This window comes from Phoenix dactylifera, chromosome 3, assembly GCF_051530095.1.
Source record: "Phoenix dactylifera cultivar Ajwa chromosome 3, Ajwa_hap1_PhDact_Kaust_v1.1, whole genome shotgun sequence".
Classification (NCBI taxonomy): Eukaryota; Viridiplantae; Streptophyta; class Magnoliopsida; order Arecales; family Arecaceae; genus Phoenix; species Phoenix dactylifera.
Window position 1 is genome coordinate 50731868 of NC_143192.1, and position 71043 is coordinate 50802910.

Here is a 71043-nt window from a genome sequence, read left to right on the forward strand (position 1 = left end):
AATCTTCCAACAAGACAAGCATGCTCTTTAATTCTAAACTTGCCATGTCTCACTATTCTAGTGGCCAAATGTTAATACACATGTTGCCAATGTTATTAATACGTCGTGATTGGTAAAAGTTAACCAGCCCGCTTTGTCCTTTACAAGGACTTTGTGACCTTTCCTGTGTTTTGCTCCATATGGAGCAACCACATAACCCAAAGCAAGAGAAGTTGTGTTATTGTCGTATAGCCTTATCATACCTTTACATACATATGATATTTACTGGAACAACATCAAAAAATTTTGTCCCAGTCGATAAACTGGTCCTTTCCCATATCTCCATGGTTGCCACATTGGATTTTCGAGATGTTAGCGTTCCTTAAAAGAAGCCCCTTTCTGCAACAGAATGCCATTAAAAAATTCTCTCTGATAGAACATCCAGTGATGCCTTCTAAGCCTTCGATGACTCAAATAAAATGGCTACTAAAGACCATAAATGGGAGCTAAAACAATGTAGCCACGATGAATGCACTATTTAATAACAAAAACATCAAAAATAGCAACCAGATATCACACTTGTCAGCCAAAATAATATGGTAACTACAATTAAATTAGCAATAGGAACAGAAAGAGTGGACATCGTTTGCCTTAAAAACCATGTTCCATTATAAGAATGCACATATTCTACTCATGGACATTTCTTAACCCTAAAAACCATATTTGACTACAAACAACAACCCACATAGCGAGACTCACACCTTTCTCTACATACATCAAGGCAAAACTATTTCTTAAAACCCATGATATTTTGATAGCAAGACACATATTTAGTTTCCATCTTTCTCTTCCTTCCTCATGCACGTCTGCAACCCACGGTACTACTATTACTAGAATCAACTATAGCGACGAAAAGAAAGGACTCGCCACAAGATTCAAGAAATTCCCCAAGGGAACACGATTAACCCCCATGAACCTCGTGTCTCCAACGGAATTCCCATTCAAAATCCCATGAAATCAAACATGCAATGCAGCCGACCCGTACCCGCACACTGTCCGTCACGACGCAACCAGATCACACATCGAACACCATCTAATACCGATCGATCCCTCGATTCCGCCCATATCATTCCAAGATCGCAACTTTCCTTCACGAATAAAGAACCTGAGACCAAAACCCTAGCCTAGAAGGCCAGAACCCAGCAATCGTGGAACAATAACGGAATTAAGAAATCTAGCTCCAAAGATCTCAAACAGGAAGACACAGATCAAAGCCAAATAGACACCGATCCGATTCAAGAAGAACTTCATCGCAAAAAATAGATCTTTACGAGATAGGGAAAAAGGGAGCGAACCTTGAATTGAGAGAGGGAAGGAGAGCTAGATATCGAAGAATCAATACCTCGGGTTGCAAGCAATTGTTAAATACTTCATCTCCGCGAGAAGGGCTCTATCTCTCTCTCTATTCTCTGTGGTCGGGGTCGGAGGTTTCGGACCCTCGATTTCCGAGAACGAGAAGAAGAGCGGGTAGATGACGGCGAGAGAGGTAGAAATAGCGGAGTGCCGCCGCCGTTACGCTCTCTTTCTTGCGCTAAAAGCAAATAATGCAGTAACGCGGACAGGAAACATCGGACGGCTGGGTCTCGGGCTCTAAGGGGTGGGATTAATCGTGATCGAGATCTGGCCGTTGATTTGAGTTGTCGGTGTACGGGCGTCGACTGGGTGGATGAGAGCTACACGTGGCGAGCGGAGGTGGGCATCGCCGTGAGAAGCTTGACGGTTTGTTTGGGGGTTTCCTTGAGATTCTAGAGTCGGTTCGCTTTTGACTTCCACGGGGTTGACCCACAGGAAATAGAGAGGACGCAAACGGTTTATAGAATGACGGAAATGGATTTGAGCACAGGAGCAATAATTGGACGGTGATCGGTTGATCAGGGAGTATCGTTTTGACGGTGATTTCATCTCCAATCAACCGTGAAATAGTTGTGGTATCTTTGTTTGGTATGGTACCTTAACATACATCGCATACATGATAGATAGTAATTTTCTTTTTTTTATAGGTAAGTGAGTTTGTAAATAATTTTGGGCAACGTTAAAGTTTAGGACAGCCTTGCCTTCTTTTCTGACCTCAAGGAAGAAAGAATTTTTATAATAAAAAAATAAAAAAATGAAGGGAGAAACCTATCCTAAGTCTCATGTTACTTCAGTAGCAAGTTAAGTAGAAGATATGTTGATATGGATCTATATTATATTATAGATCCATTTCATAGATCTGTAATATGTCGTAGAGAATAATTTACGATTTTGAGATATTTTAGCCAAATTTCTTCCAAAATTGTCATTGTATTGAGTTCAAAAAATCGCTTCTGATAGAAATAAAGAGGGAATGTTAGATTTCTTCGAGATGAATTATCAAAGCATCACAAAAAAGAAACAATCTCTTGAAACTTTTATCGATATTTTTTCTATTTAAAATCAAACTAATATTCCAATTCTAGATGTTAGTGACCCATCTTTTTAAAAATATATTAGTATCCCATATTTAATTTTTTTTCACCAAAAAAAAGGCAATTCAAGGTATTAAGAAATAAATCTTACAAATCAAGTAATTAATCCATGAGCTGATGATGGGGCTTAGACTACTGAAAGAGAATTTCATTTGAAAAAGAAAGGGGAAAAATGATAATGTACTGAAAAAACTATTTACTATAGAATTTTTTTTCATTTTTCTTTTTTTGTGCTTGGGATACTATCTTCTGAAATTATCTTATTAGCATTTTCTTTTCCATGAGTGTTGTGACTCTGACATTCATCTATCCATACATTTATTTCAATATACATTAGTAAGATAATCACAATAATTTAGCAGTTCTTTTTTATCTTTTTTTTAAAAAAAAAAAGTAATTTGGAGTATGGAATGAATAACAAAGACATTTATTTTTACAATCATATTGCAATAAATGAGTTTACTCAACTTGAATTGTTCAAAAAATGGCTCCTTCACTAGATTATGCCCTTCAATGTGAACCGAAGACGATACAATTGATGAAATAACAAGAATATAATACCAAGCTCACATTTGAAGAGTTTCTTATAGTTCAAAATATAAAAATATTATATATTCTAATTTCCTACCAACAAATCCATACTTTAATTTGATATTTTGCATGCATTCCATTGTATTACATATTGAAGCTTATGATAAGTGCGCCCATACTAGAGCAAGTGCATCGACCATTGCCATATACAAAAATTGATGCATAAAACAAGCAATATCGTTTTTGTCAACCATGCTATGGCATGGTGATATCATAAGCATATATACTTTTGGTAACAAATTTGCATATGTGGAGGACCTCGCTTGCAAGGGAAGCCAAATACATGAAATAATACTTTTCTTCACATTTTACGATAGGAGTTGAGGCACATAGGAGATAAGAGAAGTCGAAAAGCAAATCTCTGTTTTGATCAATGCACAAGGAAAGTATTGAAGCCTGGAATATTTCAAGCTCGATAGGCTGATTGCATAAAATTGAGTCCTTATACTTTCCAATATGTGCAGCAAAGAGACATATTAGATAAAAGAGTACATGCATAGCTTTTAACCATAAAAAGAAAAGCGCACTTCTTCATGTGGGAAAACACCTCTTGATATCTCATATTGATATGTGGTTGATGAATATGGAGTACTGGAATAAAAGTTTGCTTACTTATGCACCCCTTATTTATGCTAGCTATAAATTTTGCAAATGCTCGTTATTCAAATCTTGGTGTCATAGGCTTCATTGTTGCAATGCATGAGATGAATAAAGCTTTTACATTTTTACAATATATTTGTTCATGACAATAGCATTTCAAACCATGTTACTTAATTCAACTCTAGCTCAACATCGTCGAAGTCAAAAAAAAAAAAAAACACCAATTCAAGGATATTAGAAAACTTTCCCAGTCTAGCATTCATTTTTCCAAAGCAAACATGCACAGGGACAATCTCCATTGAAACCTTGGCTCGAAGCTACCACTTTCTCATGTTCAAACGAGACATATCAATAATGTATTAAAAAAATGAGAGTTTTGAAATTTGGAACATTCCAAGAAGATTTATGTATCCATTTATTTTTAAGTAGCCTTCTCGTGACTATTGTGAAAGAAGTTATTTCAACAAATATGGCTTTAATAAACATATAAATTTCCGCCCATATGTGCAAAAATTTCTTTCTTTTGTTTCACATGTAAATGCTCTCATCTCTATTATCTTCAAATCCCATGCTTGTGATGCTTTATTTGGATGAAATCTAAAATCAAAAGCTTACAGATTTATTGAGAAGCTAAACTGAGATTTGAGTGTACCAAGAATCCAAGACCTAGTTATGAATGCAATGCCACGACTCTTTTGTTAACTTCCATGTTTTTAAATTACTCAGCTGCAAATCTCTTAGCCATTTCTTGACTTCTTTTATTTTGAATTTATTTTCTTATACGTTTTTATAACAGCACTTTTTTTATATAATACTATGCATTTGACATGAGAAGCAAGGGTGAGCAACGGACAAACCTTTGATTTGCCACGTTATAAGGATATTATCCTATAATTTTGCACTACCCTAAAAAGTTCTACTCGATTTAATATCTATATATATATATATATAGATATATATATATATATATAGATATATATATATATATATACATATATACATATATATATATATACATATATACATATATATATATACATATATATATATATATATACATATATATATATATACATATATATATATATATATATATATATATATATATATATATATATATATATATATATCAACTTTAATGATAGTGGGAGTCTGTCTTTAATTTCATCTCGAATATTAAATGTTATAGCTACTCAGCAAACATATGATATAAAATATTATCAATGCTCCATATTATATGTATATAATATTTTGCTGGTTTTCATTATATAGCGTTGAATAGAGAATAAAAATTGGTTCAATTAGTAAAACCAGCAGATGTTGATACCAATATTTTGGGTTCATAATCCTAACCCATCTGATTTTGGCCATACTCCAAGCTATCCTATTGATGCAGGACAAAGCAGGGAAGAGAAGGAGGAGGAGGAAGAAGAGGAGAGAAGGAGGAGGAAGAAGAAGGTGGCTTCTCACCTGGCTCTGGCCATGGCTTCGCACCAGAGCTTCAAGAAAAGAAAGGAGGCTAATTTCATTCAACCATTCAATAACTCTAAACAAGTGCACCCATATATATAGGGTCACAAAATAACAAAAAGATCCCTACAAATAAAATAATCCCATAAAAATCCTCAAATGATAATATGCGAACGAGCCCCCAAAATAAAATAAAATGAAATAATATAAAATCAATCCAAAATAAAGTCAAGCTGTTATATTCGAACCCCCTTTACTTGCAAGAGTGCATCTTGGATCTGTCAATTATCAAAAGTATTAAGAATTTATTTTGCAAGTGCCAGGAGAAATGACTTTACAGGGGCAAACAATTACTATGACCAAATTGAACACTTTCCATTTATGATCAAAGGGGAAGATTATTCTTTTTACCAAACATATGCGGATCAAATCACGATTTTATATCCCATTTTTTTGGAACGAGTTGAAAGAGTGGGCATTATTGGTGGAGAGGAAGCCATCGAAATTCAAATCACGATGTCATTTTATTGTTCCTGAATGGGCCCTTTCAATTTTTTTAGCATATTTGAGGAAGAATATACATTCTCACGATTTGTATCCAAAGGCCAATTAGAAATTGAATAAAAAAGATTGGATTATGGATATGGAGTCGCGAAACGGCGAAGCCTTAGGGCGTGGGGTCCTCTCAAACGGCGAGGCCTTGTTTACTCCTTCCCTCAAAGTGTGAACAATGCGGGGTGGAATTTGTTGATTCTAGGATACGAAGATATCAAATGGGATACATCAAACTCGCACTGGACCCTCTAAATTAGCTGGATCCTGTGGCGATCGTAGACTTGAGCGCTGGCTAACCTGGCACTGTCTGCACCAACTTTCCTCGGATGGGAAGAAGTCGACCTCGACGAAAGCGGTTCGATGTAGCCCCGATAGTACTCCAACAAGTTCGAGTCAATCGGCGGTAGCTCCTCGCGCTGGATCCAAGTGTAACCGGATTTTGCTCGTCCTCGCCAATAAACCAGAAAACGCCAGATGCCTCCATCACAGGTAAAAACTATTTGCTCGACTAAAATAGAATCAATATACTCTTTTTGTGCTCGATAGAGGAGAAAAGAAAATGAAGATGGCATGGAATCAGTAATAGGATAAGCATTGGGTTCAAGAGAGGGTGCAGCAAAAGAGTCATCAGGGATTACAACCAAATTTTTAATATTAAAAGTAAGGCTATGACCAAAATCAAATGGAAAGTCAATGGCATAGCCGTCAGTGCCATCCTTGTGCAACATCCTAAATGGTCTAATACTAAGAGACTGTAATTTCTTAATACTGATCATTACATAACCCCAAGTTTGAAATTCTTTGGTACGCCTGTGAGAATCAGCTTGCACCTTAGATGGAGCAGTACGTGCATAAATGCCCTTATGGATTTCCTAATGCAACTTATGAATGTGTTGTGCAAAGGCATATGTAGACTCAGAAATCCTAACAGCTGTTTCGATGGGTTGTGCGAGGGCACATCTAACTACACTCACGGTGGACTGGTCAGACTCTCTATCTGACTGTGCAAGCAAACTAGGTATAGAACGAGTGCACCCTAGGGTTTCAAGTTTGTCTTCACACTCTTCCTCAATATCCTAAATGTCATCGAGGTTCGGCTCATAGACTTGCTCATCTAAGTTATCTTTGTCACCTCCCTGCTTTTGCTGAGCAATAACGAGAGATTTATTAGCATATTGGGAGGCAATGTGACCAAAATCTTGGCATTTGTAGCATTGAATTTTGGAACGTAGTTTGGGAGGCTTGCCAAAGATTTCTTTGTCTTTAGTGTCTCGGCTTGGGACAGGGACAGTAAGAGGGGGTCTAGGGGTAAAGGATCCTACAGAAGGTTTGGACCTTGAGGAATTAGGGCCCGTGGAAGTGCTATGTATGTCAAGGTGCCTTACAAATATGAACTTAGTGTTCCATTAGTTAAAGAGATCGTCTTGGTAGCTAAGGAGCAAGTATTTTTCTTTAAATTTTTTCTTCATTTCTATCCAATCAATTATGGCATGCTGACGTCTCCTAGCCAGAAGTTGTTCGGTGTTTTGCCAGAAAAGCTTAGCTCGACCAATGAGTTTCATTCTGGCAAACCGGACCTTCTTTTCATCAGACAAATTGTACCACTTAAAGAAGTGGTCCATTTCGTATAGCCAGTCCGAGAAAATCTTTGGGTCAAGGCGACCATCAAAGATGGGTGCTTCAGCTCTTCAGCACATCCTCATCATGACCACAGGGCTCTCTGAGTTCTACATTGTACCGATAACCCCTATTGACATTAGGGATAGGGCCCTGTCCTCTATAACGAAGGTAGGTTTGAGGATGGCCTAGGAAAGGGCTAGTGTCGAATTGGCCTTGTCGGACTGACCCTAGATGGTTTAGGACTTCATCCTCGACCTCTGGGCCTTCCAAATGGGAGGCACTACCTTCTTTAAATCCCATGAACCTCTGAAGAGCAGCCTCAGCTGAGTCCAATCAGGCATGGGCCTGGGTGGATGCGATGCGGGCATCCATAGTAGATTGATCTTCAGAATGCTGAATGACACAACCACTACGAAGGTACATATGATGAATGAACTCAAATAGGAAGACCTAATGCATGCAATGAATTTTAAATGTCAATATGTATGCTCAATATAATCGGAAGCTAACTCTAGTAATTAAAATCAGCTTAGAACTACGTAATAATCCAGACAAGTAGTTGCAGTCAAATAATACTAGTTTTCAATGTATTGCAAGACTGCATAGAGCCTCGACAAACTTCCGAAGATTAGGTACCTTATAATTAATATCAGAGATAGCCCACTATTAGGGTTTTGGTGTTGTCTGGAGTGGGTGTGTTGAAATTTTTAAGAAGCAATATCAATGGAGTACTTAAGAGTTGATTGATGCTAAATTTAGACAAACAAATAAAATTTCCAGAAATAGAGGGAAGTAACCTGACCTAGGCCTGGGCAACAACTAGAAGCGCGGCATAGCAAGCCTGTCAACTGGCACGAATCTGGTCTGATCACAGCAACTCGGTGGTCTAACCACAGCTCATGGGGCCTAGGTGGCTTGTGGGGCCTGATGGTGTGGGTTTGTATAAGAAAAGGCCGTTTGGGCCCTTAAATTTAAGAAGGGGGAGTGGCTTAATTGGTGAAGTTGGGCCTGTCGGGCCTGCGGAATACAAGAGAAGGGGGGTGGGGATCAGTTGGTCCGGTTGGGCATGTCGGGCCGCGAACCAGAAGGAGGGGCGGGATGGGAAGCGGGCGGTGAGTTTGGGCCCGATGGGGAGGGGGGGGACGGTGTCGGTGCCATGGTGTGAGAAGGGGTTTCGAGGCCGAAACCCTTAAGCAAACGAGGAGGGGAAGGGAGGGGCGGTCAGAGAAGACAAAGGGGGGCGGCTGAAAGGAGAAGGAGAAGAAAGTGATTTTTTTTTTTTAGGGGGGTGGGGGGGGGGGGGGGGTGATCGGAGAAGATGAAGGAGGGGGAAGGGGTGATCGGAGAAGATGAAGGAGGGGGAAGGGGGGTGGGGGCGACGGAAGTGGGTGAGGAGAGGGACAAAGGGGGCTAGGTGGAGGCAGAGACGTGGGTTGGGGCGGAGGTGGAAGCGGTGAGGCAGCGAAGCGGCGAGGTGGGGCGGCGCTGCGTGCATGCGGAGGATGGTACAGCTTTGCGGTAGTGGCGCAACAGAAAAGCTCGGATCGGTAGAGCTCTGTGGCGGCGAGGCTTTGCGGTAGAGAGCTCGGGTCGGCGGTTGCGGCCGTGGGAGGGGGCGGGATGAGGGTGGTGCCGGCGGCGGAAGCGGCGGGCCTGGTTGGCCAGGAAGACGGCAATCTCAGCGGTGGTGGCGACGACGCGAAAGCGGTAAAGGGTGGGGGCGCTGTGACGGTCGCGGAGAGGAGGCCACGAAGGGAGGAAGATGAACGGCCCGGCACGAAGCGGGCCGTGCCTGGCCATGCTAGGCACGGCTCATAAAAGGGGGCCAGGCTGGGTTAAGCATTTCTGGCCCGCGGGCCGAGCCCGGCACGGCCCATAAGCGCCTGGGCTGGCACGATTCGTGGGCCAAGCACGGCACGGCCCGCGGGAGGAGGGAGGAAAGGGGTATTTATAGGACTCCAATTTTTTTCCCCAAAATACTCCTCAAATTAGCCGTTTTATGGCTGTTGGGAGGGGCAAAATGGGTAAAAAGCCACAAATAGTCGTTATAGGCCAAAAAAATAGAATAGCCGTTATGGCCCACCCATAATGGCTATTTTTTTTAACAGACGGACCGTGCCAGGCACGGTCTGTCTCATGCATGGCACGGCCCGTGCCGGGCCCAACAGGGCCCGCCACCCCACGGCCCTAGGGCCGTGCCATGCTTAGCCTTTAGGTTAAGCGGGCCGTGCCAGGCACGACCCGTTTAGTAACAGGCCTATGGCCTAGGGGGCCTGGGCCGGGCCGGGCCCGGCACGGCCCAATGCCCATCTCTACCAGAAACATGTATTTTTTTCTTTTTTTTCTCTTTTTTTCTTTTTATCTCTCTTTTTTTGTTTTTCCTTTCCTTTTCCCTTTTTTTCCTTTTTTTTTCTTTTTCTCTCTTTTTTTTTAACCCGAATGAGTTCGGGTTCCGCCTAGGATTTTGAGGGGAGGGTTACTTGCTCGTGGCGACAGCCGGTTTTCGTGGTGACAGAGAGGGGCGGTGGCGTGCCTCCATCGGCTTCGGCTACAGACGGCAGCAACAAGGATGCAACTGAGGGGATTCCCCCATCAGCCCGTGGTCGCATGGCTGGGACCAAGGGTGGCAGGCTTCCGTGGTGACGCGGGATGGAGGGTGGCGATGGCGGGCACGGGTGCAACGATAGGTGGAGAGGAATCGATGCAGGGGTTGTACCCTTTTGTTTGACTTAGGGAAAGAGAGGCAGAGAAGACAGACACCCACGGAGTAGGGCTTTGAAAACAGAGGCAAAGCTGGCTGATACCAAAGTTGATGCAAGACAAAGCAGGAAAGAGAGGAAGAAGAGGAGAGAAGGAGGAGAGGAGGAAGAACCAAGCTTTTCACCTGATTATGGTCATGGCTTCGCACCAAGGCTTCGAGAGAAGAAAGGAGACTAATTTCATTCAACCATTCAATAACCCTAAATAAGTGCATGGACCCATATATATAAAGTCACAAAATAACAAAAAGACCCCTACAAATAAAACAATCCCATAAGAGCCCTCAAATGACAATATGTGAACAAGCTCCTAAAATAAAATAAAATGAAATAACATAAAATCAATCCAAAATAAAATCAAGCTGGCTGGACCCTCTGAACTGGCTGGATCCTGTGGCGATTGTAGACTCGAGCGCTGGCTAACCTAGCACTGGTGTCCACACCACCTATTCTTTGAAATTATAACATTATTAATATCCCAAAAACATGCAACTTAAGTGCAAATCACATCCATTATTACTATTGATTGTGATCTTACATATTGATCTTTAAGATATATATCCTGCAGATTATGTTATGTATGTTATTTCTCTGCAGCATGGTAAAAAAAAAAGGGGGGTCACATACCAAATAGTAGTTCAAATGACTAATCATATTTAGAAACTACACTAATGATTTTTTAGCACATGCATGCAAGTGTTAATTAAAATTTATGGGTTGCTTAGAACCGGTCGGTCCACTTCATGCTCGGTTTACCTGCACTATCTACATGCTACCTCTATTTAGGATGAGCCACCTTCTTGTGTTTTGGAGCTCTCCATACGAAAATAGAGAGAAAAAATGGTAAAGGGAACCGATTTATAGAAAAATTCTGCCCTCATTGATGCCTTCATTATTGATTAATTTCTTTGATTATTTATCTTTCTTGCTTTATCACTCGAGCGACAAATGCTAACTCCCATTTTACTTCTCTAGAAAAATAGAAATAAAGAACACCATGCTCATGCTACCTATAATTTAAACAGAAATGTAGGCCAAAAAATTAGGGGAAGGAGACTCAAGGCATCGCTACAAAAAGAGAGGCTTAAGATTGTGCCTAAGTAACTCTAGGTTTTGGAGTTTTTCAAAGAATTATTTTCTTCTTATGTAAGAAATATTTTTACCGTTTACATTGTACATAGAAGTTTGGGATTGTATAACTATAGTTCAAATTAAGACTACAATTGAGCCAAGTTGAGTCGTGTTGAGTAGTTAAAGGCTTAAGCTCAACTCGACTCGAGATTGATCAAGCCTTAATATCCAAGCTTGAGCTCAATTCAATAAAAAAAATAATACTCAAGATTAACTCGACTTGACTTGAATATACTCGAGCTCGAATTTGAAACTTGGTCATAATTAAAAAATATGGTTAAAACAAAATATAACATAATACTATGTTTTAAAATATTAAATTAATAATTATATTATAAATAAAATATAATACTATTAAAAATATATAGGCTCATAAGTATTTAAATCGAGTATTTTTGCTACTCGAGTTTGACTTGAAATTTTTTTTTGAGTTACTCGAGCTCGATAATAGTCGAGCCAAGTCAAACTTAGACATGAGTCGAGCTTGAATAGCTCCTACTTGTCTCATTTGCACCCCTTGTTCAAATTGACAAGTATTGGGCACTCATCTATCGTTGTATCTGATTTCTTTTGTTGTTAGTTCAAGTTATATAGACAATAGTCCAATTTCTTCGATGTACCTTCCTCCAAAGTGAGCATGTGTGTTGATTTAATTTGGCCGGCTGAAACTAGTCTTGGGATATGGGGAAGGTACGTTTTTTCTTATATTTGATTTCTTTTGCCCATTGTGTAAGGCAGGGATCGAACCCAATAGCTATCTTTTTCTTAAATATCAATTTTTTTTGTGTTCTTCGATCCACAACTCTAGATATGTTGAATTTTGAACATCTACTTTGCCCTCTAAATACTCTTTTGGTCTAGATTGAAGAAATTAAAAATCTCAAAGCATTTAAGATTAGCTTCGGTCAGCTTCTTTTTACAATTTTTTTGGACAGTATGAAGGGAGAGAAATAACGCTTTTTTTTTCTGTAGAAGAAAAAATAGCACGGTCATTTTTGATATTAAGCTTCGCAATCATTCAAAGATTAGGTGGTACTATGCAATTTCATAGCAACGAGTAGCTTCAATGTCATATGTTAATCTCTGTGGTCTCTGATGTAATGTTTGCCTCCTTTTACCTTTAATATGTTTATCAAACTATTGGCTGGACTCATTATCTCTTTCAATGATATTGGGGGGTAAGATACGATTTTCATGAAACGCATGAGCAGCAAGCTAATCAGCCATCTGATTTCATTCCTTAAAATCATTCCTCTAAGCTAATTGGACTGTACCACTAATTTTTCTTTTGTCTTCTTCGTTTTCTTCTTCGTCTCTTTAATCCATATTGTTTTTATTGATACTTTTTAATAAAATTTCAAGTGGGTGACTTTCAGTGCATACAAGATACAAATTCTTAATAAAACAAAAAATAATATTTCAAAAGGAGAGAAATTCAATGCATATAGGATACACAAGAATGGGGCAAGCACACTGTGCTTGATTCATTGCTTAGTAGTTTCAGCTGCAATAATTGATGAAAGGAACTATATTTTGATTGTTCAAATTATTTCTTATACATATATGGTTTGACAGTCAACTAACTTTTTTTTTCAAAAATAAATTATTAGCTATTTTATAAATTGTTTTAACCTGCATAAATACTTCAACAAAGTATTCGTCTCATTATAGTTTATTGAAGGATTGCTAATTCTTTTAATAATTCTACGAATAATGTGACCAATGAGTAATAGATTTGTATTATTAATTGTTTATGTTTCTTTGTCATGAACCAATGTTTCAAAGTGGGCAAAGATTTAGAATGAAAAGAAAACAAAAACTATAGAAAATTAACTGAAAGTTTGGATAGAATTAAAGGATTAAACCTAGAAATAATAAAACTATGTAATAATAAAACCACCATCACGACGGCCACTGCTAACATAAGAAATCATTAGTTTACAATTCAAAAGTATTTCATGTACATCTCAATCTATAATTTAGTACTAAAATCATAAAACAAGATTTGATTATTTATGAGGCATAATATTGCTATTGAGACCTTGACTCTTCGTGAAATCCAGCTCCGATGCTTGTGACTAAGCTTTAGCCTCGGGCCATCATCAGGCTTTGGTCTTATCGGGATCGCTTCAATGTTTCAATTCCACAACGTCCTTTTGGACTTTCAATTATTAACCACCTCCGAATGGCTACAACTCTGCTTGCACTCGGGCCGTTCATGGCGACCCCACATTCTGCCCAAAATTTCAAAGAGCGCATCGTAGGCGATCCAAGCCCATCCACTCGCTAAAATTTTGTCCAATGTCGTCGTCATCGGTGGCTCCTACAATTTAATTGAAGCTGGAAACTAAGAATTGAAAGTTCCAATCACGAACTCACTAACTCCATCAAAATAATTAAGAAAGTCCCTTTGGTGCAATGCTTTTTTCGAATTATTATAACTTGACGACAAAACATCCGATTAAATGATTAAGATTCCAAGATCTTATCACAAGGCCACTTCTGTCGGACGGTCAGGAATCATTGGATCAGACCAACGGCAGCCAATTCGCCGGAATCCAATCACTCACCTCCTAGGCCCTAGCTTAAGCTTATCCGTCCCGTCTCAGTGGCACGCGGATCGACACGTGTCCACCACGTGAACAGCGCTTCGGCTCGTGACTCGTGTCCGCCGAAGTCCGTGCGGTCCCGGCATCACGCCTGAGGCACGTGTATAAAATGCTTCCGTCCGTATATCGCATCCAATGCTGGCTGCCACGTTGCATCATCTCATTACTCGGAGGTCTGAGACTGGGCTGCCACGGCGCGGTGCGCTCATCCTCCTCCGCCTCTCTTCGCACCCCCCGCCGCCTCTTCGAAAAACCCACTAAAATTAAAATGTTAGAAAAATGAATGTTTTCTTGGTTTGTAAATTCGTGATTTTTGGAGTTGCAAACCTTTCGATCGGACCAATGACCGCGGATAAGGAGGTGGGTCTATGAATACCCGCTCCCGTCGTTGTTGAAGCGCCTATCTTCTTTCACTTCTCAACGGGTCTCTGGGACGGAGTTCTCCCACCGAGATCAGCTTCGAGTTCGAGGGGGAGGGATCTAGCGTTAGGGTTTCGGGGAGCTCCATGAGCGTTCTCGCGGCGGGAGTGGATCTTTGGATCGTTTGATGAGTTCTTGCGTTGGTTTCTCGCCTTCCTGGACGGCGATGCTGACGCTCTCGGCTCTGCCGCGCGTTTCGGGATCGGTTTCGGCAGCTAGGTTTTCGGTTTTTGGGGGCGGATCATCTCTGGCTTTGATTTCGCGGTCTTGCACATCGCTGGATTCTTCGGTTCGGTCGAGCCTTCGACGTTGTCCGTGTGGGATCTACACATCGAGGACGAAGGCCGTGGTGGAGGCGGTGGAGAGCAAGGTTGCGGCGAGGGGGTGGAAGAGCGCCATGAAGAGGGCTGTTCTTGCGTCGGATACCGGGGCGGAGGAGGAGGTCGGGCATTCCCGGCCCTTTTTCCGGGCTCGGAGCGAAGAAGGTTAGGCTCTTTCTTGATTTTCCCACTTGCTTCTTTTCATACTTGTCCTGTTATGATTACTTTTGTTTCTGGTTCTTGAATGCTTTGGAGGGTTTTGAATGCTATGCGTTTCTTGATTTCTAATTATGTGTACAGTTAATGAGTAAAATAATAAGCCCTCTACATTCAATGGGGGGAAGGACATCCGGTTCGAAAATTAAAGAAACTCCCCATATCTGACATGAATCTATATTCCAAAAGAACGGCATGATATATTGTTGTATTCTTGAAGAGTGCCTAGGTTATTTTCTTTTGCAGTCAACCTTCGTCTGCCATGGTCATTCCTCCTCAATGCATTACATGTAGTAAACAATTTAGTCAAATGTGGTTTGCCATATCAGTTTGGTTTACTTCCACTCTGCTGTAAAATGATCGCTCCTCAAAATTATCAACAGGTGGTGAAGTTTCACCAGTGCCTGTAGGGAAGCCACTATAATTTTCAGATGTTAGAAAGACTGAATCTTGATTAAGATAATGGACTTATGACTCAACCTTCTTAAGCCTATGTTACTTGTTTCAAGTTATTTCATTGTATACTCTGTTACATATCGACAGGGTTGTGCTTCATGTTCACGAACTCATTGGTTCTTGACCTTGCATATAAACTGTTTCTTGCTGATTTGGTTAACAACCTTTTTGTTTTTTTTATTGCTTGTGTCCTGCTCATAAGGGTACATTACTTAGGTTGGATTCTTCCAGCCACTTCTTATGTACTGGATAATAGAGTTTTTGGTAGATGCTAGATAGATGGGTTAGACATGCAACTTTTGATAAGTGAGCCTTTTCCAGACCATACTGTTCTGCCTTTTAAGGTCCTCTGGTTTTAATTTGAGCTTACATTTGGTAGTGCTATATACTTGAGACATCAGATTTCCATAGAGTTTTTGACATTTTTGCCACCATCATACTTTCAAACCTTACATCAATGATGGAACTTCTGAATGGAATGAACTTTAAGTGCTCTGCTACATTATGTTGTGTATGCAGCAATGTTGAAACATATTATGCAAGACCATGCATTCTTTTGAGGACATGTGGACTTATAAGTTACTTTGGAATCCTTAAAAAATCCATAAAATTTCTGGATCAGCTTTTTTTATTGTTATCATTCTTTTTCTGCAGAGCTGCTTTCCTATATTAGAAAGGAAGTGGAAGCTGGAAGGCTTTCTTCAGATATTGCTAGTGGGCTGGAGGCGCTTTATTATAACTACCGGAATGCGGTAAATAATTTCTTCAGTTGCAGTAGAAACTGTAAAATACAAAATTTCCTCATGCTCTTATTTCTTGTAGTTTAAATACTATTCAAGGGGCATAACTAATATATTGCTTACTTAGAGTAGTTAATCACTTATGGTACTTTGATTTGATCTGTGGGTTTGGCTATGATTATGCTAGCTTGATGTGTTCTTGGTGCAAATGAGCTATGTGATTTGCAGCATTTTTGTTTATATGTTTCTTATTATGTTCTTGAAACTGTCAATATCGTCTCTTGCATCTCATTGAATTCTCATAATTCAATGCACAAGTTGGACTCTGTTGAAATGTATCAAAGGATTTCTTATGTATCAATATAACCTTCTTCTAAAATTTTTTGGCTGTCCTCTTGACGAATTTGATTTATGCACAGTTAAAATTTTCTTCTTGTTTTCTTGTTTGTGGAATCTGCCTTCCTCTTTATCTTGATGCAGAACTCAATGAACATTAAAACTTCTCAGGTTTTGCAAAGTGGAGATCCTAGAGCAAACGAGATCATATTATCCAATATGGCTGTTGCATTTGATCGAATTTTGTTGGATGTAGAGGTCTGACTGTTCATCTTTGACATTCTCAAATTGTCCATCTACCTGCAGATGTGCTCATGTGTTTTATCAAAACATTTTCTTCCCAAAGCTACTTTTAAGGTGTTTTTGTGGCATGACAAAGCTATGCATCTCTTGCAGGATCCCTTTACTTTTTCACCTCATCACCAAGCAATTCGAGAACCTTTTGACTACTATATGTTTGGTCAAAATTATATCCGGCCATTGATAGATTTCAGGTGGTTCATATTTTTCGGTGCTTTTTGATTATATCATATAGTCCTCATCTTAGGGGTATGGCTTGTTAAAATGCTTAGTTAATGTATAAGCATCAACACACGTTGGATTACTTGAAATAAATGTGATCGATCATGGTTTAGTATACTGTTTTTTTTTGTTCATTTACTTGTGGTTATATAATGTTAGCAGATTCTCTTGATAGTGTTATTATGATGATAATGTATGTAAATACTATATGTTTTTCTGTCTGTTTTCATTTGTGTTAATTTCAGTGTCAAGTAGATCATAGCTGTCATATAACGAATAGATTTATCTAAGTATATAGTATTTACACATAGTATTTCTAATGGATTACAAAGTAAGTTGAAATAAGTAGATTTGGTCTGTTTATTTCTCATCTCATGATATTCCATTATAGCTGTTTTATAAGCGAGGAAATTCCATTTCCTGTGCTGATGGTACATGAGATGCAGTTGTCATTTTTATCTCTGCCATGAGTGATACCTTAACCTTGATTAGTATGAGATATTATCATAATTATTGCCTTAGAAAAATCAGATCCTCTGGTACTATTTATTTCAACTTATTTTGGTCATCTAGGGTTATGGGAGTTTCTGGTACAAGTCTAGGTGGCAATCCTTCCTTTAGATCCAGCAATTTTCTTTCTTTTCTCTAGCCAATTAAACTCTTGCATTATAACTACAATAATTTTTCTCTCTCTGATCACATGGACATTTAACTGGGTGATGAACAAGGTGGATTATGTGACCTGCCAATTGATCTTCGAGGTCTCATGTTGAACCCTTCGCTTGCTCACCATTGCATTGGCTAGAAAGTTGACACCAATCTAGATGGTTAATGTCAGGTTGACAGGCTGTTGTGAAACAATTTCATACTTTAGTGCATCATACTTGCTGGTTGTTGGTCGGATTACCAAAATAAAGAGTTTACTATTTAGATTTTCATATCCTCCGGGAATAAAGCTGGACCAACGCCTCGTAGTTTTATCATGATGCAGATCTTTAAAGGCATTTCTTCTGTTATCCTTTAATTCCAAAAAAGACTTGATGGGGTGGTCAATTTGACAATCTTGGAATGGGTTTAACAGCAAGCATTTTTTTAAGATAAAGTTGCTTTATATTTGAAATTTTGAAAATTACAGGTCATTATTCTAAATGTACAAACCAAGGCTTCATTCAAATGCATTTCCTTTCTAGCTGTGGATGTGGTTTGTCTTCCACAACATTTTAACATTTCTCTTTGTATCCTCAGAAGATCATACGTTGGCAACATCTCCATTTTCTCTGACATGGAAGAGAAGCTTCAGCAGGTGCCTAAGTGCCATCCATAATTTATACCCGAATGATCATGTTGTTGTTAGATGATAGTTGAACAATTACTTTCTGATCCTGAATTCACATTCACTCTTGTGTAGTAAAAAACATATAATGAGAAGCTAGTGAATGTTTAGAGATCACATAATTTTTATTCCAATCCATACATGACATTCTTTTTTAATAGTTTCTATCATTCTCTGCTATCAATTGAAGGTGAGCCTTAACGCAATGGTAACATTACTTTATTATGACTTAGATATCATGGTTTGAAATGTAGAAACATCCTCTCTGCATGCGGGGTATGGCTGTATAATTCTGACCCTCCTAGGCCCCACAGTGGCAGGAGCATCATGCATTGGCCCTCCTTTATCATTGTCCGCTATTAAAGAGTTAAAATTAGTATTGTCTTGAATGAAATGCATATAAATATCCTTGCGTGTCTCATAGCACATGCATCTAAATATGTTATTAAGATTCTTCTTCTGTCTAGAACTATTTGATTATTTAGCAGTGTTGAAGATGCCCTGAGATTATTCTGCTGTCTCTTCAACTAAATTAGTTTTAATCTGGGAATGAAATTTGAGGTTTTATGTTCTCAACCTTTCATGAAAGGGCCATGCACCCTCACACCACAGCGCACGCGCTGTGCTAAAAAAAATTTGGTACCGATGCGAACCGGCCGGTTCGCACTGGTACGGGCCGGTATGAGACCGATACGCGGCTGGTATGCATGCGTACCGGTCGGTACTAGCTCGAAAACAGTTGGAACTGGTATCCACGTTGTCCGGGTACTGGTTTCAGGCCGGACGGGTCTGTACCGGGCTGACCCGGTCGGTTCGGATCGGTTCGGCAAAGCGTGATTACCATTGCCTAAACCATAGCCTTATAAAATTGGCTAAGTTCTTGGCATGTCTACATCAATCAGCAAGTTTTTCATACTAAGGATGACTACTTAAATGCATATAATGATTTTCCTTTAAATCCCTCCATAAATTCAATTGATCCTCCAGAAAATTGTATCTTCGACATAGCTCAGTTCTATCTCTTAGTTTTTTTTTTCCGAAAACCTTGTGATCAGTATGTGCCTATTGTACCAATGAAATGCCATTCTCCGCAAGTGACTAATGTATGCAAAAAATGAGCTCAACCTACAAGGAATTGCTTGTCTAACAATTAAGAAGTCCCTTTTTCCTAATATTACATGACATTATGACAACAATTCTCTTTTACTTTCTATGCTTACTAGTATAAGAACGGGTAACAACTGATATTTAGAATATCTTGTTTGCTTTTACTTGTTAGTCCAGTACATCTTTGTTTCTATTAGGACTCCTGGGTAGGCTCTCTCCCTAATTATTTGTTTATTAAAGGATTTAGTGTTGCTTGTGTAGATTGTGTTAGCCACTGTCTTGCCTTGTTGAACCCTCCCCCTCTCCCTACAAACAAAAAAAAGAAGAAAGAAAAAGAGTAAACAAAAAAAAGGACTTTTTGCTTGGCACTGAGTCATAGTTTGGCATGGGTCAAAGTGGGCAAGCATGCTTGAATACCTGATACTGGTCTGGTGTGGTACGTGTTGGTTTGCCTGGAATTGGTCAGCTCTTGTGACCACGATCTATTTGTCACACAAGCATTCCATCTAGTTTGATGTTCAGGCTTCGCATGTCAAAAGGAAAAAAAACTGAAAAATGTATTGCTAAATTCTGTTGTCTATGACCTTAAAAAATGTTTTCCTCCTTTTGGATGCTGCATTCGCCTTAGTTAAAGATGATGCTCTCTTGCATCTACACTTATTGCCTCCAGTAGTGGCACTAAAATTTGTTTTAGTGATTTGTTGCAGAAGTTCTATAAGGAGATTAGAAAGTCCGTACTGTACCGGACATACCATACCGTATTAATATGTAGTCTTATACCGTACCACAACTTAATAAGCCTCGCCATCTCGTAATGTACCATGTACCGACACTGTAATAGGACGGGGCTAGTATCGAGATGGGGAACTTTGTATGGTGGGCTTGGAAAAAGTAGTTTTAATCTTATCTTTGATCAGCTGGACGTGTTTCCAGGTTCCAAGCTTTCATCCTTGCATTTAATTTGCATCCATGACGTGCTCCTTGAGTCTGAGATGAATCAATTTTTTTTTAACGCAGTAGGACAAAAGTGTGAATGAGGACTCACAGGAGCTCTACATAAAACAGCAACATTTCAGTAGATATAGAAAGTTGGAATAAGAATTCTGAAAGCATATCTGTAGTAGACTTTGATATTGAAAAGTGAAAACTAATAACCTGGTCCATCATCCTGGGTGGAGGAAATCTGAGAAATTAGCCGCTTGATAAAATCTAAATTATTAGGAATGTACCATAAAGCACCATGAGAGGAAATGGAGGAAGAAGAGTTTGGGTTAGTTTTAGTGGGTTTTAATTTCCTAAATTCTTCATTGTAATCGAAGAATTTATAATGCTAACTGGCGGGGTTCATGTAATGCTAATACTCCATTGAAAATTCTACAAGGGCATACAGATACTTTGCCCCAAAAGGATTTTCACATGTGATGGTTTAAAGGAAAAAGACAGGCAAGTAGCAAGCCACTTTTGCTTGCTGTGGAGTTTGTGGCTCATGTTTCATTACATGCCTCTTGCATAGTAGGGTACCTGGTCAAGAGCTGCTTGCGCATTTTCTTCCCCCTTCTCTAACTGCTTGTTAAAGACATCATCATGATAATTGAACGAAAGCTGGAAGTTTTCTCCAATGATATGGAGATTTCACACACTGCTTGTTAGTACTTACCATTGAAGATTTAGTAAAGATGTACTATTGTTTGGCACATGTGATGCATATGGTTCGAAAAACACGAACAGCAGAATGAAGTGGGAAATTTGTATACACATTGGTGAGTTTCAAGAGGAGTTCACAAACAAAAAGGATTCTAGATGTTTGTATTGAGAAAGTATTCTAGATAAAGAGGCCATGTGGTTGGTTGGTAAAGGATTTTAAACATAGAGGCGATATAGTTAGGGAAAAGTGGGAAACTTCACCTACGTGGAAGACGTGGAGCTGCTGACAATGCGAGCACCTCATGTAACACAAACACTAGATTTCATGTTATATAATAGATTAGCTTCATGTCTCTGCACATGGATGTATTGTTATATTTTATTGGTTAGTGGGCCCATTTGAATTCTCTTGCAAATATGTTGTTATTCTCATGTCTTCAACCAATTCTTTTTTTCCATTCCATTTACATAACAAAGTTGGGCTATGGCGGTCGGCCGCCATGGCTATGGCCGAGTTCTCATTCTCCCCCCTTTTTTTTCTATTTCCTTTGCCCGCACCCATGGCGGTCATGGGGCCGCTGGCCTTCTCCAGTTGCCAAATGGGAGGAGGAGAGGATGGCTCCGCATGGTACGGCTGTGAATGCCGGCGGCTCCACCGAATTCGGTGTCGCCGGGAGGCGGCGAGCCGGATGCCAGCGTCGGCCGCACGGGGCGACGGGCCGCAGTGGTGTGACCACGGCCCGAGTCCTCTCTCTTCTCTTGACTCTCAAATAGGGGTGGAAGGTGGTGGGGAAAGGGTGAAGGGTTTAGTCTCATATCGCCTAGACAAACATAATTCCACTTAAATAAGTAACATGGGCAAGGGGACAACATCCAAAGTTAGGAGTTTTGTCCCACATCGGCTAGCCAAAAATACTTCACATGTTTAAATAACATGGGCTCTCAACTCATTGCAACTAACAGACGAAACGGGTATGATTTATTTTAGGATCTATTCGCTCTGATACCATTGATGAAATAATTAAACTTCAATAAATCATAAATCATACCTTGACTCGCTAGATCCATCCCGAAATTCTGAAATGTGTGCAATTTGATCCGCAATCGTGATCAACCGAAAATAACTCTGATCTAAACAGCGATTAGCAGAAGGATCTTCTGGAGAGAGAGCTCTTAATACGTGCATTAGAGAAGGGGTCTAACAGGCTATTTATAGCTTTCTCCAGGGACCAAACGCTGCAGGTAGTTACACCCATGAAGAGTCACCCTCCATTAAGGTAACCCTTCACTACTACGTAATTACCTTAATGCCCTTATTATAATCAGAATTCACAAAATCCAAGGGACACTTGCCCTAATTAAACGGGATCCAACATGGGAAACTTCACCTACGTGGAAGATGTGGAGCTGCTGACAATGCGAGCACCTCATGTAACACAAACACTAGATTTCATGTTATATAATAGATTAGCTTCATGTCTCTGCATAGGGATGTATTGTTATATTTTGTTGGTTAGTGGGCCCATTTGAATTCTCTTGCAAATATGTTGTTATTCTCATGTCTTCAACCAATTCTTTTTTTCCATTCCATTTACATAACAAAGTTGGGCTCTATACGATTGTCACATTGCCATGTTCTACTGCTTTTTGGTGTAATTTTGCTTTATTGAACTCTGATGAACTTCATAGGGGAATATCTTATGATGAGGCATACATGAGGCAAAAGATCACAAGGATTGCTAAATCAAATTTCAGCGGATATGTTTTGTCAATTGAAAGTCGAAGACTGAGTCTAGCTCTGAAGTTGATTCTGGAATATGTTGAAGTACTTGGGTGCTAACATGCCTTTTTTATATAATTTCATAGGCTGGAGAGAGAATAATAGAAAAGAAAGCTATATATCTACACTAGGCTGAATTCATGTATTGCACAATGAGGACTACTTATGGAAGACTTTAGTAATCTTTATTTTAACATGTTGCATATTGGCTCCGAATTTTGTCGCTCTATCTATTTTCAGTACAGAAGTCTTGGATATTACTAGCACAAATAAATAGAGTTCAAACATCTGGAACCGCTACCCTGCGTAGGCCATTTAATGCCACAGAGTGGCATTTTGTGGCATTTAACACAGCGCGCGCGTGTTCGTGCGGGGCAGTGAGCCCCGCACTTAGAAACGCGCCCGCACGAGGCAGTGCGCCCGCATGGGCCATTTAATGCGCTTAGAGTGGCATTAAATGCCACTCTGTGGCATTTAACGCGGCTCGCGCGCATCCGCGCGGGTCTGTTAGCAGGTTCGGTACCGGTTCTCATCGGTCCGAACCGGAACCGTACTGGTCCGGTAGGCGACCGGTACGCCTACATGCTTGAATTATTTGCCCACTTCTTTTATTTTTTTGCAATTTTCAGTTGTTCCATATGTGGTCATAAATTTCCCTTGTACTTTGTATAGGGCCATAATATTGTGTTGATGTCCAACCATCAGTCGGAAGCGGATCCGGCAATTATTGCATTATTGCTTGAGAGGACGAATTTATATATTGCTGAGACCATGGTAGATCAACTTATTATCATCCTTCTGAATATATTTGTCAACTGCTAATAAAGTATACTATGATAGTTTGATATGGATCAACTTCATTTTTTATGCATCAGGTTTTTGTTGCAGGAGATAGAGTTATTACAGATCCACTTTGCAAGCCCTTCAGCATGGGAAGGTCTTTGTGATGCCTTGTTAATTTGATATGCATGGATATCTTTTATAATGTACTGTTTATTTATTCATCCTGGTATATATTGTTTTCTACCAGAAATCTTCTGTGTGTGTATTCAAAAAAGCACATGGATGATGTTCCTGAGCTAATCGAGATGAAAAGAAGAGCAAATACCCGAAGCCTCAAGGAAATGGCTCTGCTTCTAAAGTATGCTTGTGTTGTTTTTTTCCCCTAATTTTACCAAGAGAAATATGTACTGTGCTGTGCTTTCAAATCATATGAGCTTTTGAAAAGCACATCATTCTGTTACATATGTTGCTTATGTGAATTTTTGCTACAGGTCATTGAAATTTCCATTTTTTTACTAAGCAACTCTTAAAACACATCACTATAAGAAAAGGAAGAAAACATAATCGCAAATTGTAACAGGCTCATAAGCACTATGAAGTTATAACATTTTGATCGTAAACAGAAAGCAAACTGTTACCTTGCTCATGGAATGAAGGTTTCAATTATACTGATACTTAATTAGAGCAATGTCTATCATGTCTTATGTTGCTTGCCTCTACACTTTGTTTTTCTTTTTAACTTGACATCTTCGAAAAAAAGGGGTTTTATGCTGCTTTTGGCAAGACAATAAAAAGATGGAAAGGTTGCTGTTTGGACTTTTTTGAAACTATGATTGTTCTAAGATGTCTGTTGATGACATCTTATGCTTTAAGGAGAAATTAGCAGATATTTGAATATAAATTGTGCTTGTTGCATTAACATTGATCTTTGAGCTTATCGTACTGTATAAGTTGTAGGGAGAACAGCCAGTTCACTAGCTAATGTATTATCTGTCACTAGCTAAAACTGTACCTTTAGTTAATCTGTTTTTTAATTTGTGATATATCTTCTTATACATTTGTGAACATCGATTACTTTACCTAAGTATCTGCCTTCTGCTTAAGCACTATGCGCTCCCCAGGTCACCATGTTATGAAGATGTCTTTTAATTCGAATTAAATCAGTAAGTGAAGTAGATAAGAATCATAAGATCACTGTAGCAATAACTCGTGAGTGTGGGAGTGCTAGAAAGCTTTTCAAGTGGCACCTAAGGCAAAATATATCATTAAATAAGATTTTTGCTCATGCAAGAACATGTTGAGTCAATTGCTGGCATTGGGCTATGATTATGACTTTAAATATGTTTTTAGTCTTGTGAACATCAAACTTGCGAGCTTGTTGATCTACTTTTGATGTTTTAGGTTCCAACCAATATGGTGTATCCTATGGTTCGCCGTACCGGCTTGAACCGGGTGGTACGGGGCATACCTTACCGGTTCGGTACCAATATACAGTTCATAAGGCGTACCGTTATTCAGTACGCTGAAAAGACCCCGTACCATACTGTACCGAAACAGTGCTAGTATGGCATCGGTACAGGGTTCGGTACCGAGACGACGAACCTTGGTGTACCCTCTGGTCACTTTAGTTATTGTCACTACGAGTACTGACATACACTCTAGAGATACCTGCTCACCTTTGTATGGACTTTTAGTTTATGATATGTAACTTACTATCAATTAAAAGAAAAATGGGTAAGGGAATTCATGATACAATATTATGTAGTTGTAGCTGTCATAATCCAAAAAATTATTTCTGTCATGAGGTGAATTAATGTTTGCTGGGATTTCTTTGATACTCGCATTCCTTTGTGCTTCATTTATCACTGAATTAGACTGGCTATTATGAGAGATTTTTTCAGTTGGAATGGACATTTTGCAAATCTTTTTCACAGTCCTTTATTGCACAATTATTGGTCAGAGATTTGTGTTGAACTTTTTTTGTATTTCCCCATCTATACTAATATATAATGAGAACTTTCATGAGATGTCTATCAGACATTCAACAGACTCTCACGTGATTAATTGGATTACTTTTTCTCGTTTTCCACCTCTCCTATTTCTTGCTCAACTCTCTCAAGTCTTCCAGCGATATCCATCTTTCTTGCCTCGGCCCCGGAGATACCGGAGTGCATCCTAAAATATCAGGATTTTTGAAACTCCAAAGTCCAAATATCAGCTGACTGTCCCTATTTGATTAGCAGAATCACTTTCAAAGAAACTGGACTTATTTATGGTTTACCAAAAAATTTTGACTCCTCTATAAGTTATGAGGATTTTGAGACAACAAATCACATAGATCATAATAACTTTCCTCAAGTGCATTGCATGTGCTGAATACTAGTATATAAAATGACTAGTTAATAAGTTAAGTAATTTTCAAGTTCTATTGTTGGTCGCTCTTCTTCAGATATGGGAGTTACATATATTTCCAGCGATGGAAGCATTTGCTTAGTTCTAGAAGCTTCATATGTTGTGGTTCGCTTTTCCTTTTTGATATTGTTCCTTATATTATTGCCTACATAGTATAGTGCTCAAGCATTGAATAACTATAACTACATTTCTCCCTTTCTGAGAATATATGTTTTACTTGTGATCTTTACGCTTCTCTAATGATTTGATTGCTGATGCTTATTTTGTCAGATTTACGGGTTCCTTTTATTTGTATGGCTTGATTTCTATTTGTGTATATCTTCTGATTCAGATTTACTAAATGTAGGGGTGGATCGCAAATAATATGGATTGCACCAAGTGGTGGCAGGGATCGTCCTGATCCAATCACGGGGGAGTGGCATCCTGTAAGTTCTCTTGTAGCCAACTTGGTTTTTGGTCTCTATTCTGATCTATCCATGTCATTCTTTTAATGACTGTATGAGCATTGATTTTTCTTTCTACTCATTATACTGGATCTGCTATTTTTTGAAGACAGTGAGGCTGTAGAAACTCCGTATTCGGGCAATGGTTAGTGGCGATGTTGCCTTCCAGGCCATGCATGTTTATAGAGAGGCTAATGGAGCCGCAGATTGGGTGGCTTCATATGTAGCCATTCACTCCGGAGGGGTCATGTGGGTTTGGGAGAGGGAGTTGCCTAGATCGCTCCAAGACTTGCTTTTTTTTGACTTTTTTGGATGTATCCATACTAGAAGTGTATGAGTCATCCGTTGCGGCAAAAAAAAAAAAACTCCATAGATCCATCTTTGGCATGTAGCAGAATTTTCTTTGGTCCTTTTCCTCTTTAAATATGATTTTTCTTATTAGCAGCATATATGGGCTATTAAAATCCTAATAGAAGTTATTAGTGATATTTCAAGGGTCTCATATTCTATAGTATATTATCATCCTATACGGCTTTTCATTCAACTATACAGTGCCTTTCCTAATCGTGAGAAAGGAACAGTTCTGAAAATTCAAGCTAAAAGATCTGAGTATATCATTTTGGAGTATTGTACCCTGCAACTCTTTTGGATATGAAGGTCCTGCAGTTTAAGGGAATATACACGTTGTGTTTGTAGATAATATGTGTGTGTGTGTGTGTATATATACATATATATGCTATGTTCCTACAAATAATACAATGAGGTTTGCCTTCACTGCATGGTGTGTTAATAACTTTGTGCAGTAGGTCCTGTCATAAATGCTAGTCCACAAAGAATCAAGTTTTGCTTCTATTACATCCTAGGAACAGATTTCCCAATTTCTGCTTGATAACATACTAAGATAAACAGCTCAAATGCAAAGAATAGCGGTCAAGTAACTTCATTAAATTTTGTATATAAAGGAAAAGAAGGTAAAGAAATTACAGTTAAGATTGCAGTACAGGATGGTGACTTGGGGGGAAAAGAACATGAAAGGTAGTGATAGAATAGTTTCCATAAAAATTGAATATATAAGCGAAACAAATCAAAACACTATTTGCAGCTGGCTTTCTGAATCCTCATTCGCCAGGCATTCTATTTAGCACCATCTCTGTTGTTAAGGTGATGTCCAAACAGTTACGAATATCAAGTTTAGAATTTTGGATTCATTTCATAATTGAACAAGCTTTCTGCAACTGGTTGTCACCCTAACTTCTGCCCACCACCTTTTTCATCTGGTCTAGGATGTGGCAATTAGCAGTGTTAAATAAATGCAAGAATGATTCTGGGCTATGATGCGACATTAGCAGTGTTAAATAAATGAAAGATGATACAATTAATAGTTGTTGATATAAGGAAAGCAGACAAAATGTCAGATTCTGAGGAAATGAAAACAAGGGGACTATATAAGAAAGAGAAAAGGGCATATAAATAACATGCATTTTGTTGGACAAGTTCACTTTCTTAAACTTATAGCCTATGCTATCATGATTTATAAGAAGTAAGGTTATGGATTTAGTTTAAGTGAAATGAATTAGAACCCCTGAATTGCAATCATAACTGTATGTATCTTTGTATAAGTCAGCTTTTCTTGGTGTCATGTTGAAGGAAAACATGCTACCCAAGTTTTGGATAATGTGTAGAATGTTCACAAGAAATTCGATACTTGGATTCAAGACATTGTTGTGGGCACTTTGCTAGGTGCTTCTTTTGTAATACATTTTATCCACTGCATGCCCTTCAGAATGCTATGTAATTAAGTTATCTTTCTTGAGTTCCCTGGATGTAAGCCATTGAGCTTTATAATATTAATTAGTGACTTGGAGTACGTTTAGTTTTCTGGTTTTCCTTTCTTGGTGAAGATCTTTTTAGACTTACTGTTTTGCATTAGTCAGTGACAAAAAAAAAAAAGAGGGATACCCTAAGTTCCCCCCATCCCTTCAAATATGACTAGAACATTTCAAGTAGTTTTCCATGCTCTTCATTTAAGCCGCTCTTAGACTCCTTGAACTGTGAACTTTTTTGACTTGCTTTTTCACTGCTGTGCCATACCGTGACCTCAACATCCTCATGTTTAATATGCCCATGTTAAGCCCATGTGCTCTGTGTTCCATCATTTCTACCCATGCAACATAGTATTGTTCCCTCTGCCATGATATGTTTCTTCTCCAACCTCATTAGAAGCTGATTATAAAATCTTAGAACAACCTCAGTCAATCCTTAAAATATGAATCCTTGTCATGGTAAGATTCTTTTAGAACTAGAATCAACAAGGAATTTTTAATTTTGTGAATGGATTCAGTGAAGGTAGAACTGAAGTATGGCTATAACCAGTGTTTCCCTTTGTCTACATCTGATGTTACGCATAATTTTCACAACTCCAGAAGTGCTTTTGCATGCATCAACATATACTTATGATTCTTCTTTCTTTCCCTTATGCTTGCCTTTTCATTGTGTTTATCTGTAATATATTAGTGGTACTGATATTTACAAGGTCAGGCACCATTTGATGTGTCTTCGGTGGACAATATGAGAAGGCTTGTGGAGCATTCTAGTGTTCCAGGGCATATATATCCGCTATCATTGCTATGTTATGAAGTCATGCCTCCACCACCACAGGTATGCTCTCACATTCATTTAAGAGTTTGTGAATGTATTAGATAACACTACCTCCCCAACAAACACAGAACAAGCACACGAACTTTGCTTGTTTTTTTATTGGACAGCATCATCTTCTGTTTTCCCTTTTTTGTATTTCTCAGGTAGAAAAGCAAGTTGGTGAGCAAAGAACAGTTTCCTTCCACGGAGTTGGCTTATCGGTGGCTCCAGAATTGAACTTCAATGAAGTTACTTCTGGCTGTGAGACTCCTGAAGAGGTTATTATAAGCTATCAATTTAATCTCTTAGCTGTGTACTAATGCTGCATAATATTTTTGTTGGCTTCAAAGCATGAATTGGGTGGTCATATGGTTTTATTTACAATTCAGTGTTTATATGTCCAATGATAAGATGAACTGCATTGTGTGTTAATCTGCAATTTTCCTTTTTAAAAAAAATGCATGTAGACTACATTTCTCTTATGCAGCTCATGACTTGTAGTGACTTGCAATATATCCAGAATACAATTTGAGAAATTGCTGCTTTTGGGTCAAACACAATGCACCATGAGGTGGTGTAATTTGGTTTTTCTAGAAAGGGCTTATATCTTTAGGATTGTCTTAATCCTTTGCACCCTATCAATTAACGATATTTTTAATTGCATTGAAGGATGCATATCTATGATTTACAGATACTTTAAATTGCATGCAACATGATCTGATACATATTAGATACAGATACTTGTTGGAAATGACCAGGATACATATTGGATACAAATTTTAAGTAACTTCTTTTTTAAAGGCTTTGGTTAGGCACATCATATTCTTTGGTTCAATAAATGTTGATCTTTTGATGATGGATATGATGGATGATTAATGTTACATGTTGTGATGTTGACATTACCATATAGAGTACGGATATTGATCTATGGATTTGAGTGATAATTAAATGGAGTTTGTGGATGTTAATGCTACTGGATGGAGTGTGGACTATGTCATCGTGATAACCTATTGGGCTTTATATAATGGTTTTTTACATATGTAAAAGTACATGTTTATTGCCATATCTCAGCCATGTCAATCATATTATTTCAAGATTTGCCATATCAATGGATCTGTTACATGTTATGTTTACGTCCATCCTTAGCAGAAGCATAGGTATGTGCACATAAAATTTGTGCCTGGTCTTGTACTATATCACGGCACCCATCACTTTATCTGGAGGGATGCATAATTTCTAATATGTGTCCCTATCTGTTTGTACGTTCACATGAGACTAAACCTGGTAGTTGCATCTATATCTGCATTTTCCAACTGATAGGACACATACCAAGTCCCCTTACATATTTAACATCTGCATTGGACAACTAAGACAAAATGAAGGAAAATTGTTTCGTGGTTCCTATTTCCAGGAATAAAATTGCACACAGTTGCACCACACTACATAATTTTTGTAATGAAATTATGGAATAGGGCTATGGAACGGGCATTAAGAAAAACAAAAAATATGCAAAATATCAATTCAATTTTGTGCTAGTAGCATCAAAAGTGGAAGTTGTTATCATGCTTAAGCAACTAATGGAAAGAATTAGAGAGAAGACGTATCAACATATGGTTAATGACTTTGAGAAAGCATATGATACTATAACAGAACAACATGGTGGGTAATTCTTTCGGAACCAAGAAGTTAGGGTGTATACTGAAGTAAGTACATGCATAACATGCATAGAGTATAATAAATAGTTGTGACAAGACAAGTGCATTTCCATATCTCTTTACACTTAAAATCTGTAGAACTAGAGTTATGTGGGATGCCAATTAGTGAAACTAAAAATCTTGTTCAATCAAACTTGATGGCCAAGAAACAGTGTGACTATTTTGTCATCTTGACTATGTTGTGGAGAATAAGATACAGATATAATAAGTCTAATAGAATGAGAGCCAATTGAATGAAGGAAAATGATGCATCTGGGACTCCCATTTGGTATGTGATTGTTACATGAGTTGGGATGATAGTAAATCTTGTTATGGTGTATGATTCAGCTTGTTGGGCAAGATAAGTGGGCAGAGTTGAAATTTTTTTTTGGGTGGATGTATGCTAGAACTAGGAATAATCAAGAATGTTGAGAACCAATTATGGTCATGTCCAGTGAAGACCTGAAGAGGCTTAGGTAAGAAGTGTAGCTCAGATATGCTTTGTCAGTAGTGACAAGGAGGGAAGAGACCTGGAATTACCTAGAAAAGAGTCGTGGGAAGGAACTTAAAAAGCTTGTGCCGACAAGATTGCATCCCTCACACATTGAAGGTGAGGGGTAAAAATGACCAAGAAGCTACTATATTTTATGAGATTGGTAATTAAGTGCGTACAAATTCAGAAGAGGCATCGCTGGCAATATAATAGTCATATATTGGTATCTCATAGTTATATACATAGAAAATGGTCATTAGGAAAGATTATATGTCAAGATGGAACAGCGGCAAAATAAGTATAGAGATAAGTGTTGGACAACTGGTTTAAATGGTCTGATGATCTGAAGTAAAAGCTAAATCAAACTGGTCAAGGAGGGCATTCAGATTTCTTTTGAAGCATTTGAAAGTTGAAACTAAGAGAGGAAGATTGATGAATCTTGGATTGGATTATGATTGCCATTCAGGGAAGCCAAACTGAGAATTTTGTTTGGCTTGGTGCAAACTCATAATTTTCAATGCTGTTCACCACACATGCTGGTAACTAAAGGTTTTCTTTGGCTTCAGCATGGCTTGGTTGATTTTTAGGCTAGTGCAAATCCATAAATCTTCTCAAAGCCCATGATTCAGCCTTGTAGTACATATCAACAACAAGAATTATAAAAGCATTAATAATAATTATAGTAGTTGTAATAGAAACAGTGGTAACTTTAATAATGATATGATGTAATAGATATCGTATTAAGAGCAAAGTCTGCCGAACCACCCAATTTAGGCAGTACCAAACGGACCCGTTGCGAAACTGGGTTGGTTCGTATTTATATTCGCCTACTCGGTTTCGTCCCCTATCGGCCAGAACCGATATTGGAATGGTTGGAACTGGTTCTTTACCGCCCAGAACCGGCTGGCACTGGCCGGTTCACACCGAGTTAATTCAGTTTCGAGTCGAGTTGGGTATGGGCCACCTGCCACTGCCATACCGATTCGGTTCGGTACCGGTTCGGCGGATCTTGATTAAGAGTAATATGATGACAAATGATCATGGGCAAGGTCTGTCGAACCGGTCAGTTCAGGCTGTACTGAACCAGTGCCGACAGCTACCGGTACGGTTCGGCTGTGAAAACCGATACTGAACCGAAACCGGTGCAATTGGCACCGGTAGAAGCGGGGAAGAAGAGGAGAAAGAAGAGGAAGAAAGAAGAGAAGAAGAAGAGGAAGAAGAAAATAAAGAGTAATAGAAGAAGAAGAGAAGGCAAGTACCGGGAGAAGGAGGACCTCTCTTCCTTCCTTGCTCGCGGGAGAACGGGGAGAACCGGGAAAGAGAGGAGAAGAGTGGAGGAGAAAGGAGAAGGAGGGTTCGGAAAGAAGAGGAGGAAAAAAATAAAAAAAGGAAAAAAAACCGCGCACGGGGCAGCGTGCCCACGCGCAGGGGTGAGTGGGGAAGCGGGCACAAGTGGGGAACTGCAAGCCTGCTCGCATTCCACGCGCAGAGAATCGTGCCCGCACATGGTTCCCTACGCTGGCCGCGATTCCCCGCGCGGGCTCGCCGTGCGGGGCAGCGAGCCCACGTGGGCTACCCCACGTGGGCTTTAATTGCCGCATAGAGGGGCATTTAATGCCACTATGGTAACGCGAACGTGTGCCCGCGCGCTTCCGCGCGTCCGAGGCATTTTTTTTTTGTTTTTCCTATCTCGACCGGTTCGGTGCCGTACCAAAACTGGTTTACACCGGTACCATCGGTACCGCAGACCCTGATCATGAGGAAGATGACAACAATGGTATTAGAAATCATTTAAAGAATTCTATCAAACAACTATTAAAAATTGACTGATAACCATGATTTTTTATTTTTTTTATTGCTTATTTGACTTGGTTTTTGTTGCCTAAACAAATAAAGTGCTTCAGTTGTAACTTCTCAGGAATTTTAGGAACTTCATTATAGCCTTATCAGTCTTGTTGTATTTACAATTTTGGAGCATTGGAAATAATAATGTGTCTTTTCAGAGAGATACTATATGTTTAGGTTTAGGGTAGAGTGTGAATGCCTTCAATTTGGTCGTAGGACGGACATTCTTAATGGTGAGGCTTTGATGGAGGCATTAGGTTTAGAGCAAGGAATAGTGATATGGTGGGACTTTGGAGAGACATTTTGTGTGGAGACATTTTCTTGCACTTCTGTTCCAATTAATGTGTTTAAATTGGAAATTGGACATATATATGAACCAATTGGTGGAGAGAGTACAAAACACGTCAGGATACTTTTTATTTCCTACCTTCGAGTGTTACCATTAGTTACCTGCTTATGATTATATTTTTTCATGTTCAGGTCTCAATCAGGTCCTTATGCTTGAATCATGACTTGTTTATTTTTTAGTATGCGTCCACTTATTCAGCCAACCTGAGTAAGGGTTGCATGGATTACTCATTTAGTACATGAGTATCTTCATGAGTCTGCCCATCTTTTTTCTTTTTTCCTTCTATTCTCACTCCCTCTCTTTCTCTCTCTTCTTAACTCATCTTTTAATTGGGTTCCTTCTTGGTTACCACTCATGTACTCCTCTTCCATATATGCATGTATACCCTTAAGGAACTGAAGAACAAATTTCAAGCTCATTTACCAATAAATATCTAAGATCCAAATATGTTTCCTTAGATCATTTTTTTTAATATTTGATCTTTGTATACTTAGTCAAATAATCTAAATCAGGTATTTTGAACATTCTAGTTTGATCTTTAGATATTCTTCACTTCTCTTAAGCATGACAATTTTTTACATATCATTCATACGTACTTAATATGTCTAGCGAAGGTTTGCCATCTCGGTACTGGATCCTGTACTAATACCATCCTATTAGTATTGGTACATAGTTCGGTACAGTACAACTCAGCATATCGAGTGTCGATACGGTATAGTATAGCATACTGGTTCAGTACCGATACGGTACGGTACACACCCGGTACAATTTAGTACCGATCTCTACGGAAAACCTTGTATCCAGCCTTTTGGCTATTATTTGGGTAGTTATGTCTTTTTCAAGTTATCTTTGCAATTTGCTCTTTATTGCTTACTAGCCTTTTTGATGTTGACATTTTACCACCATTTTTCTTTCCTCATACTAATATCTTAGACTCTCTAAACAATTCCCTCATCCACACCCACATCACATTTGGTACAATTTTGTAGTAGTAATTGTCTTTGATGTGTATATATATTGATGAAGGACGCCAAAATTTCCCTTACTGTTCTGCCGTCTTGTTCTTGGTCATTGCACCCTCATATTTCTTTTAAAATTTCTAACTGCTAATCTTTAGTAATATTGCTATGATTAGATCATTGGTCCATTAGTATCAAATTTCTTAGCACATTTATTATTAAAACTGTCTTTAATGTACTTTCTTGCTTAATTTAATTAATTTATAAACCATTCGCTGCCTTCATTTTTTCTTCCAAAGATCCGTTAATTTCTTTCCACATTCTCTCCCATTTTCTTCCTCCAAACCTACTAGTGCATGGTTGCTAATGAAATACCACTTTTATACTAACTAAGTAGATTCATGCACATGTTTTAATAATATATTGTTATTTTTCCCTGGTAAATACCTAGCCTAACAATTTTGCTTTGCTCAACTGTATCCTTCTTGTTACTCTTTAGAGAGATCTCTAGTCCATTCTTTTTTCTATTTGTACCAAGGTTCGATGTACCGGTACCGGATCCCGTACCGGTGCTACGCTAGCATAGTATCGATACGGTATGGTATGGAATTTTTTTTGGTACTGATACCGGTACGGTATGCCCGGTACCATCCGGTACGGTACGGCATACCATGATTTGTGCAAAAAGTAGCTATAGTCAATTCATATATGCATTGTCTCATACTTAAAGACTTGCAGTATATCAATTTTCAGTTGTCATGTCAGATCTCAAGTGATATACTTGGGGTTTCTGCAGGCTAAGGAGGCTTTTACACAGGCTCTCTATAATTCAGTGAGGGAGCAATACAATGTGCTTAAGTCTGCTATATATGGACATCAAGGACTAAATGCATCAAATTCCACCATCTCACTTTCTCAACCATGGCAATAATCTTCTATTTCTTAGAGGTTGGTTCCTCATGATTCAAGTACTGTTTCTCTTAATTATTTCTATCTTTAGTGCATGTGCTATGAATTAGAATCATTAGTATGTGAACTGGATTTGTTTTGGTCTGCTTCTTTTATAAATTTACTTGCATCTTTGATTAGCTGCTATTTCATATGATATATTCTTTTCCAAGGTTACTGCAATTCATAAGCATTTTGTAAGATTTAGCATGTTCACATTTTTATTTTGTTAAAAAGGAAGGAAAATGTTGTTCCGCCTTTTATGTTTGCAGAAGCAACTACATGTTGATATGTGTTCATGGAGGGTTTATATCTATATGTTTATGCATATGTACAAAAAAATGAATATCTATAATGTTTTCTGGTGGCCTTTTCTTTTACGAATGCTACATTGATGCTAAAGAAGGAGTGCCATGCGCTGGATTGGACTGTAAAGAAATCTCTCTTTTTCCTTTTATGTGAAGGATAGGAAGTCCATGTTAAAAAAAGAAGTTAACTTGATTTAATCTCTTTAGTAAAAATAGAAAAAAGTGATGCACGACTGACCGCAAAATGTTTCATTCAAAAACTTAAATCTGAGATCCAACCCTCAAAAAGTCGAATCCGGAGTGATTAATGAAAAAAATATTGCGGAATAGAAAGTCGCTTTAGTCTATGGTCAAATGAATGAACCGCCGGGAGCTCGTATGAGAGTTGGTTTAACTGCCCTAACCATGGTGGAATATTTCCGGGATGTTAATGAACAAGACGTGCTTCTATTCATCGACAATATTTTTTGTTTCGTCCAAGCAGGATCGCTCCGTGCTAAGGCAAAGGACTCTTCTTTCTACGTAGTAATACTAGGAATAAAAACCAAAGAACTCCTTTCGACTGCTCTATGACGGTCTGACCTCTTTCCTGGGCTCTGCTTGCTTGTCTACACTCCAACCAATTCAGTAAAAATGGAAAAAACGAGGTTTCCTTGCTTTAAGTATAAGACATAGTAGTAGTAGTCAAAAAGGCAATCAATCAAAATCAAGGACATCAAGGAAGCACCAAAGTTTCTAATGTTTGAGCTAGATAGCAGTGACACATGTTGTTAGTTCTAATTTGTTTCCTATACAAGCATATCTTAGAATTACCACAGAACTCAAAGTTGTCTTCAATTGTCAATAAGTGCTTAAAATACATTCAGTGTACATGCTATGAGGCATATTAAAATGTTAGTTTTACTTGAAACAGTATAAAATCTAAAATTGTAAATATAGCAGCTAAATTCAGGACTTTGTGCAAAGTCAGTTGCATGAGTAATTGCCTGGGTGCCTGGGTAGGGCATTTGCTTAAGTATAGTTTGTCTTCTCCTTCCACCGCCTGGGTTATCTGGCAATCGTTTACATCACATCTCATGGAGGCTTCATATATGAAGATGTTTCAGATTGCATGATAACAACCATCTATCTACTGGGGGTGTGCTGGTGAAAGTAATCATTTTGTTGAAAAAAATTGTCTTTAATAGCTGTAACAGTTGCTTGGTCATGCAGCATTGATAAGTTCCAATCTGTTTTAGACATCTCATTGCATCCCTCAATGAAATATGTTTGATGTTAAAATAATTGCTAATAGTGAATTTTTCTGCATGTTAAAATGTTATTAGTTTCCACACTCTGGTTTGAAATTGATAGTTAAGGGTACATGTTTGATTGACAGATGCATCAGCCCACTGTATGCTATCTGATTAAATGCCTGCACAGATTTCTGCTGGTGGTGAAAGTTCTGTATACTAACTAAGCCATGGATGGTAGTCATTCTATACTGTTTACTGTTGCATTCTTTCCGCAATTGAGCAGGCCCCTGGGCATGTGCAGCATACAATTTTCCCATTTCATTTAAAAGGTACAGGAATTATAAATATCTGATCACCTTACAATTAAATTACTTTCACATTCTCACACAGTCAAAGCAACCTGCTTTTAGATAGCAAGAAATGTAAAGACATCAAGAATGAAGTTTAAAACCGAGTCTTAGATGAATAATGCTTACACTGGAACTTATCTCTACTGATCTTATTCTCTAATTAATGTTTACCTGAAAAAATGTCGACCATCATTCAGTATTGTTTCAATGAACTGTTGAACCCAGTCTATTATTTTAAATTAGATGTAGATATGTGGCAGCAAATATCTTGTGAGAGCAATAAGTGCCTGATCCTTGATTGCAGGATGTAATTTCATTTTGCAATCCGAGTATTCCAGCAAGATATCAGTGCTGTTGCACCAGCTGGCGAAAAGATCATTTGAGATTTTATGTGATGCATGGTGGCCCAACCTCTTGATGTTTTTGCGGTAATTTGCTCCTTTCATGGCAAGTAGCTCTCATGCGCTACTGTATTTACATTTGAAGGGCATATTGGAGATGGAACATGCCTTGAAACTCAAATTCTGATGTATCAAAAATAGACGAGTCATGTTCTTGCTTTATTATTTTTCTAATGTCAATTATACACTTTTGTACAGCATTTATTTTTCTAATATGATACACACTTTGTGTATATCATATTATCCCCATGATGCTTCAGATTTTTTTCGTTTTATGGGTGAAGTTCTTAATATAAACATGGATATTTTGTTTTGATTATGCTTAATTCTTTATATTTCCTCAGCTGCCTCCATCATCAAACTTAAGACCCTTTTGATCATCTGATATCCTATGCACTCACCAGTTCTGCCATACTGATCTGTCCCTTTCTGATGTAGCATGCTAAGCTGATATTTTTAGTTTGTTTACTTGAATTTTGAGCCTCAAACTCTAACTTGATGATAGTGGTCTTTAAGCAGCTCACCATATTATCCATAATACGGATTTTGGCTTCCTAGCAGTAAATTCTAGGTCCTTGTTTCCTTTCTATCAGAAAATGAGGTGGTGGGGGTCGATTTCAGCATGTGCTTCCTTAACATCAAATATAGACCAAGAACTAGCTGCGTAGGAAGTTGAATAAGTTTTGTGGACTCATGCAACAGATTCAAAGAGGAGAGAAAAAGCATTGCATCTGGAAGTCACATGTACAAATTGCCTGATAATATTACTATTAGAAAAGCCTGCCAGATGGGCTATAACTTTTCACACTCAGCAGAGCTCAGCACTGTATGTGGAAGGAGTGGTTGCTTGGACACTGATTGGTTTTGATCAGTTGCAATGCCCTATTATATCCAGTGGAATGCAGATGTTGGTATTGAAGATGACATGGAGACTCTTAGATTAGCCTTTGAACACAAATGCTGAGTATGGAAGCCATTACTTTGATGTTTGTTCAAAGCGCAGCTAACTGAATTTTGGTATTGAGGCATTGGTTCTGCTAGTGACAGGGAAAAAACCACCTGTATCCAGTGCTGTCTGATGTCCGCTTTGCCGATTGTCTGTCATGACATAGAAGCAGTCTAGTAGTCTTATAGACATTTCTTTTACTCATGGTTAGAATATGTGGATTGTTTATGTAATTGCTTATTTTTACCAGTCTTCTGCAACAGAGACTAGGATTAGGTGGTCCTGCAATTGAGGCATTGCATTTCTTAGGGACCACCATCTATCCGTGAATGCAGCATGCCGTGTGCATGAGGCTGCATGCAATCTGGTGACCTATACTGCTGCTTTGGTCCTGCCAGATAGGATGGACATTTTCACTGCATGGATAGGGATAAGCACGTAAACATCACCCCCTGATGCAGACCTCCAGAATGGGCAAACATCGGTTGTGATGGCTCTTTCCATGCGCCTTCCAGCCGTTTCCCTTGTTCATGGTGAGGCTTTTGGCTGTTTGTAGGGCATTTAAAGAGGGTATTTGCTTCCAAACGCCTGCACAAGCGCTAATGGATTTGGCTAATATTATTTCCATGCAGATACCTCGTTACAAGAATTAATTGATTTGCATGCCATCCTAATCCCAAGCCGCCTGTAATTCTGCTGCAGGCTGGTTGGCTGATGCCGGCTGTGATATCTGATAGGGCTTCAGATAGAGTTCAGATCTTGGTCACTTTTGGTTCCAGAAATGGTAGACTATAGCTGGTTGATATCATATTTTGATCATTGCCTGTCTTTTTTTATTGATCAAAAATGGAAAAAACAAGAAAAAGAAACAACTGGTGAAAAGGGTTTTCTTCTGATGGCAGAAGAATCTATCGACGAGTTGGCTTGGTTGGTATTGTATTCCCCGCCCCAAAAAAAAAATTCACGTAGAGAATCGAACTAGACTGGACAACATGTATTGTCAAACCCTTATATTTTCTTTTAAATTGGTAATAAAATCTTTAGAGATTTTGGTAGCAAAGATCTATTACTTCCAAAAGAGTGAAAATAAAAACAAAACATGGTAGAGTCTTGTGTCAATACTATCGTCAACATCAATCTTAGCATGGTACTCCACTAAAAAAACAAAAACAACAATGATATCAAACAGGCCCTATATTTGTTATCAGTATAACCATCTTTTTATCAGCAAAGGCAAGGAAAGCTCCAGGCAAAATGTATTGTTTATAGGTTTTATGCCTGAAATCCCAATCTCAGGACAATGGTGCCAGCAGACACTTCAACAAGAGTTGATAAAGGATGCCTTTTCAGATGCCATCATGTTCATAATGTATCATATGTTTGACAATTCAAACTGCATCTTTCTTGCTTTTCTACTATTTGTCTTACATGTTATACTGCATTATACTTATTTATTTACCTTATTGATCATTAAAAATTTGTTTCTATGAAAGCCTCTCACTTGCAGATGCAATAAAAATTAATTCGCAGATCATGTTCTCTTAACTGGGTTTATTTGAGAAAGTTGGCTCATTTAAGTGAACATGAGCCAAGACTGAACGTGTGACCGCTCATGTCAAGGGGCTAAACAGGACTTGCCAAGCTTGAAGAGTGCGGTCCGTTTGCATCAAATTAAAAACTGGATCTACTCTATGCTAGATTTTTTTAGATGTTACCACTAAAATTTTCAGTATTTTATTTGCTGATTCTTGTGGATGTATTATTTTCAATTGGATTGATAAATCTAATTTGCCAAAAAAGAAAAAAAAAACAAGAAACTGAGTTTTCACTTTTCATCGTGCTTTCAGATTAGGACGCAAACTTTACCATACATGCTGAAATGTTTGACGGCATTTCCAAATCAGTTCCAATGTGTTTTGACTCTTTGGATATGGTCTTTGATTTACGACATAAACTTTACCGTATATGATGAAACATGTGATGGCATTTCTAAGTCTCAAAGTCTAGTCTTTTGGGAGCCCCTACTCTCCGGCCATCTTAAAATGAACTTTGACAGTAGTGTGTCCGTAAGTACTGACAGTGAAGGTGTAGGTTTTGTGATCAGATGTTATAACTTTAGACTGTTTGCAGCTGAGAGGCAATATACCTGTAATATGACTGTCATCGGGGCAGAGTTGAGAACTGCATGGAAGAGTATCACCTATGCGAGGTGTGTTCTGGATGTGGATAGCATTTATCTTGAAGGTGACTCTGCAATAGTGATCAAGTGAATACGGGACGAACACAGGTATGGAGATGGATATCCCACTATTCTATAATATTCGCAAGTTGGTGAGAGATTGTGGTTTCTTCCAGACCGCTCATGTGTATCAGAAGGCGAACAAGGCCGCAGATTAGGTTGCCTCTTTCGTTTTAGCACTCGGGAGAGGTCCTTTAAGAGAGTTATGTAGTTGCTTCTCCTCCTCTTCGCTAACTTCTTTCTCACGACTCTGCTGGCTGTGCTTATACAAGATTTGTGCGAGCAGCCATTGTACCAAATATATATATATATATATATATATATATATATATATATATATATATATCACCTGAATTTTAATAGTACGTGATGAAACATGTGATCACATTTCATGTGTCTGGTAGGCAGGCTGGAAACTTTAGCTTGGATTCCATGGAAGATCTAAACTGCATTCCTGGATTGCAATGTTGGGCAATAGTCAACTGCCAACCTCGTTTTAATGCCAAATTATAAATGACCAACTCTAGATGGCCTAGTTAGATATAGTTTTTGAAAAAAGATATCTTCTTTTATTTGAAAACAAAGAGGAGGCCGAAGCCACCGCACCTCTTCTAGACTTCAGTTTAGATATTTTGGACTGGCCGAGTCTACTACTCATGGAACCAAGGCTTAAGTACTGAAAAAAAAAGAAGATGAGGACTGACCACCCGAAATTGAACCCGAAATTGAAAAAAGAAGCTAGAAATTATACGATTCACCGGATGGTCAGCGCTTACTATTTTTGCGGGTTGACTTGGGTTGTCTCCAAGTCAACCCGAGCCACCTGCACCTCTGGCCTCGGGGCCATCCTCCTCCATGTACGATGCACGTGCGTTGCATTGCCCGAGCTGCCCGCCTCACCGTCGGTCAGCCGGCACTTTTCAAATCTAATACCATCCAAGTCTCCAGCTCTTCCTCATCTTCGAGAGAGTCGGTTGGAAAGTCCATAGCTTTATTGTTAGCCCGGCCCAGCCGTTTGCTTCTCCTTGCAGCGAGCCCGGTCAGCGGAGCCTCCGCGTACGATCCGACGGCCCACAAGCTCTTGCCGTCCTCATCCAACGGTCCATATCCTTTCAACTTTAAAATAAGGGCCTTCATTACTGACTCTCTTATTATAAGTGGGCAATTGTATTTATGAACAAGAAAAAGCCGACGGAAAAGTAACAAGACTGCAACCAAACTGACTCCACCTCCAAGGCAGAGACGCAGCAGCTTAAGAGAAGGGGAAAGCAAAAGAAGCTAAACGTCATCTATTCTTCTGCTTCTTCTTTGGCATTGGATTCCGAGGTATTATTTATTGATTCTAGATCTGTTTTTTCTTTTTCTCCTTCTTTTTTCAATGCTTTTGTTTTGGTTGGTAATCGGGTTCTCAATTTGTAGTTCTTGATCGTTTCAGAGCACAACTGATTTTTTCCTTTATGTTGATCCTTGGGCCTTATATCAGCGTCGTGGAATTTGTTTTAAAGATGCGATTTTTTTCTGCCATCCGTCTGTTAATCTGCCCGAATTCCTTAGATTTGCTGGATTTCTTGTGCTCAACTGCGATCGGGAGATTGTTATCTTCTTCAGTCTGTTTTGATGCACACATAAGAATTCGTTTCTTGTGGAGACTGATGTTATAAGTTTCATAAGTGTCGATTGTTTCGATTATTAGAATCCAGCAGGTTCGTTGGTTACATATGGTCATGTGCTTTTGAAACCCTAGTTATCTTCTTTTAAATGTTCAGTTGGTTGGGATTTCTAGGGTTTGATGTTATTATGGAAATATAATGGACAGTATTTGGATTTCAAGGGTTTAAATGTGCTCTGTCTGCAAGCTTAACTTTCTTTTGCTGGCTATGTCGTGGTGATTAGTTAAGTTTCTGCTGGCTTTCATTTCGATACAAAGGGGAGATCAGTTGGCACCATTTAAGTTTGTGGCTTTTGAGTTCAGTACTGCTCTGTTCTCATTGCAGAAATTGGACACCAGAATCATCAGATTAGGAATTGCATGTCAACGCTCTAATCTTTTCTTGTTAATCTTTGATTTTTTTTTCTCCTTTATTGGATGGTTTTCCCTATCCTGTTTTCCGATTCCTCCTGAAAAGTGGTAGCTTGTCGTAAAATGCTGATCTTTTCTGCCATTACATGTTGATAGCTCTTGATGTGGTCTATTGTACTTATTATAATTTCACCAAGCTTCCTGATTCTGCGTGTGTGTATGGATTTAAAATCGTAATATCTTTATGGGTAGGAATTGATTTATTTGAGTTAAAACTTTGAAGTTCATTTCCACATGTCTGCACACACTGATGTATAGCTCTCTTGTCGAAGTCTGTGCCCTTTAAAACCTAACCCTGAGTCATCTTTTCCTCCTCTTAATTTTAGTTAAAGGGTCAGTACTGCTAACAGAGATTGGCTTGGGATACAAAGATGAGTGACAATCTGATGGATAAAGTCAGTGCCTTTGGCGAGCTTCTAAAGAATAGTGGAGCTGAGGTGAGCAGGAAGATGTCTGCTGGCATGAGCTCCATGAGCTTCAAGATGAAGGAGTTATTTCAAGGTCAGAACCAAGCAGAGAAGATTGTTGAGGAGGCCACCTCAGAAAACTTGGATGAACCTGACTGGTCGACCAATCTTGAGATCTGTGACATGATCAATAGTGAAAAAATCAATAGTGTTGAGTTGATTCGTGGCATCAAGAAGCGAATCATGTTGAAGAATCCTAGGGTCCAATATCTTGCTTTGGTCCTTCTTGAGACTTGTGTAAAGAACTGTGAGAAGTCTTTCTCTGAGGTTGCTGCTGAGCGGGTCCTTGATGAGATGGTCAAATTGATTGATGATCCCCAGACCGTGGTGAATAATCGTAATAAGGCCCTTGTCCTGATTGAAGCATGGGGAGAGGCAGGAGACGAGCTTCGGTATTTGCCTGTCTATGAGGAAACTTACAAGGTACCCAAGTCCTACAAATTAGAAATCCAATAAAATTTTATTTAGAAAAGAAGACACTTTATAATTTCAAAGCCATGCTGAGTTTGACATGCAAGCCTTGCAAGTAAAATGCAATGCAGAAGAGGCTCTAAGTGATTCTTCTTTTTCTATTTAAGCCATGATTTATCTGCTGCATATTTGGAAAGCTTACGAGGAACCTCTATTTTTGCTATTTATTACTAACATTAGTCCTTTTCAAACAAAAGACAGTCCACACTATTTTGTAGACCACCATTTCTCAGCTGCATTGTGAACAACTTGCTTCATTCGGGAAGAATAAAAGTGTTTTGCTTAAAATAATTGAATAACAACTTTAATTGTTCTATATTTAACTCTATAGATATGCAGTTTATATTGTTAAACAAATTATATCTTTTGTTATTATCTTAAAACATTTACTCATGCCTCACCTTTAATGGTTGCTATATGGACTGCTTCACACTAGTGAGTCTCCCAGAAAATGTCAGAGACTGACAACTTGGTATCCATGTTCTAGTTTTACTGATATGTCTACATCTAAGTGGCATAACTTTTATTAGATGCTTACTTTAAGATCTAGAGGCATTCATCAGCTTGATGGTTTTCTTCCAAGTCCATTTGATGGTTTTCTGTTACTTGTAGAGCTTGAAATCTAGAGGCATTCGTTTTCCTGGACGAGATAATGAAAGTTTGGCTCCAATATTTACTCCGCCACGTTCAGTTTCAGAGACAGAATCAAATGCCAGTGGGATACAGCTGAACTACCGTGATGTTCCTGTGCAAAATTTTACTGCTGAGCAAACCAAGGAAGCATTTGATGTGGCTCATAACAGCATTGAACTTCTATCAACTGTTTTATCCTCTTCTCCACAGCAAGAGGCTTTAAAGGTAATCCAGTTTCATTGAATGGTTATTTAGCGCCACTCCTTTTTTGCCCCGTGTCAGAGAGAATAGTTGATATACAATAACATCATATTCTTTTATTATATTGTTCACCTAGAGCGATCTTTTATCTTCAGCCTATATTCCAGTCTTCTGAAATGGCAAAGAAGGACTCGTAGAGCTGATGCAATACAGCTAGATAGCTATTGCTATACTCTTGGCTTATTTTCTGCCCCTCATCCCTAAAGCATTTAGTATTTCGAGCTTGACAAATATTTTGAACTTTTGAAACAACAATATGACCTAACATGATAAATAAATTGATATTCAAGTTAGTTGCTATTATATGCTTGCAGCATACTTAATGTCATGCCCCAAATTTGGAAAACAATACGGCCATGCTACCGAGGGGTATAGCCCATGATAATACGAAGCCAACAATCATAATCTCAGTTAAAATAAAAGGTCCAAACCCGTTATCCATTAAATAATTGAATAAATGCTGGTTCAGAGCGACTAAATCCAGCTTTAAATACCAAAATCATAACTTCAAAATTCATAAAGTCATCAACTACAAATTCATAGTCTAAATAACTAAAATTTTGCTACAAATCGCCAGGCTTGCTAGCAAAAACTTCAAGCCTGGATCATTCTTTATTCCTAGCGAACCTATTTATCGGAAAAAAAATAAAAGGGATATGAACTGCATATCTCAATAAGTAAAACTTACACTATCTTACCGGATTAAGCATAACTTTTACTATAAACAATGCATCATTTAAAGAAAATAATAAATATTATAAAAATAAAGCATTTCATAATACAGTATGATAAAGCAAGTCATAAAGCCAATCATGAATATGCCCAAATCATTAATATTTCATAAACATGGTTCCAAGTATATAACATGATAAAAAAATCATAAATTTATGAGATTTAGCCAATTCATAATGCAAAATATTGCTCACAGACATTTAGTATTGTCACTCTGTATCTATGATAGGGCCATCATCGTAATCGATAAAGTATCATAATTCGTATTCATTACCAATTTTATACCCGTTGATAGAGTCCTGTTATCATTGGATGCTAGCTTGAGGCTGCCATAGCTATCTAAGAGTCTCTAACCATATTTCTGAAAACAAATTTTCTTAAGTCATATTTTTTACAAAATATTTTTTTAAATCATATATGAAAAAAATACTATATGTCTTTATATAGTCTGTAGTTCATAAATAAGTCTTTAATAGTAAAGCAATCATGAGATCAATCTTTTCATAACAAAAATACAAATTTTATAAATATGGAGTTTATATTTCAAAAATCATCCATGAATATTAAGATATTTATGGAACTATTATTTCGCGATAAATCATGAGTTTTTATTATATCATATGCTCGATTCTTAATTACAGAGAATCATTTATTTCATAATAAAATAACTACTAGTTTGAAAACTAGTAAGGATTGTAAAGATTACTTACCTCTTCCGCTTTGAACCATCAAAGTTCAACTATATGAATCATCCGTACCTATTCAATTAAAATGTATAATCAACAACTTCAAAAACCAAAAGAACTGAAAACGAGTTAAAATTGGGTATAATGATCTGTTTTGGGGTACTGCAGGGTGTGTGGTGGCTTCATACCAAAACTAGGGTGGAAGAAGGACAGAGTCGGCCAGGCGGCGGATCTTGATTGCCCGGGTTGGTCTGAATAGGATGAACTCAACTAACCAAGATCGGCTATGGTTTGGGTGACTCAATAGGGATCAATGGTGGCCAAATTCCAGAGGTACTCGACAAAGGCTAGGGTGGGGTCCGACATGCCGCTTGATGACCAAGGGCTAGGATCCCTTACTGTAGTCAACCTATGTTGTAGCAGGTCCCACAACTGGGGCCTACGAATCATGAAGAGGAGAGAGAGGACAAAAGAGAGAGAAATGATCATAAGGGATGAGATCCATTCTCTTCTTTCTTTTTTTCCTTAACAACAAAACAGAGGAGGTGGTCTGATCGTCGTGGTGGTGTTCAATGTCAGAGAGTCGGCAACAGAAGGGTACAACCAGCAACCCGATAGCAATCAAGTGGGGAAACAGCTGGCCACGGGAAAATCAGCAAGGAAAAAGGGCTGAAAAATAGCGATTTATCTTGTTTTGGCGTTGGCCATTTACCGATGGCCATGGTTTTGCTGGGCACTCGATCAAGGGCTCATCAATGGGAAGCAGCCATGATGACGGCCGGAAAAGGAAAAAACAAAGGAAAAAGGCTGAAACAAGGGAGAGGGCTTACCCGGCTTAAATACTGGCAATTTCTCAACAGAAAGTGGGCCGATGGTGATGTTCCTTAATAGGGAATCATGGAAAAGAGAATCCAAGAAGAGGAGCTCTTTTCTCATGTCCGACAAGGGATTATTGTGGCAACAATGGGTGTGGGCGTCGACTGTCAAAGGGAAGAAAGAGAGAAAAGGGGGCTGATGATCGCCAATTTTGGCGGTGTGGTTTCAAAAGGGAGCTGGGGTTGCTATTTATAGAGGTGGAGGGCTAGGGTTTGCTAGACCTCTCTTAGATCTTCGACTCCCACCGGGAGTTGTTGAAGAACTAGGACTTCTATTGGAAGTTTGTGGAAAAGGTTGACTCCTACCGGGGGTCACTACACAATCCCAACATAGCTAGGTTTCTCCGATCTAGGCCAAGTCCATTTGGACCTGGCCTCACACTTAACATATCAAATGAGGTAGAAACGGAAACCAACATTTCTCCTTTCCTTAAAAATCAGTTGTGCCTTTTGTATCACCCTTTTGTTAATCCAAGGGTAATCTTGAAGGATTGGGTGAAGCCCTTTTCTTTGCACCAGGGTTTGTTGTGCTGGAATCGAAGCCTAGACTGGTTGCCCAGCGGCACGGAACGGTACGCCATGTACCGTTCCATGTCGGCCCCTACCGACACAGTAGAGGAGGCGAGGGAGAGGGCGAATGGGAGAGAGGAAAAGAGACAGAAGGGGGAGAGAGAGGGAGGGAGAGAGGAGGGTGGCGGAAGGCCGGTGGAGGCCGATGACCCGGATAAAGGAGGTGGAGGAGGTCTCTGCGGCCGGATTCCCTGTTTCGTCCGACTCTTTTTTAGTTTTGCGACTTTTAAGTGAAGTTCGCAAATCGCCTGCCGACTTCACTTAAAAGTTGCGAATAAAAAAAGGGGGCGGGTCTCCTGTTTCGGCTTCGACCGGTTGCCCGGCGGCACGGAACGGTACGCTCCGTACCGTTCCATGTCAGCCCCTATTGACACAGTAGAGGAGGCAGGGGAGAGAGCGAATGGGAGAGAGGAAGGGAGAGAGGAGGGTGGCGGAAGGCCGGCGGAGGCCGATGACCCGGACATAGGAGGTGGAGGAGGGCTCCGCAGCCGGGTCCCCTGTTTCGTCCGACTCTTTTTTAGTTTTGCGACTTTTAAGTGAAGTTGACAAATCGTCTGCCGACTTCACTTAAAAGTTGCGAATAAAAAAAGGGGTTGGGCCCCTATTTCGAACGAAACAGGGGACCTGGCCGTGAAGCCCTCCTCCGCGCGGCTCGCCAGCCTCGCTGGCTGGCCTTTACCTCCCTCTCTTCCCTCCTCTGCCGCTCCCTCCTCTCCCTTCTCCTTCTTCCCCTCCGGCGACGGTTTCGTTTCTGTTGTCAGAACCGTCCTACTCTGCCGCCGGGATGATTCGGTACAATCCGAACCATCTTGTTCGGGATAGTTCCACTGACCCTGCTTTGCACACTTATTATGTAGGATATTATGCCATAAGTGTATCATATTGTGAATCTCAAAACATGTTATTTATTAATTTTTTTAATATATTGGTACCTTACTAATTAAAGTCATTGAAAATTTTTCCTACCACAAATTAAGGGGCTGGGGCTGTTTGGGAGAAGATAGCGAGAGGGCAAGAAGATTAGCGGGGGCAGGGGGCATGATGGAGGGAGGGAGGGGGCTTGGGTAGTGGGTTTCGATCCTTGTTTCCCCAACCTGCACCCCCTTCCTTACCTATCTTGCCGGATTCCATGGGATTCTTGCAAGGAGACCCTAAGTGGGATTAACTATACCATATATGCACTGAGCTTAGATTATGAGGCCCAACATATATTATTTGTTTTTGTCTTCCGGAGCTAATGATTAGAAGCAAATTGGAAAAACAGTTCCCCATTTACTTTTAATCCTTATTTAGTAAGAAATCAAATCATGCATATTGCATCGAATCCTCCAAGCATCATCCCTTCCTATTTCTCTCTCTCTCTCTCTCACGCTCTCAATCTCTTACGTGCTATTTGGATACATAACAAGGAGAGAAAAGAAAAAGAGAAATGGAAGAAGAGAAAAGAATAGAATGTAAGGTGATTCACCAAATTCCAAGAACAAAAAGAGAGGAAACTTGATTTAGGGAAATGAAAGTAAATTGAAAAAGAAAATTACATATTTGTCCTTTCTTTGTTTCCTATAACTCTCCACATTTGTAGTGGGCTTGGAGAGAAACCTTTTCTTTCATTTCTCTTCTCTTTTGTCTTTGATGGATTATAGAAATGGGGGATTTCGAATCTTTTGTAGTCTTGTTCGCTACTTTTCTTATTCATGAGGATTATCAGACCCACTGTGGACCTACTAGGCCACTTTGGGTATGTCTGCACAATGTTTGGGAGCAAAATCCACGACATCTAGGGTGAGGCAAAACTTATTGAGGACTTAACTTCCATATACAACGTCTGTTCTTGATGTGTTTTTCCCATTTCTTTAATTGGGTAACTTTTTGGGATCTGCAATGTCACAACCAAATAATAAGACCATTGGGTTTTGAAAGATCCAATTTGTGGCCATTTAGGGCTTCGAGATGCCCTGTGAAACTCGACTTGCTACTTATAATAAATTTTCACTAGGGCATAACTCATAATTCATGAAGAATAAGGTAGTGCGATAGAACATGAAGTTGATGCAAGAGTTGAGATTTAGCATTTGGCCAGTTTTGGCAATTTTGTATTTTCTACTTTTGGGAATTTCCACCTCTTAGCTAGAAGAGGGAGTTGGACCCAAATTAGGAGATGGAGACCTCACTAGTATAAGTAGAGGCCTATATCACAGTTTTGAATATTGGTTTTGAAGAAAGTAAATAAGGCAAACACCTAGCTTTCAAGATTTCAACAAGATTTTTTTCTCTACTTTTTCGTATGTGAGAAATAAGAGTTGAGCGAGTTGAAGGAGGAAATTCTCTCTCAATTCAAATGGAATGTTAAGGTGACTTTGTATAATTGTATCATCATAGATATGCTAGGGGGGTGTTCGTTCATTCACATAGGAAGTTCCCTTGATGGATGCATTGAGGGCTTCAGTGGGACTTGTGTGGATTGGTGCAATATACAAGGGTTGGTTGAATCATGACATGCAATGCCAGTATCACATGGACCTATGAACTTTGTGTGACTACATGGAGCCCCATAGCATATTTCATCATTGCATTGTGTAGGATCTTAGGTACCATCCTGTACCTGCCAACAAGGTTTTAAATCCTATGGTTGAGGTCATCCGCGGAACGGGACACATCGCTGCCTTGCCCTGTCTAGAAACTTAGAATGGGGGATCTCCCCTGATGCACCGATCAGGGTGTTGGGATGATGGCGAGACGATCCTCTCCCGACACTTGGGACGACACCTGTCCCTTCATCATGTGGGGCTTCGCTTCCCACCGGGATTTGAAACCATGCTTGTTAATACGAGCATATCGTACTTACTTGACATGGTATAAAGGCTTGATATGCTCTTTACTAATACATGATACATGTATTGTGAACTCCACTAGTGGACTGTGTCAGTGCTAGGGCATACCCAATTGAATACTAGGGATCTTGAATCCCTAGATGGTACTATAGTTAAAACCTAATACTGAGACTTAAAACCTTATTGCCGTGAATCTTTCATAGACCAAGCATCCTTGAATACATACCCAATTGAATACTAGGGATCTTGAATCCCTAGATGGTACTATAGTTAGACAAAATAATCTTGTTGACGATTGAACACTAAGTGTGTTCACTTCTTTTCTTTTTTGCTCTTTTTATATAAATTTGATAGAAGAAAAAAATTATTGCTGGCTGATATTTCTTCTCAATCAACATAATAATGGGAGCAGATTTAAGGATTTTTTTTTTTATTCCTTTAGTGCATGGTTTTAATTTACTAACCAGAAACCCCTTTGTCATGCAATGATCGAAGGTCATATATGGAGATTCAAAACTTCCCAGCTAAGGGGAATCACTGATTTTCCATATATGTAATAATAAAACACGAATTAATGTTTTTTGTATCAATGTTGTGTTAGAGCCTTCCATCTTGTGCTAATTATCATTTTCTTGCCAATAACTACAGAACAACTATCTTAATATTTACAATTTTTTTGGATATTGAAATCATGAACTCAAGACTTGCCTATGCTGGCCCCTTACCAGTCTAATGGATTATATTGGTGGGCTGTCGATAGCCTATAGAGTTTGGCCAAGTGGGCTAAACTGCCTGGATCATGCTGGAGCAGGGTGGACTAGATTGGCCCCAAACGAATGCTGAACCAGTTGGCTGTCAATACCAACATGGACTCCTCAAAGTGCCTTTTTTTTTTCTTGCCTTCCCCTTTTACCTATGAGAGAGTTTTCTGGTGAGAATAAGGAGGATGTGTACAAAGTAATCGCTAGATTTGGGGCTCTAGTTGTAAACAACAGGAAGGGCACTCCGAAGGTAAAGCAATAAGCACCCTAGGATACAAATATGTAAGAAGCTCAAGAGGTGGTGGAGTGATAAGGAGAAGAATTAATAGAGTTACAAAAAAAGAAAAACCTCCATTGAATTATTAGATATGATCTAGAATTTTAACTATATTAATAAAATGGTTCTTAGTTACACCTGTTTTGTATCATTCTTTATGATTCTTACGACGACATTCCCTTACCTAGCTCTATTCCTGTTTCATCCAAATGTCATTGAATTTGAACTCAATATGTCTAGGACTTGTATGAATGGCTTTGTTCTTTGGGGTTTTATTAGAAAATCGATTATTTTGCTTTCATTTATTTCAATTCAATCAAATATAAGAATAAAAATTTTGTCTAGTGTGTTTATTTTAAATTGTACCTTGAGATATATGATTAGAGAAATACAAGTCACTCAAGATAAAAGCACCCAAAGATCACTTGATAATTGGTGAAAAGAAATCAGTTTTATGTGAAGGAAGCAGGAACGCAAAATTGATTTATATATGGCTACTTTGTTGTCCTTCTTTTGGTTAAATTACTAGTATCAAAATCAGAGTTTTATATGTTACATGTTTTTTTAATTATAATTCCTTAGCGAACAGAATGGTAATTAATATTTTCTTTCTACTTGGGATTGTCTGCAAAGCTAAGATACAGAATGCTTTCATAAAAATTTAATCTCTATAAATTCAAAAAGATGATAGAAATACTCTTTGTTCGATCTCAGTATATCTAACAATTTATTATCCAATGTTACGGTTTTATTTGATTAAATTATTACACAAATATAAGATACAGTTTTCATCTCAATCTCAACTATGGTAGAGGAGGATAGCATGAAAAAAAGTTAATTACAAGAATGACTTTGATATCCTAGAGGCCTTAAAGATGTCAGTTTGGATGCACCCAACTTAGCTTGCACGTGTTGCAACTAAGTGAAGGGGATTCATTTTGATGCTTTAGTCCAATATCACAATTTAAAACAAAGTTTGTAGGTCTAAATCTAAATTGTGATGGAGGGGGGTAGTCTGAAGGAAATTTGACTCTGAGAATAACTTTGGTGTTCTAGAGACCTAAAAAATACATTGTTTAATTTGTCAATGTTTAGACACACCTCACTGACCTTCAACATATGCTGGGGGTGTGGATCTTTAGTCGAACATAGGTACGTCGGTCATATGAATTGTAATCAAGGTGGGTGTAGAGCCCAACCCGAACCTGATTAGGCCGGTCTGAATTATCCATTTGGGCCAAAAATAGGTTTAGCCCGAACCTAATTAAAGTTTAATATTTCATAATATTGCTCCACAAAAAAATAAGCTAGTTAAAAATTAGGCTCTCCTATAATACAAGTAAATGCTACATGATACATTATTCTCTGCTAAACCAATTTTTGTTTGTCCTTCCTTATTATTTTCTCGAAATAACAATATGCAAAAGCAAATTGATTCGGGCCTAAATTTGGGCTCTATTACGAGCCTTGTTCGGGCTAGTGTTCGGGCTCGGACTCGGGCCCATTTCCAATCCTAAATGTTTTGGACCGAATTGAAAAGAGTAAGAACATTGGTGGCCATGGTACAATCTGTCCTACATCATTGTGTTGAAGCAGTGGTGATTTCTGTTCATGATGCAAGCTCTTCTATAATTGGATTAAATCTTGAAAATCTGGACTATGAGTGTCCTATTATCCTTGCTCCTAAAGACGCCTCTGCCATTTCCCAGGTTTCTTTGTAGGAGATTGAACTCTATCAACGAAGCTGTAGAGCTAATGTACAGGGGCATTTCTGCTCATTCTTCAGAGTACAAAATAAAATTTCCCCTTAGATGAATTATTAAAAGAACTTTTCTGGTCCAAACCAATCACCTGCCACAAAAGTTTTACTTCATCTTGCTCATAAGTCATTTTCAGAAATTCTCTGAATGTTTTTTTCTCACTCCAAATTTAGTTCTGTTGAAGAAATCAAATTCTGCTTCCACTTTCAATTCAGTTAGATACTTATGAAGTGAGAATTCTGTTGGAACTATTTCTATTCACATCATTTGTTTCTGCCACATTGACAATCGGCACAATCCATATTATGTTTTCCTGTATATTTGATGAGCAGTAAAGTGTCCTGTCCTCAAAAGTTTGCCCTATATATTATATACATTCTGTTACTTTTTTTTAAATGTTTCTTGTGCTTATTACTTAATCTTCTTACTAAACTGCAAATTATAGAAATACTGAGAACTGTTTAGGCATGTGCCGCAAAAATTTCTTATGTCGCAATTTGCTCAATTCCTTTCTGCTTGCAGGATGACTTGACGACAACACTGTTGCAACAGTGCCAACAATGTCAGTATACCATCCAGAGAATTATAGAGACCGCTGGCGAGAATGAGGCACTACTATGTGAAGCTTTGAATGTGAATGATGAGCTCCAAAAGGTCGTCTCCAAGTATGAAGAGTCAAGGAAGCCTCCTGTCATGCAGTCCGAACCAGAACCAGCAATGATACCCGTTGCGGTGGAACCTGAAGAGTCTCCTCGAGTCAGGAAAGAAGATGCCCTCATCAGAAAACCAGCAAGTTCTCGGGCAAGATCAGGTGGAGAAGATGACATCCTGCATGACCTTGACGAGATGATCTTTGGTAAGGGAGGGAGCACATCGGGTAATCAAGATCCAAAAAAGAAGCAGGATCAACAGAAGGATGATCTAATCACCCTTTGAGGGTTATCTCATTAATATAAAAGCCTGGTGGATTGGTGGTGCTTGTTGGCTGGATCTGGTTATAGCTTTTTGTTTGTCATGCTTTTGAGAAGGAATTATTCTATCTGAAGGGGAAATTTTTATAGTGATGAGGGGCTTGTTCGTTCCTCCTCTTTTTAAGTTTCTGTAATGTATTTATGAAATACTGGACCAGAACATGAGCTTCTGCACATTTGTGCAAAGACATTTGAACTCTTGTAGCAACCTCATATTTTTGTTAGTATGCATGCAATACATGTACGTCCACAGACCTTAAGAGGAACATATCATCAATTGAGATTGCTTAAGGTGATAAACAATAGCATATCCTCAGGAAAAGAAAGAAAAACGGCGACAGACGATAGCAGACATTCTGCTCTAAGACTCGTGATATTAATTTGGTTGGTGATCGGCTTTCGCACGTAACGCATCAGAGATTGTGTTTGGTCCTACCTGTGTGATCTTCCATTAATTGCAGCGTTGGTCTTACATCTCATCCCCTGATGCACGAGATGCACATCACTTGGTCTAGCAGACAGGTTTCTTTCTCTAGTCATGTCAAGGCCCATACGGCTAAGATGATTTTGAGAGTAATCGTTCCATCGATCTTGTGGACGGCCTCTGCTTAAGTTGTATGAGTTTGAAGATATCAAATTACTTCATGTCTTTCGCCTAGAGGGTACGAGTCTACGAGACCCGCCCGCCATGGGTATCAGCTGGGTTTGGCTTTATTTTGGCACATATCTCAGAACATAGAAGAAATGCTATTGTGTCTTACATCATCAATATCATTACGACATTTGAGCCCATTTCATATCATGCTGATAAAAAAAAAATGATAAATATGCTTAGATCTTCATTTTTTTTTATACATGAACTATACACAAAAATACAAATATACCCTTAACTATGAGTAGTACAATATATAAATGTGTGTGTGTGTGTATACAGCGGAAAGGTGATAAACTAAACATTACAGCACAATTTTTACCTAAGGTCAGGGGTCGGTCTTCATTTCATCAAATGGACACCGAATGACCTTCCCCAGCATATACAATAAGGATTAGCATCAATACATCCTGGGAACAACTATATAACGAGTTTATTTGAGGTAGGTATGGTGGACTTCTCATTTTCGATGAAAAGGTGTGCATGGTAGACTTGGTCAGGCATTTTCCTTCAGACTTATGTTAAGCTGTCTTTCTCTGGATCGATGACGTGACATAAATCCATCACCTGGGAAACTCTGAAGGGTTACTGCGTATGTCCTAAGAATAAAATTGTGATTCGGTATCCCTACTCCTTGCAGGTAGCTTTTCGTTTCTTTTGACGTGAAACTCTCTATAAATATTTGAATGAATATCTTTGACATGTCAACTTGTGCTGCAATTGTGATAAATAATCCTTACTCATGAATGCCAGTAGGGTTACTGAAGGTTCTAAGTTTTTCCAACACATATCTAATGTCATAAATTAATCACCTAAAACTCTGGCTACATATTATTTAAGGAAGGACTCCGAGTGCTTTACCAATTCAGCTGTGAGAAGAAGGGAGAAGGAATGCCCTCCAAGTTTCTTCTTGACGCCACGCGGTCGTGTGGAACTTTCCTGCCATGTTTGGTGGGGAATGGGTTGGCGAGATGGGCAACAGCTACGTACTTTAGTTTGAACAGCTACCAAATGCAGCAACTCTTTTTGAACGAGCCAAGCAAAGTTTGGAACGTTCCCTTCTCCTCCTCCGATACCAACCTTCGGGTAGGGCTCCCATCAAATGACAACAAAAAACAAACCCTGAGGCGTGGGGGCCTTTTCATACCATCCTTCCCTTCAAAAAAGGCTGGCGTCATTTCAAGCAGCCTACGGAGAGAGTAGCCGTGTCGAGATGGTTGGCTCTTCCTACCCAAAGAAAGGAAAAAGGCTTTTCTACCCTTCTGAATTTTATTTCTACGATAATTTGTGCGTTTGATTGTTGATGAAATCAAGTTCCACGAAGTTTTCATCATCGATGCTCGGGAATTGTGGAACTTCTCATTGTTGATGAAATGAAATTTTGTGCTCTTACTTATGACTCTTAGATGTATGCTAAAACAAATATAATTATTTTATATTTGAGATTTTATTTTTTAACAAAATTATGGAGATTGGCAAGATGATTGGTGCCATTGTCTTCTCAAATTCCAAACCCGACGCCAATGCTAGCCACTCTTAATCGCGTCGGTTTAAGACAAATATACTAAAGCAAAGATCATAAGTTCAATTTATGGTCATATAGTTTCATTTTCGGAAAAAAAAAAAGGTTAGTACATGCAGCTGATAATAGAATTATTTTATAATTCTTAAACGTAACTAATTCTCACTTATACCAACTAGCAACGGCAGATTGAAGTTAATAAAGTTATCGATTTGCATAGCTAAGTAGAAGTTTGATCTCTTCAAACTTGAGGTAACTCATCTGTTTTGAAAGTAACTCATCTTATATTATAAGGACTGTATCATTTGTATGAAAAAATGATTTATCTTTCTTCATATGAATTTGCAAATGTTGCTTCAAGATCTGTATAGGTTGATAAATGAAGAAGTTTGAAATACTTTAAAAGCTATATGTAGGGTGAAAATCAATCGTTCCTCCATGAAAAAGGTATAACCCAGAAGCATATTTTTCAAGAGTTTTTCTTTTTGTCTAAGAAAAGAAAGAAAGAAAAAACACTGAAACGTTTGCCGTTGGTTAAGATATTTGGGTCATTAGGTGCCTGAGATCCTCGACGTAGTTATAACTAATAATATAGATATAATGATATAGATATAACAATAGAACTTCTATTTTTTGAAGATAAATGTAGACAGAATTCTATTAATCGATGAAAACATGTTTTAAAACTTAATTTGACGATCACGCACGTCGCATTGGACTCTACTGTGGCCTTCGCGCGTAGTATCATCCCCACTTCGCTTTGAGCTCCGTGCAGGCGGGTGAATGACGTGTTCGGATTTCCTTGAGATATATGGAGTCAATGGTCGCGAAGGAAGGGCGTATCCTTTTTTGGGCGGGTAGGAATTAGGATACAACCCTACAAACGCGGGCTCTGCCGCATTGCCATCTGCGTTCGCCGGCCACGTGCGCGCGTAGCGATTAAAATTAATTATAAAAAATAGCGAGACGTGGGTCCCACGACAATACGACATGGGAAGTTAGTGAGGTGGGGACCACCGCCACCTGTCCGTCCTAATACGTGATGCCAGCGACGGCTGGTGCGGCCGAGGTCGCGAGCACGATCGCATTCCGCGATGCGCCACGCGGTGGGATCCGACCAAACGCGACATCAGGGTCGTCTTAATGTTCCCAAATTACGAGCCTTGATGTTCCCTCAATATAACCATGTTGCCACGAGTCCTTCGACACCATAGTTGTTGGCCGTTATATTCCACATTATGGTATAATTCGTAACACTGACCGTTATTTATTCATTAGAATATATCTGACTATTTTTCGTGACAACTACTTGTTCCTAATCATTGTAACTTTTAAAGTTAATTGGTTAAAGCATATAATTCTTTGAGCATGGGAAGTTCTCCAACAATAATAAAAAAATAATAAGGTGGTCTTAAAGTTCCTAAGATGTCTTTGGTTTAGAGCCAATAGTTTAAGTATTAAAGATGTATGAAAGTGTCAAATTAAATAGTGTATGGCTCTATTTTGGCAGGACTTTTCATTCATATCAAATCTTAACAATTATTGATCATGACATTAATATTGCTATATAGTACAATCAAATTAAATTATTTGTCATCTTAACATTAAATATGAATCCATCCTTGTTTATAGTAGGGATTAACCATATTAAATATAGGTTGAGATTGTACCAAAAAAAAATATAGGTTGAGTTGCAACTTTGGACTTAAACTAGGCCAAAAGTTAAATTGAACTTCAAGAACTTAAGATAGAAAATAAAACCTAATCAATTTCTAATAATTTAGGAAGTAGAAAAACCAGTTTTACCAACCTATCTGTCCATGTATTCTATAACTACTCCATCTTATCATACACTATTACATATACATACATACACACACATATATATATATATATAAACAATTTGAATTGTGAAATTTGGCATTTCTAATTCCAACATGAACTAAAAATGATCTCAACTTGATTCTCAAAAACTGAGTATAATCTTTAACTTGCTTGGTTCCATCCAATTATCTTATTTTTTTATATATATAGAAATTGTATTCTATGCATGTCGCTTAAATTTTTTACCAAATCCATCGAAACTGGGAGATCACCGGAGAATATAATTGCATATCTTGGTTGTCATTACTCCTGCACTTTTTGGCTAACCCAAAACAGCGTTCCGCAAAATACTTGGCCGTGTTTTTACGTCGAAAAAAGAAAGACAATTACTTAGCCGTGTTCAGTCGCGCGAGTGCCAGCCAAATCCGGTACAAGGTCGCTTCCTTGAATGCACGCAAATCCAGGGGCAGTCTCTGGGTACCGCGGCGATCGCGTTCAACGAATCCGCGGCGAAACCGAGGGATCTCCCAGCCGGCTCCGGTCCAAGTCAGCAACCCCTGGCCCGCCACGTGTAGCGTCACTAGATATCTCTTCCCTTTTAACACCCAACGCTGCGCGCGCCTCCTCCTTCGCCCTCCTTCCCTCCCCTTTTGGAAACCAACCAAAAAAATCTGCCCTTTTCGTTCTCCAGCCTCTGTTTCCCTTCCATTTTCTCTCTCCTTCCAATCCCACTCGCGGCCATTTAAACCCTAACCCTAAACCTTGCTCGGAAATGGAGATTAACTTCGGGCATTGGTCCAGGGAACGATTCGATTTTGGAGCCCAGCGGTATATGAAGGGTTTTGGCATAGGGTTTTTGTCGATGTCACTGGAAGAAATCTACCATTGATCACATCATTGGATTCTTGTTTAAGCTAAAAAGAAGGGGATTTTGGTGAAGCTTTTTGGACTATTTGGCTCAGTTCGACTTCGTCCCCTCTGGTTCCGTTTTACTTTGAACACTTCAACGGCCCCCTCGTCCGTTCGATAAAGACAGTTGAGGGAGAAGGAGCTCGTGAAGAGTGGATAATCTTTTAGCTCTCCCGTTTTCATCCATGGGAGAATCGTTCGTCAGTCCACTATAAATCCAGAAACTTGATTACTCGCTCCTGTTTCTCATTTCAACAACCTCATGCCCTGAATAGAAGAAACCCGCTATCTCGGATTCCCCTATTGGAAATCCTAAGGTCAGTCTAGATTTTATTTTTTTTTTTTATTTTTGTGGTTCAGATTGTCGAAAAAATCGAACATTTTTTCATCACAGGTCCTGAAAATCTTCTTCTTCTTTTTTTTGATGACGGCGCCTTTCCTTTCTTCCCCTGTTTCGTTCTTTTACGCCCCTTTTTGTGCGTAGAGATAGTTCTGATCTTATTAAGGATTTTCTTTCAGTTTGACTGCTATAAATTGTAGCCCAAAGCCGGATCATGGCTTCCCATAGAGTTCTTAGAAACGGCCGATCCACCCAGATGGCCTCCGATGAACTGGAGGAGATCAGCAAGCCGCCTTCGCCGCCCACGGTGGTCTTCGGCCGCCGCACGAACTCCGGCCGTTTCATCAGCTACTCCCGGGAAGACCTCGATAGCGAGCTCGGCAGCGTCGACTTCTCCAACTCCAATTACCACGTCCTCTTTCCCATGACTCCTGACAACCAGCCGATGGACCCTGTTATCTCGGCCAAGGTCGAGGAGCAGTACGTCTCCAATTCCCTCTTCACTGGTGGATTCAATAATGTCACTCGTGCTCACGTCATGGACAAGGTGATCGACTCCGATGCCGGTCACGACAACCCCCAGATGGCCGGCACCAAGGAATCCACTTGCGCCATCCCTGGGTGCGACTCAAAGTTGATGGGAGACCAGAGCGGGAACGTTATACTTCCTTGCGAATGTGACTTCAGGATCTGTCGTGAGTGCTTCATTGATGCAGTCAAGACCGGCGGTCGTGTCTGCCCGGGCTGCAAGGAGCCATACAAGACTACTGAATGGGAGGAGCTGGAGAGCAATGCCAATGGAGCTATATCTCTGCAACCACTGCCATCAGCCGTGCCAGAGATGGAGACGAAGAATCCCCTTAACAAGTCGTTGACCCGCACAAAGACCCAGGTGGGGGAGTTCGATCACAACCGATGGCTGTTCGAGACGAAGGGGACTTATGGATATGGGAATGTTATTTGGCCTGATGAGAACGACGACGGCAATGGGAATGGAGGAGGCCATGGGCAGCCAAAGGAACTGGTTGGCAAGCCATGGAGGCCACTCACACGCAAATTGAAGATTCCACCTGCGGTCCTCAGCCCGTATAGGTATGATCACTTTTTCGCCGTTACAGATGACAATAAAATGATACTCCATGAAGATAATTTGTATGAGATGAAACCAATACTCTTGAATTGTTATTTGCTGCATTGTTTTCTGAATGTTATTTTTTATGTATACTTGGTGGATTTAATTTGATATTTAGATCTATTCTTTCTATTAGTTGTCTGTTATTTTCGTCAATGTAATGTATAACTTATTCTCTTTATCTAACTTATCTAGCCTGTTCATTTGATGTTTAGTTCGGAAAGTAATGAACCTGAACTGTACGTATTAATGTCATCTGGCTGGTATCTGATCCTCTTGTTGAATTTTTGCATTGCATGGTTCTGTATTCCCCTGTATCCTCCGATTAACCTAATGTTAAATCTCTTTAGTTAGTATTGTTAGATGGGGATTAAGCATATTCTTAGGTTGACTCATTATGAATCCTAAGCATTGCAAGGCTTTGATGAGATTTAAAAACCAAAATCATGCACTGCAACCAATGAGAGATTGCTATTAATTTATCTCCATATGGGAGGAACCCCTTCCTTATCCGGCTTAAATGTTTAATCCAGTAATTCAGATATCTGTAGCCTTTGAGTATTAAAGGGTATAAGATGCAGAAATTTGGAATGCTTCCCTCACCAATCTGTGAGGTTTCGATCTCATTATATAGACAGATATTGGTTACATGATAAGTATGCAGATCCTATAAAACTGTTGTAGTGTTTGTTACAATAACAACCTCTCTTAGATAATATTTGTTACCAATAACAGCTTCTCTCAGATCCTATAATCTAGGAGTAGTGTGCTGCTTGGAGTCTTCTGGTTCGGCTGGATAAGTTTTATCGGGTTTATCCTTTACAAAGAGAAAGACCACCTAAGTGCAAAAAAAAGGAGGCGACTTGTTCAAGTTTTGGCTTTTGATTCACAAGGTAGTTATTTAATATTATAACAAGCTGGGACGACAAGTCTTAGGGCATCTGGAGAATAGTTTAATCTGAGCTGTGATGGTTGGAAAGCAAAAGGACCGATATACCATATTCCTTGAACAATGGTATTCCAGTAGCCCCTTCTCATAGGAACAAACTATTTAGAGTGCAGAAACTCTCAGTATTAACCATAATTATTTGATCTTTGGTCGGAAAAACCATGAGTATCTAATCCGAGAGCCTACTTATAGTTCTAAGGACTCTTGGTCATAAAATTTATGGTTGCTTCCATTATGATCATCTCTTAAATTCAGAGTAGCCTGTTTTCTCTTATCCCACTCCAGCTTATGACTTCAACATTTTTATTTTGGCCCCAGTAACTTTCATCCACATTGAACTTTGAGTGTAAATTTCACACAGAATTGTTATTTGAATGGTAGTATGGGCACTGCTTGCCCATGCTGCACAGATTAGACCATTCTCCAATGTGGTCATAGATAATACACAGGATAGGTTGATGTTTTATTTAAAAATGTTAATACAATGTCACCCTCCAAAAATTTGTCAAACATCTGATGTATAGAATATAAGAATTCAGTAATCTATCAAAAATTTGAAAGGAGGTATCAAATTCTTTGATATATAACATCATAATAATCTTCTTATCTAGTCAAGAGGTTGTCTTTGTCTGGTAAGAAATAGATCTTGTAGTTATCTGAAAGGATTGCAACTTTTTTCACTTCTTTAAATATTTCAGAACGTCAATGAGTTTGGTTATCTTAAAACTTCCTGTATTAAATTTCTTTAATACGCAATCGTTATCATTAGATCATTATATGCTCGACCCTGTTCTTGTAGGCTTCTTGTCTTCATCCGCTTGGTTGTCCTTATCTTGTTTCTTTGGTGGAGAATAACGCACCAAAACCCGGATGCAATATGGCTCTGGGGGATGTCTGTTGTGTGTGAACTGTGGTTTGCCTTCTCTTGGCTTCTGGACCAGCTTCCAAAACTCTGCCCTGTGAACCGGTCTGTTGACCTTGCAGTATTGAAAGAGAAATTTGAAACACCAAACGCTAAAAACCCCAGAGGGAAATCTGATCTTCCAGGTATAGATGTCTTTGTCTCCACTGCAGACCCAGAAAAGGAACCTGTACTGGTCACAGCAAATACAATTCTTTCTATTCTCGCCGCTGATTACCCTGTGGAGAAGCTCTCTTGCTACGTTTCTGATGATGGTGGAGCACTTCTGACATTTGAAGCAATGGCTGAGGCTGCCAGCTTTGCTAACCTATGGGTCCCTTTCTGCCGGAAACATGATATCGAGCCAAGAAATCCAGAGAGCTATTTTAATTTGAAAAGAGATCCCTATAAGAACAAAATCCAACCTGATTTTGTGAAGGACCGGAGACGGGTTAAGCGAGAGTATGACGAGTTCAAGGTTCGGGTCAATAGCTTGCCAGATTCGATTCGTCGGCGTTCTGATGCATATCACGCTCGTGAGGAGATTAAGGCCATGAAGTCGCAACGAGAAAATGCTGGTGATGATCCAGTGGAAGCTGTGAAGATTCCAAAAGCAACTTGGATGGCTGATGGTTCTCACTGGCCAGGCACTTGGATAAACCCATCAACAGATCATTCTCGGGGCGGTCATAGTGGAATTATGCAGGTATTCTTTTTCTTCCTCATGTATGGTTCAACCTTTATCTTACTTCTATCATAACCTTAGAAGCTTTGGCTTTCGTTCTATTAGCTCTATGACTATCTAGGGTGAAAATTGAATTCTTACTGTAATTTTTGTATTCAAATTATAAAAAAAATTGACTTAAAGTAGCATCACATTGTAGTATCTGTGATTAAACATCATAACTTAGAAATGTAAATAGGGGCAGTTCTTCTAATATTCTGTAACCATGTAGATTGTTATCATATATCTAAAATCATTTTTAAGATCTTTCTTTTATTACATGTGCCTCTCAGAGGCAACAGTGAATCAAAGTTTCCTCATGAAGTTTAGCCATGCAACTTAAATGTTATCCACTTTAAAGTAAACTACACTTGTCAGGATTTATTTTTTTTCTTTTTTTTTTTTAGGGTTAAACTTGTGAGGATATTCTCTACAAGAAAAAAAGGAAGTTAGATTCTATTGAGACAAACTCCATATGCTTTATTGCAGGTGATGCTGAAGCCTCCGAGTGAAGAACCGTTGTATGGGAACAATGATGAAGATGAACTCCTGGACTTCGCAGAGGTGGACATTCGTCTGCCCTTGCTGGTTTATGTGTCGCGTGAGAAGCGCCCTGGCTATGATCACAACAAGAAGGCAGGCGCTATGAATGCTCTTGTTCGCGCCTCCGCCATTATGTCAAATGGTCCCTTCATCCTCAACCTCGACTGCGACCACTACATCTATAACTCTAAGGCCCTCCGAGAGGGTATGTGCTTCATGATGGATCGTGGCGGGGATCGGATATGCTATGTCCAGTTCCCTCAGCGGTTTGAAGGCATCGACCCCTCTGATCGCTATGCCAATCACAACACTGTCTTCTTCGACGTCAACATGCGCGCTCTCGATGGACTTCAGGGGCCTGTTTATGTTGGTACTGGTTGCCTCTTCCGCCGCATTGCTCTGTATGGTTTCGATCCTCCTCGCTCCAAAGAACACCATCTTGGTTGGTGCAGCTGCTGCCTTCCGAGAAAGAGGAAGAAGAGCTCTGCAGCTGTTGCCTCAGAAGAGACCCAAGCACTTAGGATGGGGGGCATTGATGAAGAGGACATGATCTTCTCCACATTCCCAAAGAAGTTTGGAAACTCTAACTTCCTCATCGACTCGATACCGGTGGCCGAGTTCCAAGGCCGACCTCTTGCCGATCATCCCTCCATCAAGAATGGCCGTCCTCCCGGTGCTCTCACTATCCCACGCCAACTTCTTGATGCCACTACCGTAGCTGAGGCAGTCAGTGTCATCTCATGCTGGTACGAGGAGAAAACTGAATGGGGGCAGCGAGTTGGATGGATTTATGGTTCTGTGACTGAAGATGTGGTCACCGGCTATAGGATGCACAACCGAGGGTGGAGGTCAGTCTACTGTGTGACCAAGCGCGATGCCTTTCGTGGCACAGCTCCGATCAATCTCACCGACCGGCTTCACCAGGTCCTCCGGTGGGCAACAGGGTCTGTCGAGATCTTCTTTTCTCGTAACAATGCCATTTTTGCCAGCCCGAAGATGAAGCTCTTGCAGAGGATCGCATACCTCAATGTTGGCATCTACCCTTTCACCTCTTTCTTTCTCATTGTGTACTGCTTCCTCCCGGCGCTCTCGCTCTTCTCTGGACAGTTCATTGTGCAGACCCTGAACGTGACCTTCCTCACATACCTGCTCATCATCACCCTCACACTCTGCATGCTGGCTGTACTCGAGGTCAAGTGGTCAGGGATTGAACTGGAAGAGTGGTGGAGGAACGAGCAGTTTTGGGTCGTCGGCGGCACCAGCGCTCACCTTGCTGCTGTTCTCCAGGGGTTGCTGAAAGTGATAGCTGGGATCGAAATCTCGTTCACCCTCACTTCAAAATCAGCCGGCGACGACATTGACGACGAGTACGCCGACCTCTACATCGTGAGGTGGACATCATTGATGATACCACCAATCACCATCATGATACTAAATCTTATTGCCATTGCTGTCGGAGTCGGCCGCACGATATACAGTGTGATTCCACAGTGGAGCAAGCTGCTGGGTGGCGTGTTCTTCAGCTTCTGGGTGTTGGCTCATCTCTACCCATTTGCCAAGGGACTGATGGGCAGAAGGGGGAGGACACCAACCATTGTCTATGTCTGGTCTGGGCTCATTGCGATCACGATATCGCTCTTATGGGTGGCCATTGATCCCCAGTCAGCTAACTCACAGATTGGAGGCTCATTCACATTCCCTTGATCCATCCTGTGTTTATCGCCTTTCTGATAGATTTCACTGCAAACCGAAAATTGCCACAGGTTCTTATTGTCCCTTCTGTGGAATTCTTCTTCGTCTTCTAGTTTCTTGTAGTCTCCTTTAACGATTTGACTTGCTGTTCGGAAAGAGAGAAAAGTTTACATGTGAAGAAAGGTAAATCATGGTATGTCAATATATTCGTTATTTTTGTAGATGGCTATCAATCTGATGTGGTTCGCATATGTAATTTTTCATAGCTGTCTGAAGTTGAATTTACCGTTCATTAACTACATGTTCTGCTCGCCTTGTTAGAATGGAACTTTATTCTTACGCAGGTTGATGCTGAGTCCCATACCAATTAATGGTTCGTCAAATATAGGAGATTCGAGTCAAAATTGAGTTCCTTAATCCTCCTTGGTAGTTGGTAGAGCGGTGAAAAATGCTTCACAGGTTAACAGATTCTTACATGATATCAGTAAGCATTAATATGGAAGGTTCCGGTCGCTCACGTTAATCTGATGTGAGTGCAATCAACTGAGTCAAGAAAAGTTCTGTTCTTCATAAAGATCAAACTTCTTCAGATTTTATGCACTGCTCTCCAAATTCGCTCCCGATGGAAGGAAAGCCATTTTGTTGGAGTTATTAATTTTCTAGTTTTAACAGAAGGGGAAGGCATAGCAAATCCAATTTTATCAGAAGGAATATGTACAAGCAGATTAAAGAAAAATGGAAAAAGAAAAATTTTACGGTTATAGCATGCCTACATAGAACAGTTCCTCTAGCATTCTTCTCTGCTTTAGGTTTCCAATCTACATAGTTTATGACTAATATAACCCTCGAGGTCAGTTTTGTTCAAAATGGGTTTAATAGCCCTTTGATTTTTTCTTGGGGACATTATTTTCTTTTCCAATAAAAATTTTACTTAGTGCAACCGATTTAAAAGGTATTAGATAAAAGAACAATCAGATATTAACTGCATCAGATCGATTGCAAAATAATAATAATAATAATAATAAATGAAGAAAATGGAATTACAACTCTCAATGGGCCTTATGTTGGTCTTTATAACATTGACAGCCCTATAACGACACTCGATTAATCCACAAAGAGCTCAGTGGTGTGTGATTTGCACTATATTATGTTGTGTAGTCCTAAATAATTGCTTTATCATTCGATCATGAAGATGAATGTCTATCAAACAAGCTAATGTTGCGTGCCATACATGGTGCCTTTTGTATGCATACACCGCATCCTATCTGTGTGTATATGCAGATTTTTTTTGCTAAAAGAAAGAGAAGAGGAGGGTGAGGAGAACCTCACCCGCATAATAATCCTCACTGGGCCCCCTCCCCGCTGAAGAGTGTTCGTTTTTTACTTATATCTTCTCCACCCGTGGCAGAACCCCACCAGCTGTAATTTAGGCAGGTTTCCGGGTGGACTGGCTATCAATCTAAGCTCAAGGGATGTGTCTGCTGGACCAAGGATGTCGGCCTGTCTTGGGCTTGGGCTGAAGGCCTAAACAGAGAGAGAGGGGAACCTAGGGTTGCAATGGGAATTTTGGTTATGGGATTAAGAGAGGAGAAGAGTTCAATTAGATTCTTTGGATGTGGTATCAAGACATCGAGGGAGGAGAATTGGGATTGGAAAGAGAGCCTTAAATGTCGAATTGTAAACGTAGGAGTCAGTGGGAGCATGGGATAATTGAGATTATAGTAGATGGTTCAAATTGATTTAACAAGACTCCAGGATTTTAATCGCCAGGGGACAGAAATTTATTGACGCGTTAATTAAGACTAACTACTTCAAATTTATTATTTATGCTTCAGCAAAGTAAACCTTATCCACTAATAAAGTTTAAAAAAGAAAGGAGAACAAAAGACGGAAGGGATAGCGATATAGATGGAGAGATTCTAGGAATTTTCAAATAGCAAATTTAGAAAGATAAATAGGTGACTGAAATCGATGAGTTTATTTAACTTCAATGAGATGAGATAGATGAATCGGCATTTAGCTTCAAGAAGATGAGAGAAACGATACCTCATCAGCTAAACAAACTATTGTTAATATAACACTTCTCACAAAATAGGGCTTCATTACTGAATGCCTCCAGGAACTTTGCAGGTCAACTTGAACAAAGGAATCGAGTACTTTAAGTCATATGTCCTTAATATAAACTAGCGATGATTATATTTTCTAATATTAATTACTTCGATCAGTTATTTATATATTTGTTAAAATAATCCTAATCCTTAATATAATGACAAATAAGGAACGAGTTCCATGCACGGATAGGTTGGTAATTGAGTTGGAAATATTTTACAAAATCGCAGGAAGCAAATTTATATAGTTAATAGATAACTGAAATATCATATATTGTACTTTAGTAATTAGAACTGGATGATAATAGTAGATGTTTTTTTTTCTCTTTGAGAATAATAGAAGATGTTCTTTGAACTGGACTTTTTTATCTTAAGGCATGTTTGGATATTTCTAAGAATTGGACTAAAAATCTTATAGGAATCAGGTCTATTGACCCATCTAACTTGTATTTTGTAAAAGTCTGTATAAATCCAGCTTAAATTCTAATTTTTGAATTGCAAGAAGATTCTTATGTGCGACGTAGTGTGCGGGCGAGGGAGGTCCTCCTGGAGGAGGATTCCAGGACGATCATCGGATGGATTCAGCAGGTCTGGAGGGGAGGGGAGGGGTCTGTAACTACCACCCGTTGTTGAGGGACATCAGGACTATGGTTTGCGATGGAATGGCTATTCAAACGCAACATGTATTTCGAGAGGCCAATGAGATGGCTGATTGGGTGGTATCCTTTGTCGCCAACCACTTAGGGGACCACCTATAAGTGGGCGAGGCGGAGGTGCTTAGTGCTTTCTAGGATGTACTATTTTTTGATTTTCTTGCTTGTATCCGTATATGTTTTGTATGATAGCAAAAAAAAAAAAATTGCAAGAAAAAAAAAAAAATCTACATATGCAAAATTTTCAGCCTAATTTTATCAGAGTAGCTAAAAAGACCCTTAATTTTATTTATTTTTCATCGTTCTCCGGCCAAGAAAGTACTTCTTTTGAGGTATGATATCCTCAAAGATATAGAATATCCATGAACAAGTCATTGTAGCCGATCCACGCCCAGACCCAAGAAACAATTGCAGTTCACAATTAAAGCATGAGGAGGAAAAGAAAACAAACTGATTCGTGCATTAATAAACCAGGAAAACAAGTCGATCTATTGCTAAGATGGACGCGATTATAACCCACAGTGCAAGGATAAGAACACACGGGAGCACTTCTCTCTGAGCTTTTTGTTGAAAAGAAGTCTCTTCTTTTACCACGCACGGCAGAGCCTTGAGCTCCGACGAACAAGCCCTGACGACCCGGCACCGAGCGATCACGTCGGCATACCGCGAAGGCAACTTGACGTCCACCTCCAACGCCGTCCCTCCTCGCCTTTGTCCCCCCGCCAGCCCATCAGACTCCGCATGGGACAACACGATGTTCGACCCCTTCAACGCAGTCCGGAACTCCGCCACCCTCCCCGGCCACTGGCAAAACTCGGGCGAGACGCCATCGCCGACGACGACGCCCGAGTACGAGACGGAGATGGAGCCACGGTCGAAGCAGCGAACGGAGAAGCTCCAGAAGGGGTGCTCGGCCCGGACCATGGCGTCGAACTCGACGGAGACATCCCGGGTTGACGTCGCATTAAACTTCGTGACGGAGAAGCTGTCTATGGAGAGCTTCGGGCGTGGCGAAGGGGTGGTGGCGACGAAGTAGACGGTCGGGATTAACAGGACGATGGCAGCGGGTATAATAACAAACCTCCGGAAAGCAGCGATGAGGCAGAAGATGGAGGGTCTCCATAGACGGGGATGGCCCCAGTAGATCTCATCGTGGGGGATCGTCGCATATCCATTGATGGGGCGGAGATGGAAAGCCATGGCTGGGAGAAAGAGACCTTAGAGAGAGACTTTAGTTAGAACGAAGAGCATGCATCTTGTAGCGTTATTAGGAACCAAACTAGAGGAGAGAGATCTTACCCGGTATTTGGAGCACGGGAACGAGAGTTGGTGGAAAGAAAGGCGAGGTACCTCCGCTGATTTATAGAAGCCGATGGGGGCAATTTTAGGAAAGGATGCAATCGGATCAAATCAATGAGCATAGGAAGAAGAATGGAATTCATAGTCTTTTGGTAAGATTAGCATTCATGAAGTAAGACGATGCAAATTATTATGACAAAATAGGAAATATATATCGCACGAAATCAAGGGTCGCCCAGTTCTTGCCATTAATTAAGGAACACATCGTTATTAATTAAGAAACCATCGTTTCGATACGAATGTACGTAGAGTCTGAACTGGTTCCATCTAACAAATCGGAGTACTCTCACTTTTACCAAAAATATTTCTAACCAAAAAAGAAAATGAAATTTAAAATAGAATTTTTTTTTTTTAAGGATGGTGAACCTATCGAGATGTATTATGCATCTCAGCTTAGAAATTTTTATAATTTAGGTTGTAGGGAGTCTATTGCCCTTTAATACAGAGGATTGTGTGGTTTCCCATATGTGAGCACAGTTTGAAGCCGGGAGGAGCCCTGGCTCGGATCTAAGCTTAGTTCCTGCTGTGGTCTAACTAAGAGTGAAATGGCAGAAAGTAGTTTCAGCCCAAGGAGGGCTAGAGTCACTTCAGTGATGTGGGTCCTCAATCATGACTCCATTTGGTTCGGAGAAAAGGAAAGGAGAAGTGTGGTCCACTAAAAAAATAGAGAAATGATTAATGTTTGATTGGAGTTTTTTTTAAAAAAAAAGATGTTGGATTTCTATAGAGATAAGATTCATATATTTTTATGAAAAAGAACAATCCATATGGGACATGGAAACATCTAATTTTCATCAGCTGGAAATTAAGGTAAATTTTTTTTCTTTCAAAAGTATTTTTCTTTTTTGGGTTGGTGGCGGTACAAAAATGATGAAGAGGATAATACGTGAGACTTACATCGGCCATGCTTACTGTAATTTGAGGCTCAAATCACCCTACACTGGAATCGGTTCATGGATGAAGGTTGATGGACTGGTGCCATGCAACTAAATCAAATAGCATTTCCATCCTTTTCCCCTCATTGGATTAAAAGAAAGACTACATGTTCTTCCACAGACATTCCCCCCTTTGATCAGTATTTGACATAAATTCTCTCGTGGGAATTTGCAGTCTCCACATTCAGGACTTCAAATGTTGCAAAAAATATTTCCAGGCCAAGAAAACCTGAAAGAAACAATTGAGAGAAACATATGAAAAATTTGAAAGATTGATCTATATTACAGGAATGTGTTTGACTCAATCAGCATCCTCGTACATTCATCTGCTTCATGTCAAGGTAGCACTCTTCTTAGTTATATAATTTATTGCTTAGAGGATGAACCTGTTAACGACCTTTAGAACTCAGCCAGCTCAAAATCCAATATCATTAGCATAGCCAAAAAGATAAACGCATCTCACTGAAGATGCTCGAAGCAAATCACAATACACATCAAGAGATTCTGAATTGCTGGTGAGAAAGTTCGCAATCTACAACTGATTTATCAAGATTTGTCGTACTGATCGGTACCAAAGAATACCAACAGTATCATACCGTACTAGTACACGGTATCGGAGCATACCAATACTCGGTATGTCAAATCGGATACCGTACTGGGCATACCGACATTGTAACAGGACGGTGCC

General features: G+C 39.4%; 5 protein-coding genes across 21 annotated transcripts in view; 3 read left to right on the plus strand and 2 right to left on the minus strand.

Annotated features, from left to right (window-relative positions):
• Nucleotides 1-1542, minus strand: part of LOC103714560 (inactive poly [ADP-ribose] polymerase RCD1-like) — a 10776-nt gene extending 9234 nt beyond the window's left edge. For 3 of the 7 annotated variants that reach the window (XR_015976627.2, XM_008801848.6, XM_088718920.2), the window contains exon 1: nucleotides 1382-1542. The gene's annotated coding sequence lies outside the window, so the exon portion shown is untranslated. Of the gene's footprint in view, nucleotides 1-1334 lie in introns of all 7 variants that reach the window. The other 4 variants (XR_015976628.2, XM_088718921.2, XM_088718919.2 and 1 more) reach the window with 3 other exon arrangements.
• Nucleotides 1543-13955: 12413 nt separating this feature from the next.
• ATS1 (phospholipid/glycerol acyltransferase family protein) lies at nucleotides 13956-37871 on the plus strand. 8 transcript variants are annotated; one of them, XR_015976629.1, is made up of 14 exons: nucleotides 13956-14726; nucleotides 15888-15985; nucleotides 16454-16567; nucleotides 16706-16803; nucleotides 18077-18134; nucleotides 23368-23469; nucleotides 23571-23632; nucleotides 23726-23836; nucleotides 26237-26315; nucleotides 28872-28991; nucleotides 29135-29248; nucleotides 35107-35258; nucleotides 36945-37130; nucleotides 37456-37871. XR_015976629.1 is itself a non-coding variant. In XM_088718922.1 (13 exons), the coding sequence occupies exons 1-12, from the start codon at nucleotides 14369-14371 to the stop codon at nucleotides 35239-35241; spliced, it is 1449 nt and encodes a 482-aa protein (XP_088575048.1). In that variant the 5' UTR covers nucleotides 13956-14368; the 3' UTR covers nucleotides 35242-35258; nucleotides 37456-37871. The 8 variants fall into 8 exon arrangements, 4 of the variants coding, with proteins under 4 accessions (XP_088575048.1, XP_008800067.1, XP_088575049.1 ...); XR_605240.5 differs by having other exon boundaries at nucleotides 16481-16567; XR_003387059.3 differs by having other exon boundaries at nucleotides 13974-14726; nucleotides 16481-16567; nucleotides 36989-37130.
• A 3823-nt stretch (nucleotides 37872-41694) lies between these two features.
• Nucleotides 41695-54378, plus strand: LOC103714557 (TOM1-like protein 1). The gene is made up of 4 exons (XM_008801843.5): nucleotides 41695-42063; nucleotides 43144-43707; nucleotides 44368-44613; nucleotides 53664-54378. The coding sequence occupies exons 2-4, from the start codon at nucleotides 43189-43191 to the stop codon at nucleotides 54075-54077; spliced, it is 1179 nt and encodes a 392-aa protein (XP_008800065.1). The 5' UTR covers nucleotides 41695-42063; nucleotides 43144-43188; the 3' UTR covers nucleotides 54078-54378.
• A 4354-nt stretch (nucleotides 54379-58732) lies between these two features.
• Nucleotides 58733-66266, plus strand: LOC103714556 (cellulose synthase-like protein D2). 3 transcript variants are annotated; one of them, XR_015976632.2, is made up of 5 exons: nucleotides 58733-59336; nucleotides 59539-60451; nucleotides 62240-63047; nucleotides 63555-65483; nucleotides 65622-66266. XR_015976632.2 is itself a non-coding variant. In XM_008801841.6 (4 exons), exons 2-4 carry the CDS (start codon nucleotides 59574-59576, stop codon nucleotides 65310-65312), a joined length of 3444 nt encoding a protein of 1147 aa, XP_008800063.3. In that variant the 5' UTR covers nucleotides 58733-59336; nucleotides 59539-59573; the 3' UTR covers nucleotides 65313-65601. The 3 variants fall into 3 exon arrangements, 1 of the variants encoding a protein (XP_008800063.3); XR_015976631.2 differs by having other exon boundaries at nucleotides 65645-66266; XM_008801841.6 differs by lacking the exon at nucleotides 65622-66266 and having other exon boundaries at nucleotides 63555-65601.
• Nucleotides 66267-68341: 2075 nt separating this feature from the next.
• Nucleotides 68342-71043, minus strand: part of LOC148714435 (uncharacterized) — a 3194-nt gene continuing 492 nt past the window's right edge. The window contains exons 1-3 of one of the 2 annotated variants that reach the window (XM_088718926.2): nucleotides 70676-71043; nucleotides 69361-70584; nucleotides 68342-69278 (exon numbers count right to left, since the gene is read on the minus strand). The exon at nucleotides 70676-71043 is cut by the window's right edge and continues 492 nt beyond it. In XM_088718926.2, the coding sequence (XP_088575052.1) occupies nucleotides 68524-69261 (738 nt within the window). In that variant the 5' untranslated portion in view covers nucleotides 69262-69278; nucleotides 69361-70584; nucleotides 70676-71043 and the 3' untranslated portion in view covers nucleotides 68342-68523. Of the gene's footprint in view, nucleotides 69279-69360 lie in introns of both variants that reach the window. The other variant, XM_088718925.2, reaches the window with a different exon arrangement.

What these genes read in the sequence shown, in the direction of transcription:
- LOC103714556 (XM_008801841.6), top strand. Translation starts at nt 59,574, where the DNA reads ATGGCTTCCCATAGAGTTCTTAGAAACGGCCGATCCACCCAGATGGCC. An exon ending in GCGGTCCTCAGCCCGTATAG is followed by an intron (nt 60,452 to 62,239) that starts GTATGATCACTT and finishes CTGTTCTTGTAG; the next exon opens with GCTTCTTGTCTTCATCCGCT. An exon ending in GTCATAGTGGAATTATGCAG is followed by an intron (nt 63,048 to 63,554) that starts GTATTCTTTTTC and finishes GCTTTATTGCAG; the next exon opens with GTGATGCTGAAGCCTCCGAG.
- LOC103714557 (XM_008801843.5), top strand. Translation starts at nt 43,189, where the DNA reads ATGAGTGACAATCTGATGGATAAAGTCAGTGCCTTTGGCGAGCTTCTA. An exon ending in TCTATGAGGAAACTTACAAG is followed by an intron (nt 43,708 to 44,367) that starts GTACCCAAGTCC and finishes TGTTACTTGTAG; the next exon opens with AGCTTGAAATCTAGAGGCAT. An exon ending in CACAGCAAGAGGCTTTAAAG is followed by an intron (nt 44,614 to 53,663) that starts GTAATCCAGTTT and finishes TTCTGCTTGCAG; the next exon opens with GATGACTTGACGACAACACT.
- ATS1 (XM_088718922.1), top strand. Translation starts at nt 14,369, where the DNA reads ATGAGTTCTTGCGTTGGTTTCTCGCCTTCCTGGACGGCGATGCTGACG. An exon ending in CGGCCATTGATAGATTTCAG is followed by an intron (nt 16,804 to 18,076) that starts GTGGTTCATATT and finishes TTGTATCCTCAG; the next exon opens with AAGATCATACGTTGGCAACA. An exon ending in AAGCCCTTCAGCATGGGAAG is followed by an intron (nt 23,633 to 23,725) that starts GTCTTTGTGATG and finishes GTTTTCTACCAG; the next exon opens with AAATCTTCTGTGTGTGTATT.